The sequence below is a fragment of the Phalangium opilio genome, unplaced genomic scaffold (assembly GCF_054372755.1).
Source record: "Phalangium opilio isolate 3A_F unplaced genomic scaffold, DU_Popi_V2 ptg000086l_1, whole genome shotgun sequence".
NCBI lineage: Eukaryota > Metazoa > Arthropoda > Arachnida > Opiliones > Phalangiidae > Phalangium > Phalangium opilio.
In genome coordinates this window covers 2,046,727-2,118,815 of record NW_028324191.1, presented here as the reverse complement: position 1 = coordinate 2,118,815, position 72,089 = coordinate 2,046,727, and the positions used below count along the sequence as shown (strand labels likewise).

General features: G+C 36.7%; 3 long non-coding RNA genes across 6 annotated transcripts; 2 read left to right on the top strand and 1 right to left on the bottom strand.

The window, feature by feature from the left end:
- The first annotated feature begins 24,791 nt into the window (after window positions 1-24,791).
- LOC149650577 (uncharacterized) lies at window positions 24,792-27,759 on the top strand. 2 transcript variants are annotated; one of them, XR_016371554.1, is made up of 3 exons: window positions 24,792-25,057; window positions 25,142-25,594; window positions 25,881-27,759. It is a non-coding gene; the product is annotated as an uncharacterized LOC149650577 (long non-coding RNA). The 2 variants fall into 2 exon arrangements; XR_016371553.1 differs by lacking the exon at window positions 25,881-27,759 and adding an exon at window positions 25,674-25,829.
- An 8,137-nt stretch (window positions 27,760-35,896) lies between these two features.
- LOC149650575 (uncharacterized) lies at window positions 35,897-50,982 on the top strand. 3 transcript variants are annotated; one of them, XR_016371585.1, is made up of 3 exons: window positions 35,920-36,981; window positions 37,042-37,388; window positions 50,944-50,982. It is a non-coding gene; the product is annotated as an uncharacterized LOC149650575 (long non-coding RNA). The 3 variants fall into 3 exon arrangements; XR_016371584.1 differs by lacking the exon at window positions 50,944-50,982 and adding an exon at window positions 37,428-38,292 and having other exon boundaries at window positions 35,922-36,981; XR_016371583.1 differs by lacking the exon at window positions 50,944-50,982 and having other exon boundaries at window positions 35,897-36,981; window positions 37,042-38,292.
- Window positions 38,244-40,064, bottom strand: LOC149650576 (uncharacterized). Its single transcript, XR_016371587.1, has 2 exons — window positions 39,039-40,064; window positions 38,244-38,926 (listed from the first exon to the last, which is right to left on the bottom strand). It is a non-coding gene; the product is annotated as an uncharacterized LOC149650576 (long non-coding RNA).
- Window positions 50,983-72,089: the final 21,107 nt, after the last annotated feature.

Here is a 72,089-nt window from a genome sequence, read left to right as displayed (position 1 = left end):
ATGAAACTAGTGTCAGAACCCTGGTCTACTCTAGCTAGGATAAGTCTAGTATGGGGAAAGCTTAAAGGCAAGGCAAATGACAAATTAGTCTGAGGGTTAACGCTAGAAGAAGCTACAATATAAGAATTTGGAGGGATTTTAAAACTGCAAGAAAGGGACCCTCTGTTATCCTCCTTGCTATCTAGTTTCCCTTTTTCTTCTTACTAGCTTGTGGTGCCTTGGTTCTAGAAGGAGAGGCTGGTTTATTCCTCTTAGGATATGGACAATTAGGTCGAATATCTCCCGCTTTCCCACATTTGTGACATACTAGCCTAGAGCTACTAGACGTGAATTGGGTATCTGACTAGTTGCGGACATACCATGCGAACTATCACTTTTGGACGAACTAGCAGGTACTCTAGTTTGACAAGCCCTAAGTCGAGATTCGACGGTCTGAGCATGTAAACTTAACTCAGAAATGGTATTGTAATTTCTTTGTAAGTACAAACTAATGTCAGGACGTAAGTTTTCTTCTAACGGGGGAAGTAATTCTAACTCCCCGAAAGGATTACGTAAAGCAAAATTCATATTTTGCATGCGTTCAATAAACTGAACTACACTTTCATCCTGACTTTGTTTGCTAGTAATTAACTCTGTCCTCATAAACCTTTGTTTATCTTCGGACATGAAATAAGCCTGAAATCTTAGCTTAAAATTAAGTAGTGACATTTCCTCCTCCATCCTCTCCTGCCGATACCATACACGTGCTCCATCTACCATTAAGGTAGGCATTAATCTTAAAAGATCCATGTCATTTAACGAATGTAGTAATTGAAAACCGTCTAATTGATACAGGAAATTGGCAGCCTCTGCACAATTACCGTTAAATCTAAAATCTGGTTTTAGTACTCTAGCACCATGTGACAAATTTAAAGCTGCAGTAGCATTCAAATTGTGCGTGGTACTAGAAGCTACATAAGTCGATACTAAGTCTGTTAATTCAGTAAGCTTAGCACTTAACATGGCATATGCTGTATCTGGTGCCGGAACAGGCAAAAATGGATTAATAGGGGTTGAATTTAAAGGTCCATAGGAAACTACAGAACCCCGACCCGCTACTGGTAAAGTTCTTTGAGGAACAAAGTGTGAAGGACCAGAAGTTGTAGGTTGGCCTAACACTGAGGAAATGTTTGAAATGGGTGGTATTGTCACAAATGGATTCGTGGAAGGATAACTACTAGTGGTAACCACAGGCGGTTGTCCTAACACTGAAGTGGTACTTGATATAGGCCTAGTGTTAACAGTCACGTACGAGCTTGGCACACTAACATTGGCATGCGTATTAGTGGTAAGCCTCGGTTGTGAAGGCGCAACAGAAAAGGGGTTTACACCTGTCTGTGTTGTACTAAACCTAACTCGCGGTACATTAGGATTAATAGTAGAAAATGGATAACCAGTTTGACTTACTGTAATGGGCGGATTACTCATAGCTGGTGGTTGAGATAAAATAGGATCAGAGAGGCGTAATTGATTAAAACAAGCGGCTAGATGAAGATCACTTTGTGCAGGGCTTTGTTCTAGCAAAGCGCGTCTCGCGGCGAGACGTTGAAGATCACGTGATCTAGCTCTAGCGTCTCTCTGATTGGCTAACCTATTAGGGCGACTAGCTCCTGCAACCAACACGGGGGAAACGTCCGATTCACTGTCGGAATCCGGGGTTGCAATAACCCTACTACGCCACATTGTCTAACTGGTTTATCGGAGGGGAAAAAAGAACCGCACTAACCGATAAGCCTAAAAATGGCTTTAAGCCTAGGCTATCCAATATATTAAATTTAATTTAAATTAACGCTAACCCAACTCACGAAAATGTTCGAGGTCCTGTCAAGTTCGCCAATTATTTCTCCCCTGTAACCGATTTGCTTAAAAAGCTGAGGTTTACAGAGTAAGAAATAATAAGACAAAATTAGGTGGCAAAAATTCTATCTTTTATTATACCAGGTTCTGGTTGGGTTAGTTTATACATAGAAAAAAAATATTATGGGGTTAGTTAATTTTAGTATATGATAATGCTATTTACAATGTAAAGTACTCAAATTGGGAAGCGCCAGTAGGGAATGTCCGTACTAAAGAAACATAACACTTACAGTAATGTTTAGAGCCCTGGAAACTGTGTCTTTGGTCTTGAAACGGTACGCGACTAGAGAAAGAGCGCGGGAATTTCCTATTTAATATAACTTAACCGTTAGAGGGTCGGAAGGGCGATCGTCTATTGCTGCCGGCGACAGATGTTAGCCACTCGGGTGTCGAATAGGAGTCCCACTGACTAACTTCCTGACTAGAGTACCTCAGACTAACTAACCTCCGCTCCCTAGGCTATTCAGGCTATATATACTACGAAAGGTGTCACAGTATCTATTCAAAAATCTTGAACGTAGCGACCCAATGTATTGATACTATTCGGGTCAACTAAATTCGAAACCTAGTGTTTAGGAACTGAGAATATCTGGGTTTTTGAAACCTAGTGTTTAGGAACTGAGAATATCTGGGTTTTTGAAACCTAGTGTTTAGGAACTGAGAATATCTGGGTTTTTGAAACCTAGTGTTTAGGAACTGAGAATATCTGGGTTTTTGAAACCTAGTGTTTAGGAACTGAGAATATCTGGGTTTTTGAAACCTAGTGTTTTGGAACTGAGAATATTTGGGTTTTCGAAACCTAGTGTTTGGGAACTGAGAATATCTGGGTTTCGAAATCTAATGTTTAGGAACTGAGAATATCTGGGTTTCGAATTCTAATGTTTAGGAACTGAGAATATCTGGGTTTTTGAAACCTAGTGTTTAGGAACTGAGAATATCTGGGTTTTTGAAACCTAGTGTTTAGGAACTGAGAATATCTGGGTTTTTGAAACCTAGTGTTTAGGAACTGAGAATATCTGGGTTTTTGAAACCTAGTGTTTTGGAACTGAGAATATCTGGGTTGTCAAAACCTAGTGTTTGGGAACTGAGAATATCTAGGTTTTCGAAATCTAATGTTTAGGAACTGAGAATATCTGGGTTTTTGAAACCTAGTGTTTAGGAACTGAGAATATCTGGATTTTTGAAACCTAGTGTTTGGGAACTGAGAATATCTGGGTTTTTGAAACCTAATGTTTAGGAACTGAGAATATCTGGGTTTTCGAAACCCAATTTTTAGGAACTGAGAATATCTGTGTTTTTGAAACCTAGTGTTTGGGAACTGAGAATATATGGGTTTTTGAAACCTAGTGTTTGGGGTGGGTGGGCCAAAGGAACTTCGGGGTGGGGCGACAAAGATTCTGGATGCGCTGCGCGACAGGAATAGAGGGTATTCAATTTACATTTGGTATTTTCTCTCCAAATTGTTAAAATTGAGATGAGCATAAAACTATTATATTGAAAATCTATTCGAATATAGAACCAGAGGTCTTATTCAACAACATTCAAAACAGTGTTCATTTCTATAGCTTGCTGAAACAGACCCCATTATGGATAAAGGTTAAATTTATGTTAATATTACAGACCAATTTCTGGTTCTCCATTTCCAACATCAGCACCTGTATTAATTGGATGTCTTGCATGACGTAAGAACTGTTGAACATTTATCAGTTACTATTGCTAGGCAACTATAAAATTCGGATTGGTTTAAGTTTATCATTACCAAAGTATTTACATTGTTTGTGTTATCCCGACTTACTTGTTATTTAGATGGGACGCGTTATGGCCTGTTCGAATGGACCTCCTCTCTTCTGCTATTTCATTGTCTCTACGCGCTCTGTCTTCAATTGATCTCAGATTTTTTGTTTTATATACACAACGTTAGCTTAAGAATCCAAATTGATAGTTTTTCACGTATATACTTGTAAATAACCATACGCATGGAAAATTTCCCCTGAAGTCCCTGTTCAACTGAGCGTGGAAAGACTCTACATCGTTGTTTCTTCGCCTTCGAACCCCGTGGACGGAAATTACGAAAGGTGTCACATTATCTGTCCAATAATCTTGAACGTAGCGACCCAAAGTATTGATACTATTCGGGTCAACTAAATTCAACTAAAAAAAAACATTTGTCAAAAGATGGCAATAAAGCTCGACCGAAATCGTTCTGTAAATTTTTACCGCATGGTCACGAAAGGGTCTACCAATGCCATTCAATATTACGTCCATTCCCTCTTGAATTTGGACAGCTGGCAAAAGAGGCAACGCCATCATCATTTTGTTTAAATCGCGGATGTTGTTCTGTTCCCGTGGCAAGTCCCTCCCTGTCTTATAATGACGGTGAAGTTCAGGGCTCGCGGCGACTCTGCAATAAATCGCCTGAAGAAATTTTCACGGGTTTGGAATTTTTCTCTTCTAAAAACGATAACCTGTGTGTAGTGGAACCAACACCCACGTAGCCTCGGCAAAGGGAAATGATCATGCAAACTCCTTTGAATTCCCATTTCAAAGTCAGTCATGATGTCAGTAGACTGAAAATTGAGGTATTCTCGGCATAAGAAATCAAGAACCTCATCATACGCTCCCGCTGTTTTTCTGGTCATGAAAGCGTACACAAAAGGGAATACGTATTTAAAAAAATAATAAGAATAAAATCTTGCTATCGCGATCAAAAGGAAAAAATAGCTGACGTAATGCTTTGGTGGGCCGCCTTCAAAATAACTTCGAAAGTTCCATCTAAGAAGATTGATTTCATATCCGCCATAAAATGCTGCGTCATATACCATGATACGAAAATCAAAGTATTCCACACAGGTAGAATGCCCTGCAAAAAAAGATTACGATTAAGAATGTTCGTATCATACCTGTATTGTACCGCTTTGGGATCCTTGTTTAGCGCTTGAACAAGGCCTTCAAAAGTATTGACACTGTTAGGTTCGTTCCTTTCCATGGCAAGTGTATCATTGAACGACAACTTGGGAACGATACACTCATCACATTTTGGCTAAATTTGTTTTAACGGGGTATATGGTCAGTAAAATACAGTATCGTAAATTATGGATATAATTAATACAAGAACGAAAAATTTCTAGGCTCCAATGTGCTAAGATAGTACAGCTGGCAGAAGGTGCTAAGGCCTCTTTCTCTATTCCATATATATGATTCTAGTTACCGGAGGAGGGACACTGAACAAAAAAAATCAATGAAACTGAAATATCAATCAATCATCTACTGAAAGAGGTATCAACCTACTTTTTTAAAAATAAGGTAAATAAGATTAGATGCCTTGCTGCTTTAAACAAGATTTTTAATCATGAAGAGAATATTTTGTTAATTTTGGTCAAATTTAGATATTCGGTAATCGAGTTGATATGAATAAAGCACTTTTTGCACATGTCTATTTTAAACTTTAATCACAGATTTCGCTTACCATTTCACGAGCATAAAGGCTCGTTTACATGTGCGCGAGAATTAAGCTTAAAGCGGAGAGTAGAAGATGAAAGTTCAATCTTTTTCTCGCGCCCAAAAAAATCGCATCTGCCAAAAGCGTTTGTTCCCGCTGCTCCATCCGCTCCTTCGTTTACATACGAGCTTGGCGGTAGCATTAGTCGAGATTGCAGAGTTGCCTTTCAGTCGGAAGTAAACAACTAAAATGGCGTCGACTGTCGTTAGTTTGCTTCTGGTTAAAAAGAAACTATTGCTTTTGAAAAACATTCGATATTTATAATAGAATGGAAAGTCGTTGGTGGGTACATCCTATATGGAGATATAGAAACAAAGAAGGCTATTTTTGCCTTTTGGTATAACCTTATTTGATATAATTTATATATATTTTCTCTACTTGGGCTTGAGAATAATGTTGTTTTAATTGTCAAGCTTAAAAGGATTAGGCAATGTGATTACACGTATTTCAAAAATTTTCTTTCTTTTAAAGACATTCTCAATGGTGGTGCCTAGGCCTATTTCGCGAGATAAACTAACGCAAAAATATCAAACGATATTCGGTCTTTGGCTATTATTGGCTTTGAAAATCACGTGACTCTTTGCGACAAGCAAACATGAGCTGAAAAATCTACCACGGCACATCGGAGCTTATTCGGAACACCCGTTTCATCTATGAGCAACAAGCGCGACTTAAAAAAGTCTCGCTTGTTTGTAAACGGTACGCTTAGGGAACGCAAACCCCAATACGCCTCATCTCTCAGCTTTACGCTTCGACTTTTTCCATTTCTCGCGCACATGTAAACGAGCCTTAATAAACACTACTGAAGGACGCAAATCTATCTGTGATCGGTAACGGTGACCAATATAGCAATATCCCCAATTAATCGGCCTGAACTTCATTTGCACATTTCTATAGTCGTTAATTTGAAATGTTGCGAGAAATTTTAATGGAATATAAGTAGATATCTCTTTCAGTAGATAATTTTTGATGTTGATATTGAAGATTCATTGAGTTAAAAAAAAATGGTATTGGTATTTGAATTAAGTTTTGATATCAACATCGGTTAATTTACGATATGGGCTTATGATGGTAGTCTGTTTATAAGATTAAATCGTTACTTTAAGTGTCACTAGATGCTACGAGATGGACAAGTATCGGGCCTTAAAACGAGGGGCAAAAAAAAATATATTTTTTAATAAATGCCAAAAATCAACGGTGCCAAGTTTAGAAATGGTTTGTGGGACAATGAAAAGGTGGAAAATTATGAAATTAGGCTTATATTAAAGCTTGGAAAATAATTTATATCATATTTAAAAAATATGAAAATGACAACGAAAAAGGACCCACTCTCAATTTTTTCCCCTTAAAGAAAAATGGCGGCCACAAACGGGGTGAAAAAGGGGAAAATGACTTTTTGGATGGCCATTTGGCTGGCCAAATGTTTGGATAGGGTTTGAACCAAATGAAAATGGATTTGGAGTTACAGAATACCGATTAGTGTCATTTGGGGATGAATCGACCCCAAAACCAAATCATTTGGATTAGGAATGATCCAAATGTAGTTAGAGAATAGGGTCCCAGGTTTTACATGTTCCTTGATTTTTCAATGCGAACATCTTTTTCGTAAGCAATTATATTATAAAATAAGATAAGGTGTTTCTGAAAGGTCTGGCACAAATTATACTGAGTGAAACCCGCCATAAGAATAATGTTGTTAAAAGTTGCTTTTCTTGATAGTTTTCATGCGCAAGGGATAATTCCTCTTCTTCCACGGCTTTAACTCTGATTTGGCTAAGTACTGATTGAAACTTAATTTATATCTTTTCTCTATGTATTTTCTTTTCTCACCAATGGCTGGTAGCTCTGAGGTGATAAATGGTAATCGTTTACATGGAACCATATCTATTTTATACGGTGACCACGATCGTATACCATGTTTAGATGGACAGCGCAAAATATTTTATGCCTTGGTGGGCTACTTCACTAATTTTTCAACCTCGTACCAGGTGGTGATGATATTTAACAACGTATTACAGGAAGAAAACCTTGAAAACTATTTTTATAATTACACTTTTTTCTCTGTAATTTCGGGTCAAATAACTTTGTTGAAAAACAGAATGCATATGTTAACTCATTTTTAAATTTATGTCTATTTGTTAATTGGTTTATTCTTTGATGTTACATAAAAAATTGAATTTAAAACCGAAAAACTGTTCCATTTTATATAACTAATACTAGACATACCTATTTATATCTCTCTTCCTTTTTTTTACTATTTAAACCTAAGAAATAAAGTTTAAACTTTGAGGCAAAAAATATAAGCTTAATTTAAATGAATAGAAGTATATAATTGCAGAACAAAATTTATTATTTTTTAAAAACACAAAAATAATTTTTTTAAAAAGAATTTACATTTTTTTATGGCAGCGACAGGGTCTGCACGAGTGTACGAAATAATTCGAACATTATGTCGTCCCTACCCTTGTACACTCGTGCTAGCTGCTATGAAGCGTACCCGGCGGTACGTAAAGAGCTGCGAGAGTTCCTGGATGACTCTGTGGGCAAGAGAAAAAAGAGGGTTAATGATTGAACGACTGATAAAAATAATTAACTTACTGGAACCCTTGACAGTTAAAAACCAAGAGGCTGTAATAAAAATTATAAAATTACATTTAAATAAAATCATAAAATAATGCATGAAAACTCACTCGTGGGGAATAAAGACGCAGTTATTATACACGACCTGCCGAACTCTATTCAGCAAGTCGTCCATAAATGCATCGTCCGCCACGACCTCGGCGAGTACCGCCAGGTACACTGTGATTTGGTAAATCACGCTGTAAATAAATAGAGATTATAGTTTCATGCTAAAATGAAACAAGTTGGGAAAACCAAAATATTACTTCTCCGTGTCGAGAAGATTATATAACCTTAAGTATCCAATGAAAACGTCGACCTTTTTGCCCTCATCCTTTCCCGCGCTTTGCGCTTCCGCATTTCATCCTAACTCTAAACATTATCTTCCTCCATTTTACATACAAAAATCAAATACTCACAAAAAGAAGTGGCAAAAACCTGCTGGCTCTTTACAACCACCTAATTTGACTTAATATCCAATTTCCAACAACAATAATATACCGGTAGTTTAATTGACAACCTACTAGCATCGAAATTCTCATTAAGAATGGCTCCCGCGGATAAAAAAGGGCAATTTTCAACCAGGTGGGCGTTATCTCATTAGATTTGAAAAATATCATTTCTCTTTTTTACCAATGCCTAACCGTTTGGATTTTTTTAAAGCAATCTTAGCACCAAAAAATATTTTTTGATACAAAATAAATGTTTTATATTCTTATTAAGAATAGAACAAGAGGATAAAAAAGGTCTGTCCTTTCGTAATTTTTTAAGCTTTTATCATGATTACTCTATACAACAGTAACAAGGAGTATAAACCCATTAGTGGAAGCAGTATTTTTTTTCTGAAACAATCTCGCTTATGTTTATCCTCTCTTGACTTCGCTAAAAACGTATTACTCCTACGTAAAATATTAATAAACAGGCAAGGATTCATACCATTAAAGGAGCGCAATATTATCCATATTTTCATTTCATATACAGAGAAAAGAAATTATTATGTTTCTGAGAGGAGCTTCCCATTTTTGTTGTTGTTTTGAAAAATATATCGCAATGCACGGAGGCAATGAATGAAATATATCACAATGCACGTGCCTTGATAGATATAGGAGGCAATGAATGAAATATATCACAATGCACGGGCCTTGATAGATATAGGAGGCAATGAAGGAAATATATCGCATGCACGGGCCTTGGTAGATATAGGAGGCAATGATAATCTCTCTTTGCACGAGAGGTTTATCTCTAATATTTAAATAAATATAACTATTTTTAATCAAAGCCAATTTCCCAGGCATCACCCCTGAGTTTCTGACCCGCATTTATACCTGCTACGTTCGCCCAGTCCTAGAATTTGGTAGCCAAATCTGGAACCCTCACTCAGCTCTCGACATTCAACAACTAGACAACATTCAGGGTTCCTTCTCTCGACTACCGCGTATCCTAAAACATCAACCCAGAGACAGTAGGCTATCTACCCTTGGTTGGCCTTCTTTGACTACTCGTCGGTCTTACCTCGACCTAATCAGTTTATTCAAAATCCTAAATTGTCCCGACCAAAGATTCTTTTCCGCTGCTCCCTCGTCTATCCCCACCCGTGGTCACCATAGAAAATTATTTCGTCAACAGGCTCGTAAAAATCAACTGAAGCACTCTTTTTTCCATCGGTTGGTCCCCATCTGGAATTCCCTACCCCCTGAGATTATCTCCCTAAAATCACTTGTGCAATTTAAAACCAAACTTAAACACCACTTAAACCTTTAATTAATTCCCCTCACAATTTTCAACCTAAGAAATCGCAGCTGTAAGGCTTCATTCAGCCCTAGCTCGTATCCCCCCTCAGGAGCAAAAAAAAAAAAAAAAAAAAATTATTTTAATCTTCAATAATTAACATTAATAATAGTTAAATCGTTTAAAATAAAGTTATACCTATTATCTTCTCAAACTTTGCTAATATTGACGTTTAAAGTGAAGGGTACCCCTCTTCCCGCTTTCTTCAAATTTTGGGGTATATATACGATTCGTTTCCATTATAATAGCATAAGTAACATAATAAACATAAGTATGACTCTTCCTGTTGTAATAATGCAAATTTCAAAATGAAACCTATAATCAACACTGACACTCTCACTTACATCAGGCCAGGACTTGCAACCCCGTCGAGTACTTCATGCTGGTCTTTGGCGAATGACGTAGTTCTTCAATATTAGCCAATCACAATAAACCTTCTCCTTGAACGTATTTGTGTCGGAAATAGCTCGTCTGCTATTTATTGTACAAGCTCGCGGGGTCGCGGTGTTTGTATGTTTCACTTTGAAAGTCGGATATTTCAGCACCAAAAATGATAAGCCTTTTGAAGTCTAAATATTCGGTAACTAAACCTACCCAGTGCAATTTTCAACTTCGTAATGTGGTCGCGCTAAAATCGGTAAAAAGTCAAGACAAATCAACTATATAACCAAGGCTTAGGACCGTCGACTCAAATTTCAATGGCGTCTCTTTAAAACTCTGAACCGGATTTTCAATATGAGGCGGAAGTCGCTTCATTTTCCACCGCTAGGGGTCTCTGTGCTGGGCACGAACTTATGATGACGTAAAAGGTCCGAAAATAGGTTTATAGTTAGTTTTGGCTAATTGTCATACTTATGGTTATTATGTTACTTATGATAATAGTAAGGAAAAAGCGCAATTGCGAAAACCTTCGGTGGTCGATCCCACCTTCGGAGGCTAGACGTTTCTCGTAACCCTAGCTGATCGCCGCGTATATCCTAAAACCAAACGATGATAATGGAGTAGAAGCCAATGATACAGATTGGTGTCTATGTGGAATAGACGGAAGGCCAGTGGATGGTGGTGTAAGAAGCCAGTGTAAGTGCAGACGGGTGTCAATGTGGGATTGACAAAGAACAGAAGATGGTGGTGATTAGAAGCCAGTATGTACAGACTGGGGTCCACGTGGAATGGACGAAGACCAGAAGATGGTGGTGATTAGAAGCCAGTAAGAACAGACTAGTGTCCGTGTGGGATGGACAAAGACCAGAAGATGGTGGTGTGAGAACTCAAGTAGAGGAGCCATTTCCGTGACCGTGAAAGCAGTTCGGAAATGGCGAACACGTTTGCTCCGATACGCAAACTGCGAACGCGGTCACGTGGGTGTAACAACGGACAGACAGACACACACACAGACAGACACACAGACTGATACGGCCGTTACAGTAGATCCGAAGATATATTTGATTAGCACTGAACCCATCATTTGACTTTGCAAAATAATTTTCTTAAAAAAAAACAATGAACCCTAGAAGCTAGAATCCTTTTTAAAATAATATAACCTTGTTATTATAATAATATTACTACTTGGGCAAAAATAACTTTGCATTACTCCGTGTGGTTTCCAATGTGCTAATAATATAGTAAATAATTGAGTTGAGACACTTAGTAGAGGACTGTATGCATTAGACTTAATAAAAAACGAGAAGTTCATATCATTCTATAATCTAACAGGTCAAACAGTTTTTTAATTGCAATTATTTTTACGTTAATTTCTGCTGGAAAATACATCTTCATCTTCATCATCTTATTCCTCTTCTTCGTTTACCGAAGTTTTATTTGGCGTGCTGATTACACCAGCCTTTTCCGCACCTTTACAAGGAGTGTTTGGTTGGTGAACTGAAGTTTCCTCAGTTTTTTCAGGTGACGACTCAGCGCCACCAGTAGCCACATCAAACATTTCTTCGTTACTTGAAAATTAAAAAAGGAATAGAATATTAATTTTTAAACTTTAACGCTGTTTAAGGCGTATCTAAAAATAACTATAGGGTCTTTGCGCGTGACGTCAGGTTTCCGTCCCCTTTCCCCCCTTTACGAGATTTTCTCTCTCCGTCGACGGGAGGTCCTAATTTGCCAATAGAGTTTTTACAAACTTGCCAATACTCGTTGTAACTTACCCCTCGAAAAGTTTGCAAAAAACATATACTAATTTGCCCATAAATTTGAAATTTTTTTACAAACTTGCCAATAGAAAATTTTGTAAAATCTTATACTAATTTGCCCATAATTTTTTCATTTTTTTACAAACTTGCTAATAGAATTTAAAAAAAAAAAACAAATAATAAGTGGAAATCACAAAGGTCAAAGGGTATGTGACCAGTTACCCACCGTCGTCTACTTAGAACTACAGCTTATGAAGAAGCCGAGGATGTAATTCCCCAGAGAATATTTCTGAGTTTATTTTAAGATTGTTCCAAAATAAAAGCATTTTATTATTATTAATAAGACAACATTACCATCTTTATCACCCAGAACGTTTTCCGTTGTTAATGAAGTTCCTTCATTAGACTGATACATGGTTTTAATCCTGAATTTTCGACTAACTATTCTTTTCCAACGCGAATGAATCATATTGGGATTTTTCAAATTGTTTTTGCCTAAGAACAAACTTGGTGCCCAATCTGGATTGGTTTGATCGAACAGCGCTGATGGTTTTCCTGTAAATGTTCAATCATATCAACTTACTAATTAAGATTACTCTTACAATTAATAATAGATTCTTACCTGAAAGAAAATGTTTTGAACATACGTGTGGGCCTCGTTTATTAGGTGAAAGGGTTATTGTAAACAACTCTTTTCTTTCTATTCTAGTAATCCAAAGATTCCTACGCTTTTTTGATAAGTCCAATGCAATTGGGCCTTGGTGCCTTAGTACAGCTGGTATTTTAAAAAACGACAACTTATTCTTCCGATTCCGCGAATTTTCGTTACATTCCTTCACCGTACAATAAATACCGCCTCCCATTTTAAATAACCGCTTAGTTTTAAATTTTTAATTCAACTGAACTGCAACGATACTTATTGCACGCCGCCGTATAACTCTAACAACCCGTTTAACAGGCCAGTCAATATGGCGGCGTAGTGAGCGAGCAGTCGACGGGGGAGGTCCTAATTTGCCAATAGATTTTTTACAAACTTGCCAATACTCGTTGTAACTTACCCCTCAAAAAGTTTGCAAAAAACATATACTAATTTGCCCATAAATTTGAAATTTTTTTACAAACTTGCCAATAGAAAATTTTGTAAAATCTTATACTAATTTGCCCATAATTTTTTCATTTTTTTACAAACTTGCTAATAGAATTTAAAAAAAAAAAACAAATAATAAGTGGAACCGCATATGGCTTCATCGTTTTTCATGGACCCAACGTACGATATTTTAAATTATCACTCACTTTGAATAGTATTTGTAAAATATTTGATGAACGGCGGCAAATGTTCGATGACTATTTTTGCAATCATCTTCACAAACCCTCTTCATTTAGGCAGATGTCTGCCGCAAACACTAAATCTCAAGCTCGATTAGACTGTTTTCGGTGACAGTGTCGAAACCTAAAAAGTGTGCCCCTTTAACTAAGCTTTATGGAACTTTTTTGTAGCTTAGAGAAAGCACATCCAGACATTAAAATTCTAAAGGTCAATCAGAGGGAAAAAGCTTAAAACGGAAGAGAACTTGAATTTTCAGCCGAGCAAAATATTTCTGAGAGGGCGGCATATCACTCAAGAAATTAATCAAATTTAATTTGTAAATTAAGACAAATCATAGTGCGGAGGGGGGGGTTAAAGAAATGTGACGTTGTTTTTAGGGGAGGGGTCTGAGAAAAGCGTGATCTGGGGGGACGGGGGGGGTCAGAAAATGCTTTTTTCGCGTGACGTAGTTTATGGACGGTCCCAACTCAAATTTCTTTCAACGACGCGCTAATTGGAAGTTTATGCGTACTTACCAAATTTTTGTCTCTATGAGCCATAACGTCCATATCAACATTTTGAATTAAGTTGATGTTTTCTTTGTAATCCGTAACCTGTAAATTCAAACTCTAAAACTAAAATTTAACTGTAAATAACACTTAATATTAGAAAAAAAATATAATGACTTACCTCATGTAACGTTGCTTCGTAATGCTCGTGGCGGCTATTTAATGATGAAACCTAGGCCTAGTAATGCAGGTCAAAATTCTGAAAATAGCCAAATGCCTCGTCATCTAATTAGTGGCGCACATGAATGGATTAACGAGATTCCCACTGTCCCTATCTACTGTCTAGCGAAACCACAGCCAAGGGAACGGGCTTGGCAAAAACAGCGGAGAAAGAAGACCCTGTTGAAAATTGGATCACATGCGTTCCAATTTTTTTTATTGTTTAATAAGATAGTACTAACGTTTATAAACCACGTGCAAATAAAATTTTTTAATTATCTTAAAAAATAAAAAACACACATGTGTTCCATAATGTTAATCCTATGGGAACACATGTTTTCAAATAGCCATCTTGGAACACATTGGTTCCATTTTTTATTCTTTAATAAGATAGTACTAACGTTTATTTAAAACGTCCAATTAATTTTTTTTAATTACCTTCAAAATTAATCTTATGGGAACACTTGTGTGTCATCTGAACACATATGTTCTAGTGACACACATGTGTACACGTAACTCCAAAATGTACATTAGTAATAATTCTAATTATAAACACAATTCAATGTGATATGTGAATCCTATAAGCAAATCTTCATATTAGTTACTAAATAATAACCCGGAAAGTTTTCACATATTGGTTCCAAATTTCTACCAGTTGTATTAATAGGCCAGGACAGATACTCCAAAAAAGGGCTTGACCTAGAACATTTGAACATAAAGATGAAAATTGGTACGTGTGTTGTTTTTGACCCAACAAAAAATATACTAAAAGTCCCCTGCTGTAGAGCGCGAGCTTTCGCCGCCATCTTGGAAAATGGCCGCCGGGAATTACAGCTACAAAGTATTCCACGTTCTTCTTCAAAAATTATGAAAATTGGTACACATTATGATTGGAGCCACATAAACATCATGCCAAAATTTCACAGCTCTGTGTTCAATAGTTTGGTCGCCATATTGGAAAATGGCCGCCGTGAATGCTAGGTACAGTATATTTCACCATGTTGTTGGAAAATCATGAAAATTGATAGGTATTATAATCAGGGCTGTGTGAACCTCATAGTAAAATATTGAAGCCATTAGTCAGATAGTTTAGCCGCCATGTTGGAAAATGGCCTCCATCAATGCCATTTAGATACAGTATTTGGTTCAAAAATTATGAAAATTGGTAATTATTATGTTGAAGACCGTCTAAATATCATACTTGAATATTGAAGACGTGCTACTGATAGTTTGGGCGCCATTTTTGAAATTGACTGCTCGAAGTGCCAAATATATTACCGATATATAAATTTTTTCGATATTTTTTTATTGAGTAGATAATTTTCATGAACGTATAAAACACCATAAAAATAACAGGGCTCCCAGCGCTTAGTGCACAAAAATAATAGGTATTATAGGTCTGAAACGCCAAAATTATAGGATATTTATAGGTCCAAAAATGATCAATTTAGAGGTTCAAACATATGTTATGTAAATTTTATACGTTTAAAATTACGAATTATTGGAGTTTTACAGGAAGTATATTATATTCGAGAGTAGACTAGAACTTTTAAACATATTTATAAAAATATAATCAATAGTTAATCAACTTTGGACGAGTCGTTAATAATGTAGCAACTAAATTATTTACCCTGAAATTTTTATAGTTAACTACCTTACATTTTTTAATTATTTTAAATGTCAGGTACTCTAGAATTTGGACTAGTTCAGGGTTAATTTTAAGATTCAAATTCCCTGACTTTTTCAGATTTTGTCCGACTTTTATTACGATTTTCCCTGACATGTTTAGGCCTAATTGTTATTATAGAGAGCTTTCAGATGGAATAGGGAGCTAACAACTGGCTAGGGGGAAGAGATAGTCTGACGTCACGCAGCCCCTCTCTGGTTGGCATTTTTGCGCGTAGAATACTGTTTCCAACCGTTAGGGGGATGAAACTCCAGTAAGAGATAGAAGGGTGTGACGTTTCAGGGTCAGAACTGTTAGCTCCCACGTCACACCCTTCAAAGTCGTACCGCTGTTCTGGTAGCCATATTGGTTGGCCTCAGCTTCATTCCTGCTTTAACCCCACCAATATGGCAGCGTCAATTAAGTCACGAGACTAAGCTCCTCCTCCAACTGAAAGCTCTCCATTCCAAATAACTGAACAATTGCATTTAAATCGTCTTTTTGAATATTTAACTTAAAACATTGGGGAGCGAGCGAAGCGACCTCCTCGATTTTTGTGTCTGGTCAAACGTGATCTCGCTAAAACGGCGTTTAAAACGTCACCTCCTCAGAAAAATAATCAAAAATTTTGGATTGTTTTTGAACTTTCGTAGTGTTTTTTAACCAACATATCTAAAATATAGGTGTTATAGGATAAAACGAATTATAGGTTTTTATAGGACCATCTCGGAATTATAGGTATTTATAGGTATTATAGGTACTCTGGGAGCCCTGAAATAACTATTTTCGAGTCTATATAATCGACCCATCATCAAAAATGGTCACTGAAATATTACTATCCTAAAAATTTGGAAAAAAGAGAAGGAAAGCCATATTACTCGGATTTTGGTTAGGAAAAACCGTTTTATATGGGGTATATGCATTCTAGTGTCGTTAAGGATTAGGAAGGCACATTTTTAGCATTTCGTTCATATTTCTCGTCATCATGAAGATTTTTTATTACGGCTAATACCTTGACAATGACCACACATTGCCCAGCAAGCTAATCCAGATCGTCTACATTCACAGTTCTTTATACAAGATGTTCTGCAGACTGCAGGTACAAATACTGAGTTGTATAAGTTCATCTGATGCCGGAAGGAGAATGGTGTGAATGGGTCTTCGACTTTCGCGATCGCGAACCAATCCCCACTGTTCGGGATTAAATCATTTCCTAGCTATTCTTGGACTTGAAGACTAGCTCGGAAAAAATGTAGTTTTGCGGCGTCGGTTGTTGGATGAAGCTTAGTGGGATCAAATGAGGACTTGACAGTATGTGTGTGCAATATCTACATAGTTGAAGCGTGACGTGTCAATTATCGCCCTAAAAAAAGCGAAAAGAATCTCTCTTCGGCAGCAGCTATGGCTTCCTTAGATGCAATATGGTCATTAAAAAGCGCAACAAATTTGTAAGACGTTGATTATCTGTCATTACTTTAAACCACGCCTTATCATAACCACACCCAATTACAGCACGTAAATGAAAGAAGTGTTCTCTTAACCTTTTTAATTCAAAGGACTTGTCGTGGCGGACGGGGCCCGAGTTCGGTGTGATGGTTTGGGAGTTCCTTGGTTTCGCCCCCACCCAGGTGTTGCCATGGCTCGCCCCCGCTATTGGCAACCCTCTAGGGGTCGCGGATACACTATTTGTTTGGGCCGTATGGCTATGTTGTGTTTGGAGAGAACTTCCCCGTCCCCTCAAGTCTTCTGCTCCCTTAATCCTTCCCTGTCACCGACCACCTCCTGACTGGGCTCGCCGCTGACGGTGTCCAGCTTCTGTCACCTGCTCAAGTGGCGTTTATCGGTCCCACTGGCCGTTCCCCTGTACCATGACGGCGGTTCCGCAGGTTCAATTTGGAATATGATGGGTAGGGGCGCTGATAAGGCCCCAGCTATGTGTAGCGCCTAATCAAGGGTTGTGACATACAATTATTATGAAAAATCTTCAGGATGACGATGAATATGTATGAAATGCTAGAGATCTGTCTAAATTCTAATCTTAAACAACAGTAGAATGTATAAACCCCATATTAAATCATATTCTCTAATCAACATGTTGAGAATAACAGCTTAGAATAACTTTTCTTTCTTTCAGAATTTAGGGCTATGATTTTCATGTGGCCATTTTTAAAGATGGCGTCGATAATTTCGACTTCGAGATATCCATTTTTTGTTGTTTATTACGTTAATGAAAATCATCTATTCAAAAAAGGAATTTCAAAAAGATTTATATATTTGAAATATATTTAGCATTTCCAGCAGTCATTTTCGAAGATGGCGCCCAAACTATCAGTAGCACGTCTTCAATATTCAAGTATGATGATAAGACGGTCTTCAACATAATTATTACCAATTTTCATAATTTTTGAACCATATACTGTATCTATATGACATTGATGGCGGCCATTTTCCAACATGGCGGCCAAACTATCTGATTAATGGCTTCAATATTTCACTATGAGGTTCACAAAGCTCCGATTGTAATACATATCAATGTTCATAATTTTCCAACAACATGGTGAAATACACTGTACCTAGCATTAACGGCGGCCATTTTCCAATATGGCGGCCAAACTATTGAACACAGAGCTATAAACCTTTGCCATGATGTTCAAGTGGTTACAATAATAATGTGTACCAATTTTCATATTTTTTGAAGAAGAACGTGGAATACATTGTAGCTGGCATTCCCGGCGGCCATTTTCCAAGATGGCGACGAAAGCTCGCGCTCTACAGCAGGGGACTTTTAGTATATTTTTTGTCAGGTCAAAAACAGAATATGTACCAATTTTCATCTTTATGTTCAAATGTTCTAGGTCAAACCCTAAAAGTCCTGGGCTATAAACCAACTTATGTAGGGTTTGGTTAGGGTTAGGTAGGGTTTGGTTAGGTTAGGTATCGTTTTCTTAAGGTTTGGTTGGGTTTTGTTAAGGTTAGGTAGGGTTTAGTCTAGGTTAGGTAGGGTTTGGTTAAGCTTAGGTAGGGTTTTGTTAAGGATAGGTAGGGTTTAGTTAAGGTTTCGATTGGTATAGCTAAAGGGAGGTCGGTTTGCGCTCCTCGTGCCTCGGCATGCTCTACTCAGAATTTCGCTTTATGTTTTACTAACATTTTATGAAATTAAGTCATTTTAAACTGAAATAAAGTATTTTTAATATGCATTTTTTGCCATTGTCGAAAATATTTTTATATTGAAATATGATCGAAAATAATCAAATTTAAGTAAAAACAAATTTTTGGACACATGTATGACCGATTTAAATGATTCCTAAAAACTTTGGTTTTTCAGGTTATTTTTACGGTTTCACCATACCGGCATAGACTAACGATATTTTCGCATTAGTCTATGCTTATATTTTAATAAATAAGTCATTTTTAACCAGAAAAAAGGGATTTTCTACCAGTTTCGGAAAACGTTTTTAAAATAAATACATAATTAATCTTGAATAAAATCCCATACAGACGTACCTTGGGCCCTTGCCTATGACCTAATTTTGTTGTCGTGGAAAAATACCTATTTGTTACTGTGTAATAACACGTGGAAATGTCGTACACATGTGTACCAAAGAACTGAATTTGCTATAAAACTGTTTCTAAGTATAATATTGTTGGTCATTCTTTTGATTACCAATTATATGCTAAAAATCTTCAATTTAAATAACTTTCCTAATCAATTTAACGTATTTTTATGAATTTAAAAAAAATCCTAGAAAAATTTAAAAGTCTTTTAAAACCCTATGGAAATTCAACCCTATAGTATAAAATAATATAAAACTGATTCTCGAATAAATTACTATAATTGTACAAATATAGTTCAATATTAATTTCTTCAAAATAAGGCATTTTCAAGAAAAAATAAAATCATTATAAATTATATTTCTAATTCTAGGAATTTCCTACGTAAAAGCATGTACATAGATAGGATATGTAGCCAACCTTTGTAAATACACACTGCCACTTAAAGCAAAGGGCGGCTCCGTTCATGCCCCTGAAAGATGCTTTTCCTGCTACACGTTGGCTAAGCTTGGCAAAGGCTAGTTGAACCAAAGGCAGGAACCAATGGGACTTAGTGCATTAGGTCTGATTGGTTCCTGCCTTTGGCAAGGTAAAATTGGTGTCCAGAAGATTAGCCAGCATGCTAGGGGTGATAATGGAGCCGCCTGTTACTTTAAGGGGGAGAAACCTTGAATATCAGAGAAGAGGTCAGCTGATAAGAAAGCTTAGCTTAAACCTGTTTTACACGCCCCCTTCAAGAGATTACTGGAGATAGAGAAGGTTTTTACTGCAGGTTATTCTGTAGCTGAAGTTCACGTGTATAGCTTTGAATTCTAGGTTAGTGATCATTCAAGATTTTCACGGAAAATATTTTAATTCTATCAAAAACTTGTGTTAAGACGTGTTTCGAGTTTCGTCTTAAGTTTTAGTGTTGTGGTTTCTTTTGTGCGACGTTTATTTTGCGCGCCTTCGGACTTATCAACGACGTTCTCGCGTATAGAATTGAATTCTATGTTAGTGATCGTTCAAGATTTTCACGGGAAATATTTGAATTCTATCAAAAACTTGTGTTAAATCGTGTTTGTATTTTGTGTTGTGATTACTTTTATGCGACGCTTACTTTGCGAGCCTGTGGACTTATGAACGAGAAAGGTAAGAGATATGAAATTTCATATTTTAATTAATTCAGGACCAATTTTTGGCGTTAATTACCAGCCCCACGTGGCACGTCTATTCACACCAAAAAATTTATTCCGTAAAAATTTGCGTCAAACAGCAACCCTCGCACAGCGATGGCTATTTAACCCAATTTTGTATAACTAAAATTTTTGGGACTAAATTGTATTTTTGGTTTTGTAAACACACATTTTGGACCTAAATTGTCTTCGCCGCGCTAGGATTTCTATTTAGGCCTACAATTTGGGCTTTAATATCTACAGCCATTTGATTTATTATTTTATTATTGATTATTATTGATTATTATTTAATTATCGTACGCTCTTACACAACAAAATTGGCGGGAAATTTAAATATAACCACGATGCTTTCTTGAAATTTCGTCGCGATGCAATTTTCCCTGGAAGAATTTAATGAATAATCCAATATAAAATAAATTATTAAAACACTTGAATAATAATACTTAAATGTTTTTTATTTTTACTGAAATGTTTTTACCTCTCCGAGTGACGTATGTCACGGAGAGGTTCTAATTTCGACGTGTGTGTCTGTGTGTCTGTCTGTTGTTAAACCCACGTGACCGCGTTCGCAGTTTCCAAATCGGAGCAACGTGTTCGCCATTTCCGAACTGCCTTCACAGTCACGGAAATGGCTCCTCTACTTGAGTTCTCACACCACCATCTTCTGGTCTTTGTCCATCCCACACGGACACCAATCTGTACTTACTGGCTTCTAATCACCACCATCTTTTGGCCCTGGTCCATCCCACATGGACACCAGTCTGTATTCATTGGCTTCTAACACCCCCATCTTCTGGTCTTTGTCCATCCCACACGGACACCAATCTGTACTTACTGGCTTCTAACACCACCATCTTCTGGTCATTGTCCATCCCACATGGACACCAGTATGTACACCTGGCTTCTACACCACCATCTTCTGGTCTTTATTTTTGTCCATCCCACATGGACACCAGTCTGTACACCTGGCTTCTACACCACCATCTGCTGGTCTTTGTTTTTGTCCATCCCACATGGACACCAGTCTGTACACCTGGCTTCTACACCACCATCTTCCGGTCTTTGTTTTTGTCCATCCCACATGAATACCAGTCTGTACACCTGGCTTCTACACCACCATCTTCTGGTCTTTGTTTTTGTCCATCCCACATGGACACCAGTCTGCACACCTGGCTTCTACTCCATCGTCATCGTTGGATTTAAGACATTCGCGGCGATCAGCTAGGGTTACGAGAAACGTCTAGCCTCCCTAGGGTGGGTTGTCCACGATAGGTTTTCGCAATTGCGGTTGTTCTTACTTTTAGCTGTAGTTCGACACCCTTATATACTACCTATTTGAGTAAGGCGAAGCAACCGGCGTATGCTTCATTTCAAACGCCAATATTAATCAAGTCTCTCAAGAATGTTTAATTGTTCTTTATCAACGCGATGTAACGCTCAATAAGGCGAACAACTAACGAAGAAAATATTTAATATTAATTATATTTATTTTAATATTTAAGATAATCTTGTTTCTCAACTCAAAATTAAAACAGAAAGAGTTAAAAAGCAGTCTTATGTTTTAGTCTGTGTGTGTCCGTCCGTTAGTGCACCGCGTTAGCAGTTCGCTTTGTTTTGTGGAAAGAAATCCTACAAAACCTTAATATTTGGTTTTCTCATAATTTATAATTAATATATGGAAATATATTTCGTAATTTCGATGCCTTTAGTGGTTTTGTAGCTATAAAGCTCTGTTTCATTTTGATATCCCAAGAATATTTTTTATTTTATTATTTGAAATCGATGTTTATATATTACTTAAGCTATACTACATCTGTTTATAGCATAATCCTTTCTAAAGTGATTTCAAAAAGAATGCAACTAAATTGTCAAATGAACTTTTATTTGTCAATAGGCCTAGTGAACCAAAAAGTAAACGCTTGGGTTTGGTTTTCGTTTCTGTAATGCAGAGGCATTAACGGTTCAGAGTGAGCCGAAAGTTAAATACACTTTTAAATAATTAGGCTTAGATTTAATAATCATGGTGGAAATCTGGGCCGCGTTCAGAAGAGCTCTGCGCTGTTAGCAGTGTCCTACAGAAAGGGATTTTGTTGTTGAATTTTAACGTCACGGTGCTCAGCGCTGAGCCAGCGTGGTCTTCAAAGAAAATAGTCGGATTTTTGGATAACGTGACGTAAACCGCGTAGTTCTCAGCTTGGCGAAAAAAACATGGAGGAATTAATACAAATAGCTCTTGCTGATTCTGATGGGACTAAAGCTATTTAATTGGCGTGAAACCAGTTGATCACACGAGAATTTTAAGAGACATGTTAGTCTTTCTAATTTTAATTATAAAACTTGTTGTTATCTATCTCTTCAAATATGTTATCATACAATTTTTGTTAAACCTTGGTACTTTGCACGCTTTATTGCGCTAGCGTCATTTTTAAAACACCGATGACCGGAGAAAAGCTATGACGGCAGATCTCACCGGTAAACGTTTTCCAAAATGCGCTGTCATTTTGGGGAGCCCTGCTGGACGCAGCCCAGACCAGTGAAAGGTCTGATCGTAATCGGATTATAGCTTCGTGTTTTCAAAGAGAATATAAGGGAGGAGTGGAAGCTCTCCCGCTCCACAAGCGTAAATAGTTATGTCTCGCCTAAATTATACTAGCGGTACGAGGGAGTTTCCGGCTCAGTCGCGCCACCTACGATACCGTTTAATGTCTCAAACGGAAATGCCTCGGTACTGCGCATTGAAGATGCGCGGTAGAAAAGCGTGACAAGATTTTCCCCTCTTTCCACTCCTCCCCTATACTCTCTTTGGTGTTTTCATGCTTTTTATGGTGCGCATTTACCTTCAGTGTGTGTAGCCACAAATTAGCTTTGGTGTTATGTAACGTTAACAGTCATGTTGACAAACTAAGAAAATCGTTGAGGTGAAACGAGAGGATAGTGTTTACATGGTAACCCTGTTGTGAATATGGCTTTGAACATAGAGGGTATACAGTTGAGGAGTAGAAAATTGGGCCTTTACAAACACGTAAATGTAATATCCCTCCAAAGTTTTATCTCTTCATTTCCCGTTTTCCCCCCATCGGATGATTTTAATGTGTACAAGTATATCCTTATTGGATTTACAGTATATTTGCTATGCTTTGTATACTGCTTTAATATTTCATAAATCAGTATTTGTTCATAAAAAAAAGAAACATTTCCATATCTGGGTAAATAAGTTTGTAAATAGTCCTCTTGACTCGGAGAGGTAATATTTTGGTTTTCCCAACTTGTTTATTTTTAAGAACAACTTAGTAATTTTTTGAGCTTAAGCGTTCCTATAATAGGAACAATAATACCAGATCACTTCTTGGAAAAAATTTTCCATAAAAAAAATAAAATTTTGTTATACCTAAATTACAGGGTTGGCCAAATTACTAGAACCTTAAATTACAAATTACTAATTACAATTACAAATTCTGAATCATTCAATTACAAATTACTAATTACAATTACAAATTCTGAATCATTCAATTACAAATTATAAATTACAATTACATATTTGTGATAAACTCAATTACAAATTATAAATTACAATTACATATTTGTGATAAACTCAATTACAAATTATAAATTACAATTACATATTTGTGATAAACTCAATTACAAATTATAAATTACAATTACATATTTGTGATAAACTCAATTACAAATTATAAATTACAATTACATATTTGTGATAAACTCAATTACAAATTATAAATTACAATTACATATTTGTGATAAACTCAATTACAAATTAAATTATTAATTGAATTTACAAATTAATAAGTTGCATTTAATTTGTGAGTTAACTCGCGAATTATCAAAAAAAAACTAATTCTAGGAGAGCGGTCGCTCTCTTAGATAAGACTTGATACTGCCTCTAATGCTTAAGGAGGGTTTTTTTATTGGCCGTAACATTTTTCGTATTGTGTTTGCTGCTTTGAAATTTTGCAAGTGAACTAAAATTTGGGCCCTAATTTTGTGGTTAAAATTTCAAAGAGATCCATGTAATAGTTAATTCTATAAAGAATGAAGTTGCTAAGGGTGGTTTTAGAATCCATAAAATTAATCCGACATTTGGCGAAAGATACTATATTTTTCCATAGACATAACATGGGAATTTTATTAAAAAGAACATTCACTCGTTACGTTTGGGAACCATCTAAAATGAAAGATAACACTTCAATGTACCTACTTTTCAAGTTTCATAAACATCAATTAAGTTTAAGTATTGGTTTTAATCATTTTTAACACATACTTTGACTTACGTTGTTTTGGGTATTGGAATTACGGCGTTTTATCACTGATAGAGACACGCAATTTACTCGTAATTTTTTGTGTAGGACTTACCAGGACTTACGGCGTTTTTGTCGTGATTCACACCGTTAGGGGGACTTAAGCAAGAAAAACATGGCGTTAGATCACCCGCGCCTTTAAGCGCTTAAAACCAAAGTTTTTTTAATTGGAATTAAAATGGAGGCTAATTAGGTCTGATTTTTATTGTTTTCGTAACAAAAACATCATTGGAATTTACTATAATTATTTTTAAACTTTAAAATCACCAGAGTATTTTTATTATTAAGCAATTTCGCTAAGCCTCGGTCAAAATAGCGTTATGATTAGGCAATAATGTATAGGCATTGGGATTTTGGCAACATCAACTTTGGTAATTTCAAAAACCAGACATTACGATTACTGTCCGTAGGTTCAAATAAATTATAAACAAATTAATTATTTATCTTACTCGTAGATCAATCAATTACTACAGTGTTATTTGTGACAGCTGGGACACATTGTAGAGGTAAATTTTACACCTTAATGTTTAAACCTCCAGCTTCGCTCCGCTGACTAAACGTTGGACATAACTTTTCAATGGAAATTATGACAAACCGAACTGTACAAATTCTTTCATTTAATAACATTTAACATTCGCCTTATTTAAATTCAAATTCTACATTAAAGGTAAAGCCATTGCTGTTCATTCAATCTCTAACATGTTTTCGTAGTTTTGACATACCAACGTAGCTCCCGCAATTTTGAGGCCGAGTTCTTTAAAGTCGATTATAACACGATGTTTAATTACATGATATTATGTTAAATATGTAAAATACTGTTCAGTGGTTTTGCAAGTAAGCCTTCTCAAAGAAGTCAAAGTTTCTGAAATGTTTATGAATTCTACCTAAAGTTACTGAAATTAGCGGAGGTAAATATGAAAGCGGATTTTAGAGTTTCAAATTCAATAAAATTCAAGTAATGTTTTCTAATTACTTTTATTTTTAAAGATGTTTTAAAAACGAAAAAAAAAACAAATTAAAAAAAAATTAGTGGTTTTGCAAGTAAGCCTTCTCAAAGAAGTCAAAGTTTCTGAAATGTTTATGAATTCTACCTAAAGTCTCTGAAATTAGCGGAGGTAAATATGAAAGCGGATTTTAGAGTTTCAAATTCAATAAAATTCAAGTAATGTTTTCTAATTTCTTTTATTTTTAAAGATGTTTAAAAAACGGAAAAAAAACAAATTAAAAAAAACATGAAAAAAAAGAATTAAAAAAAACAAAACAGGAAACCAGTTTATTTTTGAACCTACGAAAAACATAATCTCAACATCATTTTTCTTGAAATAAAACTGAAATTGTATTCAAGTTAATAAATTTAACTTGACTTACATTAAAATATTTTTTATTATTTTACGCTCTCCTAGACGGAGTGTTCTTCCTCGGTGGAGGGTTGCTCCTGGACGGAGGTTTCGTCCATTTTTTCCTCCATTTTTCCCTCAATTTTTTTCCGTCGCCCTCAGGCTTTTTTTCGTCTACTTTTTAAAAAAATATAACTTAATTAACATGACCCTAGATTACTTTCCTAAACCCCAGTATATAACATTGCTGAAAACTACACTAAAATGGCGAAAAACTGGGGGAAATATAATGATTTAAACTAAGTCAGGAAATTTTAAGAATTAAACAAAGTCTTAGCAAAGTCAGTAAATCTTAAGCATTAAAATTAAGTCTGGTAAAAGTCAGAGATCACCGAAATCACACAGGTCTAAAAAGTTTACCATGGATAAAGAATGCCAGCGGAGAAATTTCTCTGCGCTAGGTCTCTATGTAATCAAGCTATGACAAGAGATATAGAAAAGGATTTTCATGATTTTAAATATCCGCGAGTTTTATTTGCTCGAGTGCACGGACATCTAGGCCTTAGTTTTAAATACGTGTTATACAGGCTGTATTTGAAACTAAGGCCTAGAGGTCCGTGCACTGGGCTAAAAAACTCGCGGATATTTCAAATCCTGAAGATCCTGAAGTTTTTGGTCTCTTGACAGCACGTACAAAGCTAGGTTGCATAGACATCTAGGTTTGCGCGTGCTGACAACCGATGTTGTAACAGAGTATATACAGAATAAGCTGTCGTTCGAGATAGGGAGTTGCCTATCCTATAGCGTGAAAACAGATTTCCTCACGCGCATTCTTTATCCTTGCTTAAAGTGTTAGTGCCATGTTTTTTGAAAAGTGGCTAATTTTCGTTTTAAAACATAAATTGGGTTATAATAACAGTAAAAAGTCTTATAGAAATTTATTCATTTTGTAATACGAAAAAGAATATTGATATTACACATACTTCATTAAGCCGGAATAAATTATAAATATACCCCTGGTGACGTCATAAGAGGTTGACCAGCGCGAGACAGATTTCATTACGAGAGCTAAGCCTAATTTTTAAACATCGCGCGCGCGTCAAATTCTGGATATAACCCCGCCTCGCGGAGTCGTGGTTCACGCGCGCTTGAATCGTGACGTCACCAGGGGTATATGGAGTACCGCGAAATTTAACTGTCAAAATAGTTTGAAAAAATTCTGCGAATAGGTTCCGAAAGCCGGGGTTTTAATAATATTTGAAAAATTATAATGCATTATATAAATAGATATTCTGAATCAGAAAGATTTGATCTTTCAGATGGGAATAAAACCTTTTAGTTTTAAAAATAGCGATTTTTGGTGACTCTAACACTTTAAACCAATAAAAATAGCAATTGTAATTGTAGGGAAAGACGCGAAATAGTAAAAGATAAGTTCAGTGCCTAGAAACGCAAGGAAATAATACACCAAAATGTCGAAAAATAGTAAAATACATTCAGGCAGTTTGAATTTGAAAATTTATGGCAACGTTTTCTATAAATAGTTTTAAATTATAACTTATAAGGATGTTTTTGTTCATTAAAAGACCCAGGTAAAGTTATAAAATTATTCTCTTGTCCTACATTCCTTATTTCGGCAATTTTTGGCAATATGCCCCGGTTTTCTGCAGATATAGTATGTTCTTTTTCCGTTTTTTCCACCAGTACTTCCGCCTCTACGCCCACCTCCTCCCCTTCCTCCACGTCCTCCTCCACCACCCCGTTCTCCTCCACGTCCCCCTCTTTCTCCACGTCCTCCACCATAAAAACTAACAAGGCATCCCTTGTTAAAATGGTTAACAACGTTTTCCATTTTTCTAAGCCTAAATCAATAAACGATAAATTATTTTTTTTAAACAACTTAAAAATATCATTATTTTCCATATATTTTTAAACTTGGCAACAAAATTAAGTGTTGCAAATTCCAATTTTACGCCAAAGCTTAAAAAAAATAGCAAATTATGACATATTTAATTATTATATTTAAGAACTTACTTTCAGTTGAACAGTTGAAGAGACTTCAAGTTTGAAAATTAGACTTAAAATGACCTTTAGCTATTGGCTATCGCCAATGAGATCCTATTGGCTATCGCGAAAAAGTGACGCGCCACTTAGTGGTAATTTTGGTAACTGTTCTAACGGAGTAAGTTTTCCTCAGGCTCCTGGGCGAGTGGCGAGGCTTAAGTTATCATAGGAGGAGGATCATAACATGGCGCCTAGGAAAAAGTATTGTTGTGTCCCACAACGTAATTCTAGGTTAAAACTATAATCCCAGGGTTAAGTATGGGCTAATTTTGCCTAAGTATGCATAATTTCCCAAAAGAAATCAAGTGGCGTAAAGAATGGCAACGCGTCCTAAAAATTGGAAAAGATATTTCAAATCACATGGTTGTATGCAGTTTTCATTTCAAGAAGACTGATTACTTTTTTCCAGGTAATTTGGTTTTTTAAGTAATAAGAATTTAAGACCAGGATTTAATGTACTTGTTACTTGCGATTTGCCAACAGGGAAAAGGAAACTAAAGCTTGGAACTTACCCTTCACAATGTTTGCCTATTTTGACCGATGACGAAATTATTTCCGAAGATACCAGAAAGAAAGTTAATGGAAGAAAGATAAGGGCTGATAATCGACAAATACAATTTAAAAATGATGCAGAACCTTCAACTTATAGGGAGTCGAGTTCAGAAAGAGAACTAGAAGGTGCCCCAGAATCCACTGTCAAACATGCAAATATTGAATTTGGTTTGAATGCTCCCGAAACTGAGGTCTGTGAGCCCTTACATCAAGAAAGAAGAGATGTTTCAGTTCAAGGAAACATCTACTTTTATGAATCCTTTAGTATTATGAATTCAGTTAAAACTGAGAAGGATTTAAGCCGTATGACTGGTATCTCCACTTTCAAATTATTTTACCCCGTTGTGGAATCTATGACAATGTTAATAAATTTCAAAGCTCAAATCCCAATGGACAGACTTTCTCTTCTAGTTTTAATGAAAATTAAACTGAACTTGACGTTTCGCGCTAAGAGAGAGAAATTAAATAATCGCCCACTACCACGTTAATATGACGTTAAGTCGGCCTCAAAGTCACGTCTGAAGCTTAGATTTCTTTTCCTGAAACCTTATCAGTCTTGAATGTAGAGAGAAACGAATTAGCAGGCAAAGTTCACCATGAGTTAACCAATGATATCGTCTCTTGAAAACTCGTCTGCTACTCTACTTAGTTAAGCGAGCAGTCCACGTTTACAAGTGAGATTAATGATAACTTTATAAATAATGATGTAGTTTAATTAAGTTTAAAATTAACCGATTGAGGAAGTTACAATAGTTCAATATATATTATTCTGTAATTTAATTAAGATTAAAATAAATATATATTCACGAGTGAGATTAATGATAATTATAGATAATGATGTTTCAAGTAAGTTAATTGAGGAATTCACTGTAGATTAATTAATATTATACTTTAATTTAATTAATATTATACTTTAATTTAATTAAAATTGAGGAAGTTACAATAGTTCAATATATATTATTCTGTAATTTAATTAAGATTAAAATAAATATAAATTCACGAGTGAGATTAATGATAATTATAAATAATGATGTTTCAAGTAAGTTAATTGAGGAATTTACTTTAATTTAATTAATATTATACTTTAATTTAATTAATGTTATACTTTAATTTAATTAATATTATACTTTAATTTAATTAATATTATACTTTAATTTAATTAATATTATACTTTAATTTAATTAATATTATACTTTAATTAATATTATACTTTAATTTAATTAATATTATACTTTAATTTAATTAATATTATACTTTAATTAATATTATACTTTAATTTAATTAATATTATACTTTAATTAATATTATACTTTAATTAATATTATACTTTAATTTAATTAATATTATCATGATACTATAGTTTATGATAACTTTACAAATAATGATGTAGTTTAGTTAAGTTTAAAACTAACCGATTGAGGAAGTTACTATAGGGTTGGTACTGGTAATTATGGACACTTTTTGCAAATATTTGAATAACTTCCGTGGAGCTAACGTTAGACACCAGAAACTTTCAGGATATGAAATATGATTCTTTATACACAATTCGCTATGTTTTCAGCTTTTTAACTCTCTTAAATTTTGCACAATATCCTATTTCCCAATCCCCTCGGAGGACCCCAATTGTGAACAATCACTGGTAAATGTAAACACCCTGACCCTAAATACTGAAGGAGGTAGTGACTGAACACTGGACCCAAATGTGAACAACAATGATAATCAAATGGGAGGAATAAAAAAGGCCCTAGGAAAGGACAGGGTTGCCACAGTACCTGGAAATCCTGGAAAATCTGGAAAAGTCAGGGAATTTAAAAATGGGCCGAAAAGGTCAGGGAATTTGATTTAGTGGGTAAAACTTCTGGGAATAAGTCTTTATTGAAAGAGTAATGAAAGTTTCTCCTCATCCTCTCTCAACACAGAAAACTCTAGATTAATCCTTAAAAATGTCTAGAATTGTTTTTGTAAAGTAAATGCTCTTTTAGACTGTTATTTATAGTTAAAATGTTTCTTATTTGTATTGGTGCAACAAATACATGGGAAAATTTAATGTTGAGAGTTTATTTAATTATAACCACTTAAAACGTGCAGTAAACATTCACTTTTTCGGCCTAAAAGGTCAGGGAAAATCTGAGAAAAAGGTCAGGGAAAACCTGGAAAAGTCAGGGAATTTGGTTCTGAAAATTCCGTGGCAACCGTGAAGGAGCTACCATTACGTAGGGCCTAAATCCATGCACCTAGATTAAAGTTTACGCAGATGTGATAAGTGATAATAGGATAATATAGTTAAATCAATACCCGAGTCAAAATGTTCAATAATTTGTTGAGAAGTCCTATTTATTTCGATACCTCGCATAACAGCTGTCTCGTTTTCTCGCTTTCCCGCCCAATAAGTAGTCGTAGCTACCGCCCTCTTACCGCTAAATTGATAAACTTACTAATGGCGCGAGATTTGAGTCTTTTTTGGGTCAATGATGTATTTTAAAGTTAATATTATAACTTCTACTTTTATTTTTTAGTAAAATAGCTTAAAAGGATTCTAATTAACCTTGAAACAATTGAATTTTTACCTGGTTTTTTCCAACTCTAAAATCGAATTCCGAATCGAAACCACAGATATTAATATCAATTTTATAGTGAAAAACGTGATCTATCTAATGATTAAAGGTTTGTTATCGTGGGATTATTTTAACTCTTCCTAGAGCTTATTCCCCGATGGTATTGTATTAAGCAACACCTAAAATTGGCATCAACTTAAGTTGATTAGTCCGAGTTGGTGTGTATATAGGTTCGTATCTTTCATCCACGTATTCCTACAATGTTCATACCATTTTTATCGTAATCCTCAATATTCAATCTACAAATAGAGCCCTTTTAAAAGGAATTTAAGCCGCCCAAAAATTAGCTACAAAATGTTAAAGAAAAAATAGAATCGTTCACATTTACCAGTACCGACCCTAGTTTAAAAAATATTATTCTGTAATTTAATTAAGATAAAGTTCTGTAGGTTAAGTTTAAAATGAACCTAATAAGTAAGTTACTGTAGTTTATTACTAGACTGATTTTATTTATAATAGGAATGCTATTTTACAAACAATGAAAAAAAAACCCGAAATGCTAAATTAGCTGGGGTCATCTTATAATGCATATAGTAATACTAATTCTTGTCACTAGAAGGCGGTAAAAACTATATGACTGGGTCATCTTGTACTTATAGTAGAACATACATTTTTAAAATTACGCGAAATAGTTGCTATACTTTTGAAATACTGGTGTTTGGCTTCAAACCTCATACACCATAGTCGGATAAGAGGTCCAGAATTTTCAATTAACCTTGGGTAGTGTATTAGGTAATGTAATTTTGGAATGAAGTGGGAATTTGGCGTTTCTTTAAATAGGTGCATGAACTCACAGATTAATTCGTATAAAGAAGCCAGCCACCTGCGATCTATTATTGGTGCTGTAATAAATTCCCCAATAGAAATTAAGAGAAGTAACAACTTCCAAACTTTATCATTCTGAGGGACTATGGAACCAAAAATTAAAGGGAATAGGTATAGCAAGGTTTTTTTTTGAGCAGCTGTTCCTGTCAAAGTACCTGAACCTGACAACTTTTCTCGGGTTATAGGTACACTCTTGTTTTTTATGTGCAGTTCACCTTAAGGAAACTGGTCAATCTTTTCATTAATTTCATTCAGAGTAATAAAATTAGAGTTAATTAAATGATTCATTACTAATTTGAGAATTAGTGGGACCACACCTTCATAAAAGTCATGCATAATATCAGGGGGCAGGCTCTGGGTGACTTCGAAGTGCTCAATTATTGAAAACGGCGATGGACATTTAACTCCATATATTTGTGAATTATCTGGATTTTGCAAAACCGCTTCTAAATGATATTTATGTATTTCTTCAGTTCTAATTATCATATTAGCTTCGTCAAACACGGATGAAATATTTTCTTTTTTAATTATGCATTGACGGCAAATTCTACCATAAGAAAAAGATTGAGAAAACCCCCCAATACTGTGACTAGAAAGATTATCAGCTGATATTGTTGACATTGCTCCTTTAACGTTTCGATTTCTAATATTAAAACCATTTTTTTGAAAACTTTCAAGGTCATTCAAAAGTGGTTTTAATACTTTAGAATATCCATACTTCTTCAAAATTCGATACTTCACTGCTAATGCTAGTTTTATGCTGCTTATAGCCCAGGACTTTTAGGGTTTGACCTAGAACATTTGAACATAAAGATGAAAATTGGTACATGTGTTATTTTTGACCCAGCAAAAAATATACTATAAGTCCCCTGCTGTAGAGCGCGAGCTTTCGCCGCCATCTTGGAAAATGGCCGCCGGGAATGCCAGCTACAATGTACTCTACGTTCTTCTTCAAAAATTATGAAAATTGGTACACATAATGATTGGAACCACAGGAACATCGTGGCAAAATTTTACAGCTTTGTGTTTAATAGTTTGGTCGCTATATTGGAAAATGGCCGCCGTTATTGCTAGGCACAGTATATTTCACCATGTTGTTGGAAAATTATGTAAATTAATAGATATTATAATCAGCGCTGTGTGAACCTCAGTGTAAAATATTGAAGCCATAAATCAGAAAGTTTGGCCGCCATGTTGGAAAATGGCCGCCATCAATGTCATTAAGATACAGTATATGGTTCAAAAATTTTGAAAATTGGTAATAATTATGTTGAAGACCGTCTAAACATTATACTTGAATATTGAAGACGTGCTACTGATAGTTTGGGCGCCATCTTCGAAAATGACTGCTGGAAATGCCAAATATATTTCAAATATATAAATCTTTTTGAAATTCATATTTTGAATAGATGATTTTCATTAACGTAATAAACAACAAAAAATGGATATCTCGAAGTTGAAATTATCGACGCTATCTTTAAAAATGGCCACGCGAAAATCATTGCCCCAAATTCTGAACGGAAGAAAAGTTATTCAAAGGTGTAAGTCTCTACATGTTGATTAGAGAATATGATTTAATATGGGGTTTATACATTCTAGTGTCGTTTAAGATTAGATTTTAGACAAATCTCTAACATTTCATTCATATTCATCGTCATCCTGAAGATTTTTCATAATAATTGCTTGCCATAACCCTTGATTAGGCGCTACACCTAGCTGGGGGCCTTGTCAGCGCCCCTTCCCATCATATTCCAAATTGAGCCTGCGGAACCGCCGTCATGGCACACGGGATCGGCCAGCGGGCCCAACAAACGCCACTTGAGCAGGTGACAGAAGCTGGACACCGTCAGCGGCGAGCCCAGTCAGGAGGTGGTCGGTGACAGTGAAGGATTAAGGCAGCAGAAGACTCGAGGGGACGGGGAAGTTCTCTCCAAGCACAAAAGTGCCATACGGCCCAAACAAATAGTGTATCCGCGACCCCTAGAGGGTTGCTAATAGCGGGGGTGAGCCAAGGCAACACCTGGGTGGGATGTTCATGTGGTTCCAATCATTACGTGTACCAATTTTCATAATTTTTGAAGAAGAACGTGGAATACATTGTAGCTGGCATTCCCGGCGGCCATTTTCCAAGATGGCTGCGAAAGCTCGCGCTCTACAGCAGGGGACTTTTAGTATATTTTTTGTTGGGTCAAAAACAACACATGTACCAATTTTCATCTTTATGTTCAAATGTTCTAGGTCAAGCCCTTTTTTGGCCTATCTGTCCTGGCCTATTAGCTTACTGCGAAGGGAAGGATCAAAATTTCCAACCTGATAATATACTAACATAACTTTATGTTTGCCCCTTTTGGCTCCTAGAGGGCTGTTAAATTCTACTTCATCCAAGTAGAATGGGAGTCTAACAAAATAAGGATCGTTAGAAAAGAGAGGATGTTGTTTACATATTTCACCATCATCATAATCAATTAATAAATATGGCCCGCAATCGTTCTTTACCCTTAAATATTCCTCCCACACATCGTCATGAGAAAAAAGTTTTTCCAGTACAGAAATTATTGGCACGTAGGTAACTGTATCTTTAAATACTTTCCCTTTTACCCTTCTCGTTCCTAATACATAGTCAACTGGTTCCACATAATCCATACTTTCTTTACAATATTTTTCCAAGGTATATTTACTTTTAATAACACCCAACACCAAGTGCGTAACTACACGAGCTTGATTATCAAAATCATTGTGGTTATTATCGGGCTCTCTCTGGTTATTAGCATTTAAGTTTGTGAATGTTTCCATACAACTCTCTATTAAACCAGCTACTCTATTTGATATACTTTCAGTGACACAAGCTGGCAACTTGTGCTTCTCCCGTAGTTCTAACATGAAAAGGGCAGCATTTCTGTCTAATTGTGCTGGTTCTATTGGTTCTAAATTATTTAGATCAGGGTTACATAATGGCACTGGATTTTCTGGTAGAATATCAACATCTTCATATTGTAAACCATCACCAATTGTTTGTTCTTGGTTTTCAACAAAAACCCCTCCAGTGAAATGCTTAATGTATAAATGGCTTCTAAGTGAGACATATTTTGTAAAAACCCTTGAGCTTGAATTATAACAACATTTAAATTGACGTTGGGGCTCATGAGAGTGGCATACACGGGTATGTTTCAACCAACTGGAAACTGTATGACGTTCTACTACTTTAGTACAAATAGAGCAAACATATACCACCATGTTAACAGAGACCAACCTCTAAATTCTCATAAAATGAGTAGTCAAAATAAAATGCCTTTGAAAAAAATGAAAAAGAAAAATCAGACTTAAAAATTGCTAAAATGATTAATCATTATCTTAAAAATGATTTTTTTTAAATTAAATAGCAAATGGATGTCTCCAAAAAATCCAAAAATGTTTTAAACTTAAGCATTTACCAAAAAATGTAAACAAATGAGCCATGCCATATTCCTTGACACTGCTGCCGAAGGCAGGCGGCCCTTCGTGGAGCCTTTTAAAAAAATCTCAGGGTTGTGCGACATTTATCTACATGCACTGGACAGCAGGAGAGCGAGGGGGAGAAAGAGACACGCACACACAAAACTTTCGGGGGTACGGTGAGACCTCGAGGGAGGCAATGATTGAGGGTGTGCCAGGTATTCTCTGTGACTAAAGAGGGGGAGGACTGAACTTGGAATTTTTTTCCCATGTATAAACTAAAAATGGCGGTTCTATCTTGCAGTGCGCGGGAGAAATTACCACGTTGTACCTTGAAGCTCGCTTGAAGTAGGGAAGCTTCCCTAGTTCAAGGTTGTGCTTTTTAGTTTTGCCGCTCTTTAGAGCTGGAAAACTATTGTTCCGCCCTCTGTTGGCTGGACGGCTGGCTGGATTTGGTGTAACCGCATAATAAGATTCTTCATAAATAAACTTTTTAAATTTCAAATTTCCCGCGAATTTTCGACTCGAAATTCATCCGTAGTTCACCTTACACCTCATAGGTGGCGTAACGTATTTAATTTCAATTGAAATTATTTTTCCCGTCGGTGCCGGGGTTTGAACCTGCCATGTCCTAATCCATACGAGACGTCAGTGAAGACGGCCGAGCGAGCGCGTTACCACGAAGCCACGCTTGCTTAGTACAAAACCCGAGTTAAGTTAGACTGTAGAGTAGAGAGAGGTAGAAGTTTGTGGATCCCCACCCACCCTCCCCTTCCCGACGCGCGGCAACCAGCTGCGGCTGGATTTTGTAAGTGGGAGAGGAGAGAGAGTAGAGAGAATGACTGCCTAGCGCCCGCCAATAATTTTTAGCAATGCGATTTAAATCAATGAAACATACTCATTTAAAGTTAAATAATTATAATTAGCTAATATGATTATTATATTTAAAAAAAATTATATTATTTAAGTAATAAATTTAACGATAGTTGTTGAGAGATTCAATAGAGGGCAACATGAGATGTCATAAATAGACTGCGAAGTTTGCGAACTCCGTCTAGTCTGCCTATTGCAAGGTGGATGATCGATGATTAGTTTAATCAGGTGTTTAAATGTAACTTGATTCCGGCGATACCATTAATGACAAACGCAATCAACATACTCATGGTTTAATTAAAGTTAATTAAATTGAATTGCTCAAAGATAATTATAAAATTAAATCAACAACTCAACTATCTGCTCAACGATAATTTGGCTAGTTTTTGTCAGATTTGCTGTTTATTTAAACGTAATTAAACAATGGTTAAATACTGCAGCGTGTATGGGTGTATAAATAATGAGAGGTGTCCGCTTTCACCAATTTCCGCGCGACGTTAAATTGTCGAAACAATGGGATATAGCTTTAAAAATGGGTAAACCACACACCAAGTCCATGGTTGTCTGCTCCCTTCATTCCGAAATATGAACATTCAGGTATGTTTTAAGCGTATAATATTAATTTAAAACCAATTATAATTAGAGTTATTATTGTAGATAAGTTAAGTTACCCTCCCAGACTTGGACCTTTGGCTGTTCCTTCCAAAAAACTCCCGTTAAGGAAACATGATCAACAACAATAGTTCAAGGCTAATGGGAGATTGGAAAGACTGAAAAAAAAAGGAATCAGCTCTCACAATCTCCAACTTTGCATGCAAGTGAAACAGCTGAAATAAATGGACCAGCAGACGCAGAAATTCTAGCTGAAAGATTGGGGATTGATGCTGTTCAACAAACTACCGAGGAAACTACGACCGACAAATGCACCACTCCAAACCCCAATGATAAATCAGGGTTGCCACGGGTCAGGGAATTTGAAAATGGGCCAAAAAGGTCAGGGAAAAGTCAGGGAATTTGAAAAATTTCAGCAAAGTCAGGGAAAGGTCAGGGAATTTTATTTTAGTAGGTAAAATTTCTGGGGATAAGTCTTTATTGAAAGAGTAATGAAAGTTTCTTCTCATCCTCTCTTAACACAGAGTGAACTCTAGAGCAATCCTAAAAAATGTCTAGAATTGTTTTTGTAAAGTTAATGCTCTCTAAAGAAATCTCTCAGACTGTTATTTATATCCTAGATAAAATTTTTCTTAATCATTTAGGTGAAAATGGTTCTTAATCTTTTTGGTGTGAAAAATACATTGGAAAACTTAAATGTAGAGACTTTATTTAATTATAAGCACCACTTAAAACGTGCTGTAAACATTTACACTTTCGGCCGAAAAGGTCAGGGAAAATCTCAGAAAAAGGTCAGGGAAAACCTGGAAAAGTCAGGGAATTTGGTTTTGAATATTCCGTGGCAACCCTGTAAATGCATTATGGTCAACACCTTGGAAAATCATACATGTTATGTTAATGCTTCTAATGGAATATTGAATGCCCCCTCTATAATTTCATTAACAGGATTAAAGAGTACTGGTCTATTTGATGCAATCATTAAAAATATTAACAGTAAATTCATACCCCTTTTCATGGACAAATAAGGTAGAGAGGGCCAAGAATGGGGGAAACTACGAGTCTCGAGATAGGGTATTTTTGACACTCATGAAACTAAAACTTGGCATTTCATTCACCGCTCTATCAGCTTTGTTTGGAATAAGTAAAGTTCAGACCTCAAATCATTTTAAATTAACTCTTACGCAGTTCCCAAGCTTGCTAAAACCCGTGAAAAAAAATGCAAATGAATAATGCACCCAAGACTCGTGAAATTTTGTAAAACAATTTTATTTAATAAATTTGTAAGATTCTATCACATTTTAAGGAACTTAAAAATATCACTTCAGCCTTATTTGCTCCATTATTTTTCCATTTCAAATAATTTGGAATGTAGTAATTAAAATAAGCAAAAAAACCTTTTGAAATAAGTAATTTGTAATCTTGGTTAATTGATTGTTAATAAATTTTTGGTCTTTAGGCACATATAACAAAACAATCATCTTCCAGTTTGAATAAATTACATAATGACAACTTTGAAGTCCTAAAAGGGCCAAACTAAGTTGCACTTGCCCATAATACATTTGTTTGGGTTTCAAAGAAAATGTTCTGTCAGTCTTGATTACGTAAGGAGTTTTCTTGAGGACTGTTTCTAAGTTTCCTTTTTCACCAATGACTGGACACTTCATTTCGACCAAATTATCGTTGACTAGACCGTCAGGGGAACACCCCAAGAATCGATAAGAAGGGTTGACTTCAAACCAATCTTCGTTACTTTTAAATTAGACTCTTTTTTAAAGCAACAAGAGTTTTTTTCGTTTATAATTCCATACTGTGTGAATTCATTTCCCTTAAAGTTTGACTGAAGAGCTTTTCGAATTTTTTCAGTAGGATCTTTTGGAAAATATGTGTAATACTCGTAGCAATTTTCACAAGAGAGAGAGAGCAACAGGTACTAAACAAAACAAAACAGTATGACCAATTTTATACTCGTGTTATGACCAAGGCTTAAGAGTTTACATAACTAATCTGGTTAATATTAGGGTGATTAGGTTTTCAACACTTACCATTTTTGAAAATATTCTCTTCTGAAAATTGTGGTTCATTCATTGCAAAAAATTTCGAGTACTAATTTTCTTTAGGCACTTAATTATAAGTTTAAACGTCACATACACTGCCGTTGATGCTACAGGTCTCAGGCCTGCCATTTTTGTTTCACCTAGATCAAGCTTCGCGTTTTCTCCGGACGATGGCACTAGTGAAACTTTTCGTTCTAGGCGCGGAATCTGAGAAAAATTTCCTCACTAAGTTTTTACTTTCGCGAGTTTTAGAGGTTCGGAAAAGTATTGGTCCGACCCTGCCTGGCAGGCTGGGCGTACCTTCTACCACATTTTTATTTATAAATTATTTCCTTACTAAGTTTTTAGTTTCGCGCGTTTTAGAGGTTCGGAAAAGTATTGGTCCGACCCTGGCTGGCAGGCTGGGCGTCCCGTCAACCCCATTTTTAGTTCTAAAATTGTTTTATACTAAATTAAAATATATAAAATTGTTTTTAAATTAACTTTTTTGGCACAAATATTATGAGATTTTTGTAAGTTTTTTCGGTTCCAGCTTCTCTGATTAATTAACGCTTAGTACATCATAAACAAAAAGGATCTTTATCTCCACCATCCGTTTCCGTGTCCCGTCTAGCGTTGTTCTTTAGGGCTTATGCAAATTACTTCATTTCTATTGCTTCAAGTTTCAAGAGAACATGACTCGGGGCTAATTCTAAGCGCTTGTTGCATATTGCATATTGCATAAGCGTGCAATCAATGAATAATTTTAGTACCCAAACGCATCAATTATCCCACAAATATTAGGTTTGCAACAAAAATATCAAGAAAATTGTTCCATTTCATAGGACAGAAGTTGGTTATTTACTTGTTTCATAATCTATAACCCAAAATCAAGCTAGATTATTTTTGTTCATAATTGGAATGATATTTGATAATTAAAAGAAAAAATAACCGTAAAGTATATAGGCCGGGGTCACCTTACAATAAATTTAGCTAGCCAAGGCAAAACGTTAATATGGCCGGGGCCATCTTGTTTAATTTTCAAGGGAGAAGCATGGGGGGGGGGCAAACTCTATTCTCAAAGCAGGCTTAAAATCTTAAACATTTTTGTATAAAATACTCATTGCTTTAAATACTTAATTTATGGAATTCAGGTTTAACTGTAGCCTGTTACTAATTCATTTCTAAAATCAATCACAAAAATTAGCTTACCTTAAGACTTAGCAGCCTTTATTCTTCACAAGAAAGTAAACTTTCTGAAGAATAAATGTTCACTTTATACGGTGCCTAAAAACAAGTATTTAAAAGTTAATATATACTGAATAAGTTATTTACTTTAAATATACTGACCTTTATAATCATTCAGATATAAGAATCACAAAGTCGTGGTGAGTACTGAGGAAGCGCAGCTCTTTCTTCACTAAAATATTCTATGCCGTACCGAGTCCGACCCGTACCGTTTCAAGAGCGCGGAAGAAATGACCACGTTGTTGACTTTTTTATTTATATTTTCAAAGGGTGGGGGTGGAGCATGGGAATGGAAAAAGGGCAAACTCTTTTTTCGGGGTAAAAACGCAAAGGGGTACGAACTATTAGGCAAAGTGGCAGTATTGAACACCTTCAATATCATCTCGGATGATTCTGCACACCTTTCGCGATTGAACGCTTGATATTTCCAAACTGCTCAAAAATGAACGATTGCGTTCAACTTTGAATACCCATTGAACGCTTTTTTCTTAGAGTGTAATCGCGGCGACCGCACTTGTCGATCTGGCTGCGGCCGCATCGAATTGCTGTCCCACATTTTACAGGCCTGTCCCATATCGAAGCCTAACTATACCATTGGTCACAATAAACTCTTAAACTTCGTCTATATGAGCATTTCCAAAACCAAGTACACAGTCATAAAGGAACCCCGCCTCACTCAGAGTGATGCCCTCAACCATGAACACATTTTTAAACCTGACCTACTCGTTATAACCCCCGAATCGTTTCTAGTATGCGATGTCGGTGTCCCTTGGGAAACCCCGCAGTCTCTAAGTGTAACTCACCAAAAGAAAAGGGCCGTGTACAATACTCCACTGTTTCTGCAAAAAAATCAATTCCCTATATCCTAACAAGTCAGTGCATTTTTTCGCGTTCATTATGTCTGCCCGCGGTCTCTATTGTAAGGAAAACGATGATTTTTGTCAACTATTCAATCTAGGCAAAGGCTTTGAACTCACGTGCGTTAAAATAGTTCTTGAACAAGGGGTTTATATCTATCAAAATTTTATGAAGGCCGTTTATTCTATCACTGCTGGTCGCTCTTGAGACATCCATGGTTAAACTTATACATATCATTTCACACATTCTCTGATTTTTTTAATGTATCTTTTTCTGAGGCCAAGTCGTCAACCCCGGCTACGCGTGTCTTTTTTATATTTCTTATATTTTTTGTTAAGGGGGCTCTGGCGTGTAACCAGGTAGAACCTGTAAACACCACATCTGTTTTATTTAATTCATTTATTAATTTAAAGCTCAATGCTTATTTTACTGTGTGGTTTCTTTTGATGCGGTCAGCTTCGGTCTTTGTTTAATTTCTACTATATAGCCGAGCTGACCGCATCAACCTTTGTACTCATTACAATCTCAATGATAATAAATAGTTTCAATAGCCAAATGCCTCGTCATCTAATTAGTGAAGCGCATGAATGGATTAACGAGATTCCCACTGTCCCTATCTACTCCCCTCCGCGGTCACCACCTTGTCGTGGTGGAGGGGCGCCGGTCTTCTTTCCGTCGATCCGTCTCGGGTATGCCGGCTAGTGTCACCATCCCATCCCAACCCTTTCCCATACTTACCTTTCCTTCATGGTGGTCTTCTATGGGCACGGTGAGCGTTGCCTGCAGGGCTACCCATGCCGGTTGGTCATCGTGGGGTTGGTTTTTGGCCCTTGTGCGGGGGGCCGCTCAGGCTAGGTGGCACGGGAGGTCGGTTAGGATGATATCCGAAATCCTTTCTGGCCGAGATCTCTCAGCGCGCATGTTACCGGTTGAAGGGCAACCGGTGGCGCCCAGGGGTCTTGGCAGTGCGGGTGTCCCGTGTCCACCAAAAGGGGTGGTTTTTTAGGGTTCCGGCATTGCCTTGCTATTTCCCGTACCCGGTAATCCTTAGGCCTTTCGAAGGATCGCCTTACTTGGGAATGCGGGTGGAGCTACCGGAACCTGGGAAGAGAACCCCGGTAAGAACTCACCGGAACCGGAATTAACCGGTTGTTTGGTTCGCCCAGCGGGTTGGAGGCCCAGGGAATGGTAGTGCTGGATGTGGTCTTGAGTCAAAGAGCAGGCTTTACACCTACCGGCTTGGCCCATCCGTGCCGTTGCGTGGGTTAATTTGGCGGCTACTGTAGGGTAAGACCGTTTTTTTCTCCCCTTAACTTCATTATGGTTACATCCAAGAGAATTACAATGGACGCTAATAAAGAGCCAGACGAGAATGGTTTATTTCAGCCAAATCGTAATTTGCGACGTTCCCCCGCTCCCAAGGATAGAATTTCTCTTGCACAAACAGCACTCAACAACTCCTCTGCACTGCGTGTTGAGGAGCCGCAAACTAAAATATGCGACGAGGTACCTAATGCTGCACAAAATAAACCCTCTGATCAACAAGAAACCGAGGACGCTGACTGTTCCATACCAGCATACAGGGCCTCGTTCGAGAAGCAACTTTTCCAGGCTTTAGAGGCAATTTTGCTGGACAAAAACAGGAAAATTTCGAACCCACTAGGGTTAAGAGAAATATTTTCAGAACTTGAGAATGAACTTTTTAAGGCTCATCAAAAGAACGCTGAATTGATGGGTGTGTTAAAAGAAAAGGATTGTACCATCGACAAACTTCAGTCAAAATTAAGACATCTATTTCTCCTAGCGACCTCTGCGTCTACTTCTGGCGCTAGAATTCCATCTGGTCTTTCTCGTATTCCCACACCGCTTATTACGTACTCAAACATCTTACAACCCCCCATACCTCCCTCGAGTCGAGTAACGGCATCTAAACCATTCAATCGACTAGCGCCACCTCCAGCTGCGCTTCCGAAACCTGATAATGACAGGGTTGTTCTCTTATATCCCTCTGGTTCTGCGTCAAATGACACATCTCAAATTCTGGAACAAAAACTCAAGAGCTCGGTTAATATTGCACAACTGATGATTGGGATTGAAAGAGTGCGGCACTGTCGCAACAATGGACTTGTCATAACTTGCCAATCTAAGACGGAAGCGGCAGCTTTGCGAACTGAGCTTTCTACCAACGCCAATCTTCAATCATGCACCAAAGTAACTTCACCCCGACAAGCTCTTCTTCGAGTTCTGATAATTGGAGTGGACAAGGACGTCGATAAGGACGACCTTGTTTCCACTCTCATAGACCAAAATCATCTCCAGTGCACTAAGACTGACATTGTCGATAAATACGCTCTCTGCGGGCGTAGTGACACCAGCAATTGGGTCGTGGAACTTACACCGGCAATTTTCAAGACCTTTACCTCTCTCGGAAAGGTTCGAGTTGGCTGGACCAACTGCAGGATTACCGAACACGTCAATATTCCGCGCTGCTTCCGCTGTGCTCGCCTAGGCCACATACAAACGGTGTGCACTGCCCCTGAGCCGTCATGCACCGGGTGCGCTGGGAACCACGATTTCAAGGACTGCACCTCAACGACCAAGAAACAATGTATCAACTGTACGCACTCCAATTCCAAATTTAACACGAATCACTCCACAGCCCATTGTAGCACTGATAATAATTGCCCTTCCTACCAAAGAGAACTTCAAATTCGTCATGAAACACGGACCAAGGAGTCTAACATGTGCGCGAGTCATTGGGTCTTGAATAGGCCCAAAGGCGAAATGAAAGTGAAGACCGGTTCGGCCGGTTGCCTTGGGATCCCGCGAGCCTTGCGTTCGTGGGCGCACCAAGGGCCCGTCCCGATCACTTCGTCGACGGGGCGGAGCAAGAGCGTACACGTTGGGACCCGAAAGATGGTGAACTATGCCTGGGCAGGACGAAGCCAGAAACTCTGATGGAGGTCCGCAGCGATTCTGACCTGCAAATCGATCGTCAGACCTGGGTATAGGGGCGAAAGATCTGACTAATCGAAACATCTAGTAGCTGGTTCCCTCCGAAGTTTCCCTCAGTATATCTGGCACTCGAAGAATGCAGTCTCATCCGGTAAAGCGAATGATTAGAGGCCTTGGTCTCAAACTTTAAATGGGTGAGAAGTCCGGTCTGCTCGACTGAAGCCCGGACGGCAACTTGGATGCGAGTGCCAAGTGGGCCACTTTTGGTAAGCAGAACTTTTGGTAAGCTAAGTAGTGTGTAACAACCCACTTGCCGAAGCAACTAACCCTGAAAATGGTTTTCATGAGCCTTAGCTAATTTAGATAATTCATTAATGAATTCTAATTGTTCCTTAAGAACTTTTAAAGCCTTAGTACGACCAGGGTCATCAGGGTCCTAAATGGGTTCTTCAATTTCTAAATCCCAAGGGAGACGTGGCTCCCGCCCTAAATTCAAAAAGGAAGGCGATTTGCCCGTGGTTTCATGGGGTGCAGAATTTATAGCAAATTGAAGAAGGTCTAGGGATTCATCCCATCTATCATGATGATTCCCTATAGAATGATATGAGTTTGCCTACTACTCTATTTACTCGTTCGGTGGGATTTCCCTTAAGTGTGTAGGGGGTGGTAAACTTTGGATTAATTCTAAAAGCTCTGCACGTTTGCAGCCAAAGTTTTGAAGTGAATTGTACCCCTCTATCACTAAGAATAGCTTTAGGAGCTCCCCACCTAGAAATAATAAACTTAAAAGCTTGGACACAAGTCTTAGCTGTAATAGTTTTAAGTGGTATCATCTCCACGAATTTTGTCATGTAGTCTACAAAGACTATTAAATACTTATAGTGGTGTCTACTTTGGGGAAAAGGTCCCATAATATCGACACTAATTTGGTCCCAAGGACTTGTTATCTCAGAGGGTTGCATTAGCCCTGGCTTTTTCCTGCTCCTAGCCTTAAATTGTTGGCATAAGGTGCATCCTCTAACATAGTCCTGGACATCACTAACTATGGTTGGCAACCAATATCTAAAGGTCACTTTACTTAGGGTCTTATCTTTGCCCCTGTGAGCTGATAAAGGGTGGTCATGTAATAGCCGCATGGCCTCTAGCCTTAAGCGGGGAGGTAAATAAATTCTCCTATAAGGTCTTCTATATAGAAGATTATTTTTAAGTTCGAACATTTTATGCCTAACTGGGTTAGGCCCTTGCAAGGAATTGATTATAGGGGAAGCGAAAGGGTCTTCCCTTTGTGATTATCTGGCGTCTTCCAATGTAAATACAGAATATAAGGCTCTAGGACCTGGGGGACGTATCAGACCTTCAACAGAATCACTAGAGGAAGTTGATGAACTACTACTGGTAGTATTTGAACTTGTACTACTACTAGTAGAATTTGAAGTAGAGGAGCTAAAGTTTATGCTTAAGACGTTTATCGGAGCTCTCGATAAAGCGTCAGCTACTAAATTTTCTTCTCCTTTCTTATGCTTAATTGTAAAATCAAATGTTTGAAGGAATTTGGTTCTCTGATATTAAATAACCACTGTAAAGCCTGATGGTCAGTAAGGACAATGAATTTTCGACCTTCTAGAAAGGGCCTAAACTTCTTATCCGCCCAACAAATGACTAAACACTCTTTCTCGCTAGTAGAGTACCTAGTTTCAGCGTCTTTTAGTCCTGTACTAGCGTAAGCTTTGGGAACTTCAACATTATCTTAAATTTGGGAAAGAAGGGCACATAACCTGCATCACTAGCATCTGTAGTTAAAATGCACGGGGAATCCCTTCTAAAGGAAGCTAGAGGATGAGCCTTACAAATTTCTTCCTTGATCTTTTCGAACGCCTGTTGCTGTTCGGTATCCCAAATAAATTTCTCAGTGGCGTAGCCAGAGGGGGGCGGAGGGGCGGCCCGCCCCGGGCATCACGGCGAAAGGGGCATCATTCTACCGTATTCTACGGTCCGTAGAATGATGCCCCCTTCGCCGTGATGCCCTAAACTGCGGAAGCCGTTTCAGCTTTTCACGCGATAATTTTTGTCTAGACTTTAGACAACAAGACGACCCAATAGTAACCACATCTAACCGTACCTAACAGGCGTACAGAAAATTTGAGTGAATAGCCCCTCGATGCACCACCATTAACTGTTTTAAAATTACTACTTTTTTACTTCTGTTATAATTAAAATAGTGTGACACGAACGGAAAAGGTGAGTAAGTATCCCCACGATGCGCATCCTTTAACAGTGGTAAAACGAAATAACCATTAAAAGAAGTTCCGAAGATCTGATTGAATAGCCCCTCGATGCCCTAGCAAAAAACTAAAACCCTTACTTCAATAAATTTACTTGCGTTGCAATATCTGTGCCCCCAAGCTAGTACTTTCTTTTAAAATTCTTCTCGGTTTATGGAGAAATACACGTTATAATTGTAACATTTGAGGCCCCAAGCTAGTACTTTCTTTTAAGTCTTCTCGATTTGTGGAAAAATACACCTAACTTCTAATAATAAACACCACCTTAAGATCGTTCTAAATTTAACGTCGGTATTTACTTGCCTTTTAAAAATTACCCTCGGTTTCTTTGAATTTTGAAATAAGGGAGCGGGATTGAAAGCGTGAAACACTTTTTGTCGACGGGTGACAAGAATTTTAAAGGGAGTATTAAACCGTCCATTGAAATTAAGGCAATACCATAATCCTCTCTCTCGCTTCAAATATATCGAGCAAACGTAAAACACAATTCACAATGCTTAATTTTACTAGTACAAATAAATCCAATGCTTAAACTTACTATCATAATTCCCTTCCTTTTAAAATACATGACCAAAAAATATCACCTCACCCCAATTCTCTCCCTTCAATGACGAACGAAATATTTTATACTGCCTAAAGGCGGGTTTCCAAACGCGCTTGAAAGTCAAAAAGATTGAGCTTGAGCGTTTCAAAATCCGCGCGTCTCAAGCGCTCCTATAACTAGCGCCATCTTGCGCCGTAGCATAAGTATGAGCACAAGCGTTACCTGTTTCCAAAGAATCTAAAAATAGCTGCTTAGCTCGCGTAGCAGTTCAAAAAATTCTGAAATCGAAATGGCGATTATCAACCAGCGGAAACGACGTTTGCTTATTAAACGGAATTTGTTGCTAATTCAGTTGTATTATCAACTAATTTCAAAGTTCAAGCCAAACAAAAATAAACACATAGATTTACACGTGTCCTCAAACTTTCAAAGGCTATTTGAATAGCAAAATACCTTGATAAAACTATATTGAACCTACTTGAGAATTTCATTTCAGTTGCAATAAATTTGCAGTGGCATTCCACAGTATCTATATTTCCTTCGTCTATGCCAAATTGCTGGCTTATTTATAACTAGATAAATATTTCTTTCACCACCCCCTTTTCTTTATTTCCCTGCTTACTTTTTAATTAATTCTTTCAATTCGCATCTTTATTTGATTTGACTTTCTCAATCCGAGACTCCGAGTCCGAATTTATAAAAACTTGGGCCTTGGCCATATGAAATTTGATCCTCATTGGCCAAAACGTCTATGACGTCAAGCTTGAACTGTCTAAGCTCAAGCAAATATCTACTCACGACAGATATAAGCTTGACGCGATTTTCAAGCGCAAGCGGGCTACTTTTCAATCGCAAGCTACTTAAAAAGCGAGTTTGGAAATGGTACCGACCTGGAGCTTAAGCGTAAACTTGAAATTTTCAAGCTTGAGCTCAATCTTTTAGCTGTTCAAGCGCGTTTGGAAACCCACCTTTAAGGCAGTTCTCTTTCACGACGCCACCACCGCCACCGCCAACAACAGGCCGGGTCAAACTACCCACATCGTAGATATTCATCATACGATGTGGCTAAAATGGTATTACCAAGAATGGATTCAAGGATAGGACAATAGATATTTTGTCCGGGACAAATTGCCCCCGTCCTAGCATACTTGGTTGAGAAGATTCGCCTTCTAATATTACGCCAATGACATTTAATAATGTTTTCATGCAGTATAAATTATAAAAACCCTAAAATTAACACATTACCTGGGTTTGTTAAAAGTTTTCAATTAAAATTAGGCTTAGAGGCAATATAATTTGTATAATACACACATGTCCAAATGCTTCCACGTGAATGGTTAGAAGCTGCTTGAAAAGCCTGGGAACCACAAAAAAAGTTGCGTCCACATGAATTTCCGTGACTCTCCTCATCATCTGATTTGTAAACTCGGGCGTAACAAATATCAAAATTTCTCCTCCTCCAGCTGGACTGAGGAAACTGTCAAAAAACTGTTGACCATCAATTGTTTTTGAAAACTGGTCTCTAGTTTGCAAATTTTGCACTAGCTCGTCTATTGATCTAGGAATATTAGGCGTTGTTCTTTTACGAGCTTTCATTAGAGCAGATTCTATGTCACCGAATCCAACGTGACCCCTAACATTTGGATACCTAAATGTTTTAGATATATAGTTTACAAACCACATATTATTATAATTGATTTTGAAATAACACATTACCTTTGGAGAACATCATCGAAAATTTGTCTAAGCTTAGTATTCGTTTCCATAGCAAACCTTTTGCATTCAGCTTCAAATTTTCGAATTCCAATTTCTAAACTATCATTAAAATGATTTGTGTGTGGTTTAGTGACTGTAAACACCCGATTCGCGTTATCTAGCACACCACGACCACCACATTGAGGTGAACGAACACAAATATAATAGTGAGTTTGACCTCTCGCTGAATTTTTACGATACAAAAAGTCTTGAAATATTAAATTTTGGGACCCAATTCGACTTCCCTCTATAAATTCCATATCTGTCGCGTTTTAAAAGATGGATAAAGGCGTGAGCGAAAGTAGCTGGTGCAGTTTTACTCCTAGCACAGAATGAGTTTTGTAGAAATACGCGGGAAAACGTATCGAAGGCGCTGCGCTGGGACGCGAGCTTTCCCGCTTTTTAGTTTTGCCGCTCTTTAGAGCTGGAAAACTATTGTTCTGACCGCTGCTGGCTGGCTGGCTGGCTTTTTTTTGCTGTGACCTGAGGAGTTTCGTCATAAATATTTTGAAATTCCCGCGATTTTTAACTGAAAATTCACCCGAAGTTCACGTTACGCCTCATAGGTGGCGTAACGTATTTTATTTCAATTGAAATTATTTTTCCGTCGGTGCGGGGCCTCGAACCTGCGATGTGCCGATCCATACTAGACGCCAGTGAAGGCGCCTGAATCCGTGACTCAACCAACTGACCCACGCTCGCTTAGTACAAAACCCGAGTTAAGTTAGACTGTAGAGTAGAGAGAGGTAGAAGCGAGCGGGTAGAAGGATGTGGATCCCTACCCACCCACCCTCCCCTTCCCGGCGCGCGCCAACCAGCTGCAACTGGATTTTGTAAGTGGGAGAGGAGAGAGAGTAGAGAGAATTTTCCGGAGGCTTGCGTAGCGCCCGCCAAATTATTTTTTGCAATGTAATTTATATCAATGAAACATACTCATTTAAAGTTAGATAATTATAATTAGCTAATATGATTATTATATTTAAAAAAAATTATATTTTTTAAGTAATAAATTTAACGATAGTTGCTGAAAGATCCAAATAGAGGGCAACATGAGATGTCATAAATATTAGTTTGTTGTCTCTCTGCCTCCAGGCTCCTATTGCAAGGTCCAAGGCTTAACGGATGATCGATGATTAGATAGTTTAATCAGGTGTTTAAATGTAACTTAATCCCGGCGATACCATGATTAATGACAAACGCAATCAACATACTCATGGTTTAATTAAAGTTAATTAAATTGAATTGCTCAAAGATAATTATAAAATTAAATCAACAACTCAACTATCTGCTCAACGATAATTTGGCTAGTTTTTGTCAGTTATGCTGTTTATTTAAACGTAATTAAACAATGGTTAAATACTGCAGCGTGTATGGGTGTAAATTTCCACGCGACGTTAAATTGTCGAAACAATGGGATATAGCTTTAAAAATGGGTAAGCCACACACCAAGTCCATGGTTGTCTGCTCCCTTCATTTTAAATTAGAGGATTACCGCCTTCAACCGAAATATGAACATTCAGGTATGTTTTAAGCGTATAATATTAATTTAAAACCAATTATAATAAGAGTTATTATTGTAGATAAGTTAAGTTACCCTCCCAGGCTGTTCCCTTGGCTGTTCCTTCCAAAAAACTCCCGTTAAGGAAACATGATCAACAAAAGTTCAAGGCTAATGGGAGATTGGAAAGACTGAAAAAAAGGAATCAGCTCTCACAATCTCCAACTTTGCATGCAAGTGAAACAGCTGAAATAAATGGACCAGCAGACCCAGAAATTCTAGCTGAAAGATTGGGGATTGATGCGGTTCAACAAACTACCGAGGAAACTACGACCGACAAATGCACCACTCCAAACCCCAATGATAAATCAGGGTTGCCACGGGTCAGGGAGAACCTAGAAAACCTGGAAAAGTCAGGGAATTTGAAAATGGGCCAAAAAGGTCAGGGAAAAGTCAGGGAATTTTATTTTAGTAGGTAAAATTTCTGGCGATAAGTCTTTATTGAAAGAGTAATGAAAGTTTCTCATCCTCTCTTAACACAGAAAACTCTAGAGCAATCCTAAAAAATGTCTAGAATTGTTTTTCTAAAGTTAATGCTCTCTAAAGAAATCTACCAGACTGTTATTTATAGTTAAAATGTTTCTTAATCGTTTTGGTGTGAAAAATACATTGGAAAACTTAAATGTAGAGACTTTATTTAATTATAAGCACTTAAAACGTGCTGTAAACATTTACACTTTCGGCCTAAAAGGTCAGGGAAAATCTCAGAAAAAGGTCAGGGAATTTGGTTTTGAATATTCCGTGGCAACCCTGTAAATGCATTATGGTCAACACCTTGGAAAATCATACATGTTATGTTAATGCTTCTAATGGAATATTGAATGTCACCTCTATAATTTCATTAACAGGATTACAAAGTACTGGTCTATTTGATGCGATCATTAAAAATATTAAAAGTAAGTTCATACCCCTTTTTCATGGACAAATAAGGTAGAGAGGGCCTAGAATGGGGGAAAGTACGAGTCTCGAGATAGGGTATTTTTGACACTCATGAAACTAAAATTTGGCATTTGATTTCATTCACCGCTCTATCAGCTTTGTTTGGAATAAGTAAAGTTCAGACCTCAAATCATTTTAAATTAACTCTTACGCAGTTCCCAAGCTTGTTAAAACCCGTGAAAAAAAATGCAAATAAAAAATGAACCAAGACTCCTGACATTTTGTAAAACAATTTTATTTAATAAATTTAAAAGATTCTATCACATTTTAAGGAACTTAAAAATATCTCTTCAGCCTTATTTGCGCCATTACATTCCGTCCTTTTTATTCCATTTCGAATAATTTGGAATGTAGTAATTAAAATAAGCAAAAAAACCTTTTAAAATAAGTAATTTATAATCTTGGTAAAAGATTGTTAGTAAATTTTTGGTCTTTAGGCACATCAATAACAAAACAGTCATCTTCCAGTTTGGAATAAATTCCAAAATGACAACTTTGAAGTCCTAAAGGGGCCAAACTAAGTTGCACTTGCCCATAATACATTTGTTAGGGTTTCAAAGAAAATGTTCCGTCCTTCTTGATTACGTAAGGAGTTTTCTTGAGGACTGTTTCTAAGTTTCCTTTTTCACCAATGACTGGACACTTCATTTCGACCAAATTATCGTTGACTAGACCGTCAGGGGAACACCCCAAGAATGGATAAGAAGGGTTGACTTCAAAGCCAATCTTCGGTACTTTTAAATTAGACTTTTTTTAAAGCAACAAGTGTTTTTTTTTTTCGTTTGTAATTCCATACTGTGTGAATTCATTTCAATTAAAGTTTAACTGAAGAGGTTTTTGAATTTTTTCAGTAGGATCTTTTGGAAAATATGTGTAATACTCGTAGCAATTTTGACAAGAGAGAGAGCAACAGGTACTAAACAAAACAAAACAGTATTATCAATTTTTATACTCATGTTATGACCAAGGCTTAAGAGTTTACATAACTAATCTGGTTAATATTAGGGTGATTAGGTTTTCAACACTTACCATTTTTGAAAATATTCTCTTCTGAAAATTGTGGTTCATTCATTGCAAGAAATTTCGAGTACTAATTTTCATTTGGCACTGAATTATAAGTTTAAACGTCACATACACTCCCGCTGATGCTACTACAGGCCTCAGGCCTGCCATTTTTTCCCCCTAGATCAAGCTTCGCGTTTTCTCCGGACGGTGGCACTAGTGAATCTTTTTTTCGTTCTTGGCGCGGAATCTGAATTCAACAATAATCCAGTCCCGACCGACTCCCGTAGAAGTTTTCGAAATATTTCCACTCCCTTCCGACTCCGTTCCCTTTCAGAGATAATATTCCCAAAGCCACCCAAAGCCAAATGGTTTATTTTACCCAACTCCAACTCCGACCAAAAATGAGGGAGTCCCTTGGCTTTCTATGGAGTTGGAGTTTTCCCAAAGCCTTTGCAGTCCTCTACTAGAGAGGCAGTTGGTGTTCAAATCTCCTACTAATCAGGGCCCATCTACCAGTCAAAGTTCTTTCATTCCGATTTAAAACGTCGAGATTTTAAATCCTAAATATCAGTATTTTTTCGTCTTTTGTCTCGAAATATTTCTGTCGTGTGTTGTCAGCACGCTTAAAACTAGGTTATAGATTACCGCAAAATCACTCCAGTATAGGAACCAGGGTCGTGCTGAGAACCAAAGCTAGAACAAATTTTATATTGAATAAGCTGCCGTCGAACATAGGGAGTTGCCAATCCTGTAAGCCTGAGAAAAATTTCCTCACTAAGTTTTTACTTTCGCGAGTTTTAGAGGTTCGGAAAAGTATTGGTCCGACCCTGCCTGGCAGGCTGGGCGTCCCTTCAACCACATTTTTATTTATAAATTATTTCCTTACTAAGTTTTTACTTTCGCGCGTTTTAGAGGTTCGGAAAAGTATTGGTCCGACCCTAGCTGGCAAGCTGGGCCTCCCTTCAACCCCATTTTTAGTTCTAAAATTGTTTTATACTAAATTAAAATATATAAAATTGTTTTTAAATTAACTTTTTTGGCACAAATATTATGAGATTTTTGTAAGTTTTTTCGGTTCCAGCTTCTCTGTTTAATTAACGCTTAGTACGTCATAAACAAAAAGGAATGAGGTTGTTTTTGGCGGTAATATATATCGGACCTGCCTTCTATTCAGTACGATTTTCTCTGTTCTTTATCTCCACCATCCGTTTCCGTGTCCCGTCTAGCGTTGTTCTTTAGGGCTTATGCAAATTACTTCATTTCTATTGCGTCAAGTTTCAAGAGAACATGACTCGGGGCTAATTCTAAGCGCTTGTTGCATATTGCTAATAGCGTGCAATCAATGAATAATTATAGTACCCAAACGCATCAATTATCCCACAAATATTAGGTTTGCAACAAAAATATCAAGAAAATTGTTCCAGTTCATAGGACAGAAGTTGATTATTTACTTGTTTCATAATCTATAACCCAAAATAAAGCTAGATTATTTTTATTCATAATTGGAATGATATTTGATATTTAAAAGAAAAAAAATAACCGTAAAGTATATATGCCGGGGTCACCTTACAATAAATTTAGCTAGCCAAGGCAAAACGTTAATATGGCCGGGGCCATCTTGTTTTATTAAAGGCGGCTATGCTGGGAGCATCATATTCGACATACGACCCCCTTTTTCCAAGTTCGCTTCCAACCCCCTTTTCGACTAGAAAGTTTTGATGACGTAGTTACCTCTGCCTGGCGGAGAGTCGGTTCACATGTTTGTAGAAATACGCGGAAAAACGTAGTGCCGCGCGTTTGCTTAAGTTGAGACACGGCCAACTTAGATCATCTCCTACACCGCCTGGACAGGCGACGGAGGAGAAGATCTAAGTTGGCCGTGGTTGAGAGCAGAAAGAGAGAGAGACAGACGCGGACGCTCGGCACTACGTTTTTCACTACGTTTTCCCGCGTATTTCTACAAAACTCATTCTGTGCTAGGAGTAAAACTGCACCAGCTACTTTCGCTCACGCCTTTATCCATCTTTTAAAACGCGACAGATATGGAATTTATAGAGGGAAGTCGAATTGGGTCCCAAAATTTAATATTTCAAGACTTTTTGTATCGTAAAAATTCAGCGAGAGGTCAAACTCACTATTATATTTGTGTTCGTTCACCTCAATGTGGTGGTCGTGGTGTGCTAGATAACGCGAATCGGGTGTTTACAGTCACTAAACCACACACAAATCATTTTAATGATAGTTTAGAAATTGGAATTCGAAAATTTGAAGCTGAATGCAAAAGGTTTGCTATGGAAACGAATACTAAGCTTAGACAAATTTTCGATGATGTTCTCCAAAGGTAATGTGTTATTTCAAAATCAATTATAATAATATGTGGTTTGTAAACTATATATCTAAAACATTTAGGTATCCAAATGTTAGGGGTCACGTTGGATTCGGTGACATAGAATCTGCTCTAATGAAAGCTCGTAAAAGAACAACGCCTAATATTAATTTAGGTAATGTGTTAATTTTAGGGTTTTTATAATTTATACTGCATGAAAACATTATTAAATGTCATTGGCGTATTAACTTATAATTTAACCAGATGGTATATAGCTTTAAATACAGGCTAAAAATTAGCCAGGTTAATGTAATTTGCCTTGAACATGTGAACGGGGTTAGACAGCACAAAAAATTAGATACATTTTCAAAAATAGATTTTGTATTGCTTGAAATGTGTTTGGTCAAAAAAGATAATATACTATGAAAATCAACTTTAGGTGTTCCCAGTTGCTTACGCTCTGATGACCCTAAAGAACACAATAGCTTACGAAGCCACCTTTCAGGGAGTACGCGAAAAATTCCCTGATCTCTTGCCACAACTGGCTATAAGCGATTTCGAGATGGCACTTATGAATGCCATTCAAAATGTATTTCCCAGGACTGTCCGAATATCTGGGTGTTTTTTTCATTATTGTCAGGTGTGTATCCATTCACCAGTAGATATCAACCACGCCGTTTAACTAATAATTGTAACGTGAAATTTAACTGTGATAGGCTATATGGAGAAATTCTACCAGGTTTGGTCTTACAAGGTTCTATAGGGAAAATCCAAGAGTTAAAAAGATTATCAGGATGATTATGGGCATGGCGCTACTACCGCCAAACAAATTCGAAGAAGCCATAACGTTTTTCACTCAAGAAATAAATGAATTGGTTAATGAGAACCAAGCGTTGCACCCTTTGATCGAACTTAGGGAGTATGTTGTTACAACGTGGTACCAGACCATAGGTCCCGAACGAGTTTCTGTTCATGGAAATCAGCGTCGAACAAACAATCACGTTGAATCATTTCATAATGTATTGAAAAATAAAATTAAAACAGCCCATCCAAACATATGGATATTTCTAAGTACGATTACACGATTGAAATTGATGTTATTTCCACAGCGCAAATATTAAAAAAATTTTCATTTAGAAAAGCTAATGGAGGTGGAATTTTCCCAAGCGAGTGACATTCGGGCAATATTTGGAGATGTCAATAACATCAGACGTGCTCCTAATCACGTCTACTTGACAAATAACAGGAACTTAGTTAGGGCTACTCAACATTTAGCTTCTGGATTTTTCACAGTTCCAGCATTTCTGTCAAGAGTGGCACATTTAACCCCTGAATTTAACAGACCAGCTTTACCACCTCGCGTCGCGCAACCAGAACCCGCCGCACTTGCAGGCAACGGAGACGATTATCTCAATCCTGCGAACGACAACGTTGATCCGGACCTCGCCAACGACAACGTTGATCCGGACCTCGCCAACGAACTGGCTGATCGTGCTCTCCCCGCCAACGAACTGGCTGATCGTGCTCCCCCCGCCAACGAACTGGCTGATCCTACTCCCCCCGCCAACGAACTGGCTGATCCTACTCCCCCCGCCAACGAACTGGCTGATCGTGCTCCCGCCGCCAACGAACTGGCTGATCGTGCTCCCTCCGCCAACGAACTGGCTGATCGTGCTCCCCCCGAAAACGAAGTGGCTGATCCTACTCCCCCCGCCAACGAACTGGCTGATCGTGCTCCCCCCGCCAACGAAGTGGCTGATCGTGCTCCCCCCGCCAACGAAGTGGCTGATCGTGCTCCCCCCGCCAACGAAGTGGCTGATCCTACTCCCCCCGCCAACGAACTGGCTGATCGTGCTCCCCCCGCCAACGAAGTGGCTGATCCTACTCCCACCAACGACGAGGGCGAAGCAAACAGGTTGACCGAAAGCAATGCTTTAATTGATCACGCTTATGGTGTCGGAAACGTCCTCGCCAATCAGGATGGCAACAGGTCACACAGAAATGTACTACAATGGAGTAGTGAAGATAGCGATAGCGATAGTGATCTGCCCTCAATAAGTGGAGCTTTCAGACCATCATCATCTGGCTCTTTTGGACCAACAACTTCTGGCTTTTTTGGACCATCAACCTCTGGCGCTTTGGGACCATCAACCTCTGTTTCCAATGACTCCACAGCTGTTATTCTCTCAAGTTCATCAGAAGAGGACAATTTAGATCATCATTATAGAAATACGAGACCGATTAGTCAAGGTTCTACGACGTCCCAAGGAGTGAGTGATAAAATCAAGACGTGCCAGTTATGTTTTGACGGACCTCAAAACTGTTGCTTTCTAAATTGTGGTCACTTTCAAGCATGCATGCCTTGTGGAAACCGCATCATATCTAACATAGCTTACAGAGATAGAAGGTGCCCTTTTTGTCGTCAACCACTTAATGGCGTCCAAAGGCTATTTGGCGATCCCTAAGAATTTAACATTCTAATAATTTTAAAAAATGTGTGTATTTTATATCTTTTACTTCGACTTCTGCGAGTATTTTATAAATAAATCGGAAGAAAAATCTATCGAGTCTATTTTTAAGGCTTTGGGTTGGGTAGACAGGTGCTTACGTCTGCAACAAAGGTGTGTTAGCTATCGTTTTTCGTTCGTGTGTCAGGATAAATTTATAAAGTCAGGGCAACATTCTAAAAGTTTAAAAATAATAGTTTATTTAAAGTCGTACGCCACTAAGAGTTAATACAGCTATTCATCACGGACGCTCTCGCCGAACTAACCTCTACGTGCCAAAACGCGCGACCTCCTAAGATTCTCTTATCACTTAAAACCGATGACACGCCCCCCTATGATATTTTTTAAGTTTTATTGTATTTGCTTACAGGTATGCAATATTCCATTCACGCAAGCTCTTCCAACAGTCTGGGAAATGAGAATGTTATTTAAACTAGTCCTTGCTACCATGCAGTAACCCCCTAACTTCCAAAATAATAAACTAGTAGCCAGGTGGAGCTAGTTTCGACAAAGAGATAATCAACATGTTTCATTATTCTCCTTGCGCTATAGGGAGTTGCACATCCTATAAAACGTCGAATGTATTTCACGCGCATCCATGTTACCATAAGTTTATGTGTTCCATAAGTACGACTTTTCCTATACTCCGTAAGGCTAGAGAAAGCTAGTTCGAGAAGGACGCGAGAATTGACTACACCCGTTATTGCAGTCCATCTTCCTATTTAGTCTATACTAATCCTTTGTACATTTTTTGTACATGATATCAAAAGTCTATAGATATAAATACAAAAATTGCACTTCATTAACAATTCCCTCTCTGGCTTTAAGGCCCGTTCACTGACGACCCTCTTTTTCTCGCTACGCTGAGCTCATCAGATTTTCTTACTTCACTAGCCTCTAGAAAATTTACTGTTCACGGCCAAAATTTTCTCATTGTTGATCTCTGGAAAGCGAGAAAAAAAGTTAAAAGAATTTTTTTTATCTCTCTTTGCTCGGCATAGCCAATAGGGTGCTTCCGAAATGACGTCACTCTTTGATTTGTAGTCAGCTGCTATGTGGAAATATGTTTTAATCGGTTTTGCTGATTCGAATGACTTGAAATTTTAATGATAGATATATCGAAGCGTTATAAATTATCGTGCAAAGTTTAACAAGATGGCCCCGGCCATAAAAAGTTTAAAGCCTAGGCTAGCTAAATTTTGTGCCAAAAAAAGTTAATTTTATATGCATAAAAGCATTTATCTTTTTTGGATTAAAACAATTTTAGAATTAAAAATGGGGTTGAAGGGACGCTCAGCCAGCCAGCCAGGGTCGGAGCTATATTTTGCAGAACCTCTAAAACGCGCAAAAGTAAAAACCTGGATAAAGGAAGCGCGCGAGGAATGTTTTTTCACGCTTAGAGGATAGGCAACTAGCTATCTTGGACGGCAGCTTATTCGATATTTAATGTGTTACAGCTTTGGTTCTGCGTGCTGACAACATACGAAAGAAATATTTCGAGACAACAGACAGACAAAAAAATACTCATCTTCAGGATTTAAAATGTCGAGGTTTTAAATAATGTAAATCAGTATTTCCTTTGTCTGTTGTCTGCACGCACAAAGCTACGTTAATGATCGCCACTAAGCCGCTTCAACAAAGAAATCTGGGTTTGCGCGTGCTGACAACCAAAGCTCGAACAGATTATATATCGAATAAGCTGCCGTCGGAGATAGGGAGTTGCCTATCCTCTAAGCGTGAAAACAAATATCCTCACGCTCTTCCTTTATCCCTGGTGAAAACATTACTGAATTTTTAAAAAAATTCTACCCTCTCGTGGAACCCTTAATTACCATCATTAAATTTACTATTTAAATTAAATAAAATTACTTAAATAATAAATACATTAGCAATATATAATTATTTAACTTTAAATCATCACGAACAATTAATTTAAATTATAATGCTAAAATAGATAGATGGCTGGCTATATAGCTAGATTTGAAAATTTGATCTTGCTGAGGTTGCATAGTTTACAGACTAGGAGGATTCATACCATTTACGCGAGGAGGCCCAGAAAAAGAGTGACGTCTGAACGGGCCTTAAGACGACATGTAAACTGAGTAGCAAACTACCCTCCGCCTCCGCTCAGCCGCCTACAGGAACATACCAATCAGGGAAGAGTTTCTTGAGGTCATAGACTTATAGAAAGTAGTACGTGATCGCTGGCGATCCAAACGTTATTTTTGGAACTAAAGCTACTTTATGAGCCAATCCACGGCTTGTTTCAACGAAGTGTACATTTGTTTTTATATCTATATACTTTTGATGATATTTACAGAGGCGTAGCCAGGGATTTTGGTGCCCAGGGCGGTTGCGGCTGTTAATGCCCCCCCCCCCACCATTACCCCTTGATAGTCAATCAAACAGTGAATGAATGACAAAAATTTGGTTTTCCCGAAAGTTCCTGCCGGGGCGGGCTACGATTGCGCAGCGCCGAGGCCGCAGCTACACCTCGAAAGGGGACTATGGTGAAATACGCGAATCAGTACAGTTCTGACAGTTCGTCTCTCATACGTTCCAGGAAACTGTACCAGCTCTTTCACACACAAAGCGTGCATTTTGGTCTAGAGAATGGTAATACCAAGAACGGATTTAAGCTAATAAGAACATGGGGCCATAGCTTTAGCCTCTGGTACCATCCTCGCACACTTGGTTGAGAAGATTCGCCTGCTAATATTAGCGGTTACCAGGGCGCGCATATATATTAGCAGACGAATCTTCTCAACCAAGTATGCAAGGACGGGGAAAATTTGTCCCGGACAAAATATCTTTTATCCTATCCATAAATCCATTCTTATTAATACCATTTTTAGCCACATCGTATGATGAACATCTACGGTGTGGGTCTTATTTTGACCCGGCCTTTTGTTGGCGGCGGCGGTGGTGGTGGTGGTGGCGTGGTGAAAGAGAACTGCCTTTGGCAGTATAAAATTTTTTTCGTTCGTCACTGAAGGGAGACGATTGGGGTCAGGTGATATTTTTCGTTAAAGAAGGGAATTAAAGTAGTAAGTTTAAACATTTGATTTAATTGTACTAGTAAAGTTAAGCATTGTGAATTGTGTTTTACGTTTGCTCGATATATTTAAATGGACGGTTAAATATTGCCTTTTAAATTCCCGTCACCCGTCTACCAAAAGGGTTTCACGCTTTCAATCCCGCTCCCTTATTTCAAAAATCAAAGAAAGCGAGGGTAATTTTTAAAAAGCAAAAGCAAGTGAATACCGACGTTATGTTTAGAATTGTCTTAAGGTGGTGTTTATTATTAGAAGTTATTTCTCCACAAATCGAGAAGAATTTTGAAAGAAAGTACTAGCTAGGGGCCCAGATATTACAATTATAACGTAAGTAAATTTATTGAAGTAAGGATTAAGGGTTTTAAGTTTTTGCTTGGCATCGAGAGGCTATTCACTCTGATCTTCAGTACTTCTTTTAATGGGTATTTAGTTTTACCACTGTTAAAAGATGCGCACGTTTTCCGTTCGTGTCACACTATTGTAATTATAACAGAAGTAAAAAGGTAATAATTTTAAAACAGTTAAAGGTAGCGCATCGAGGGCTATCCACTCAAATTTTCTGTACGCCTGTTAAGTACGGTACGATGTGGCTACTATTACGAGCCCAGCCCTTGGGTCGTCTTGTTGTCTAAAGTCTAGACAAAAATTGGCCCGTGAAAAACTGAAACGGTTTCCGCACTTTAGGGCATCACGGCCAAGGGGCATCATTCTACGGACCGTAGAAAACGGTAGAATGATGCCCCTTTCGTCGTGATGCCCAGGGTGGGCCGCCCCTCCCCCTCTGGCTACGCCACTGGATATTTACACATCGATTATTATTATTTTTATTATTATTATTATTATTATTGAGGGGGGGGCTCACACCCTAGCACCGATGCCAAAGGCATATTGTGCAACCTCATATTCAGGCCTTGAATAGGCCCGTAGCCGCATCGTAGTACACAACGATAGTACGGTAACAGCGCTGCGAGAAGCGATGAAAGCGTAGCTCAGGCGAGATCCGAACAGAACCTTCCTGAAGCCATGATAGGGGACCGTCTATAAATCTTTATGCGCCATTCTGTGTATGCGTTAATCCGGTTATACATTTTTCCGTTTTTGCGTTATTCCGTTTATGCTTTAATCCTGTTATACGTTATTCCGGTTAGGCGTTAATCCGGTTATACGTTATTCCGGTTATGCGTTAATCCGGTTATACGTTATTCCGTTTATGCGTTAATCCGGTTATACGTTATTCCGGCTATGCGTTATTCCGGCAATGCGTTATTCCGTTTATGCGTTAATCCGTTATACATTATTCCGGTTATACGTTAATCCGGTTATACGTTATTCCGTTTATGCGTTATTCCGTTTATGCGTTATTCCGTTTATGCGTTATTCCGTTTATGCGTTAATCCGGTTATACGTTATTCCGTTATGCGCTATTCCGTTTATGCGTTATTCCGTTTATGCGTTAATCCGTTTATGCGCTTTTCCGTTTATGCGTTATTCCGTTTGTGCGTAATTCTGGTTATGCGCTATTCCGGTTATGCGTTATTCCGGTTAGGCGTTAATCTGGTTATACGTTATTCCGGTTATGCGTTAATCCGGTTATACGTTATTCCGGCTATGCGTTATTCCGGCTATGCGTTATTCCGTTTATGCGTTAGTCCGGTTATACGTTATTCCGGTTATGCGTTATTCCGGTTATACGTTATTCCGTTTATGCGTTAATCCGTTTATGCGCTATTCCGTTTATGCCTTATTCCCAGTATGCCTTATTCCGGTTTGTATGCGTTATTCCGATTATACGTTATTCCGTGTGTGCGTTATTCCCTCGGTCCAGAAATCTTCAGTTCAGCGTTGTAAATAAGGCGGTGGCACAGGGAAAATGACCAGTTTAAAAATTAAATCGGAGGGGGAGCAGTGGTCCACAGGACCACTAAGGAAATTCTAGGGTAACCAGGGTCCAGACATTATCTCAACTATTTTAATTACCCACTTCTTTAGTTTAGCAGACGCCGCGCCCTGGTCAATGGTCATGGACCAGTTCATTTATTCCAGGGCAGGGGGGGGGTCGCTGACCCAATGTCTAGTTTTAAAAAAATCCCTATTTCCCACCCTGTTTCAGTTGGGAGTCTGACTCCGAGAGATGCATATGACAAGGATTCATTACTCATAAGCGAGAATGGCCAACTCTGTTGTGTTAGAGATAGCCTGGCAGCCTGGTATTTGTTTACTTCTCAGTCAGCTGGGTTTTCACCTTTAAAAGTTAATACAGCCCTTTGAATTTAAATAATTAGAAATGAGAAATGTTATTAAATGAATGAATGAATATATACGGTTGCAGTTGTGTCGAAATGAGAGCAATTAAATATGTCTTTGATATTTAGCTCTGATAATTTCAGAAAATTAATAAAAAGTAGTGTTGTGTATTTAACCAGAATTTATTTTATTGAAATTTATTAATAATTATTTAATTAAAAAAATTGTAATACTATTTTATGTTTTAAATTTTACAAATAAAATTCAAAACAGTAAACATAGGGCAAAGGTTATATTGTATTATAAATAGCCCGTGGGATTGATTTTAGCTATATCGCAATTAGAGCTCGACATTTTCTATCCATTATCCAGAAATTAGCAATTAATTTGAATGAAAATAGGTGGATATCTTTTATTAATTGGGAAATAATGCACACACTTTACATTTAAATTTTAGACGTTAATTTATTATTTACTTTGTGTATATAATATTCAGCATTAATTTCACTAAGGAAATAAACTAATTACCTACGAGGAATTAACTAGTATATATGTTTAAAATTAAAATTTAATCGTTTCAAAACTAATATGGTTTTGAACCGGTCTTTGTAATTTAGTTATTAAAATTTGTGATTATCGATTGGTCAATATTGAAAATTAACCAATGGTGGAACTAATTTTTTTTAAACTCAATGAAACTGAAATATCAATGAATAATCTACTGAAAGAGGTATCAACCTATTATTTTTTTTCAAAAGAAGGTAAATAAGGATTAGTTGGCTTGCTGCTTCAAACAAGATTTTTAACCATGAATAGAATATTTTGTTAATTTTAGTCAAATTTAGATATTCGGTAATCGAGTTGATATAAATAAAGCCCTTTTTGCTCATGTCTATTTTAAACTTTAATCACAGATTTCGCTTAGCATTTCACAAGCATAATAAACACTACTGAAGGGCGCAAATCTATCTGTGATCGGTAATGGTGACCAATATAGCAATTTGCCCAATTAATCAGTTTGAACTTCATTTGCACATTTCTATTCGTTAATTTGAAATGTTGCGAGAAATTTGAATGGAATATAAGTAGATATCTCTTTCAGAAGATAATTTTTGATGTTGATATTTAAGATTCATTGAGTTAAAAAATTGGTATTGGTATTTCAAGTAAGCTTAGATATCAACATCGGTGAATTTACAATATGGGCTTATGATGGAAGTCTGTTTATAAGATTAAATCGTTACTTTAAGTGTCACTAGACAGTATCTACCTCCAAAATCGAGAGTTAGTAACTTTATAACCATCTCCTAGTCAGAGGATATCCGAGGGTCAATTTCTTATATCATTGACTGACGAAGGCTCACTATAGCTTAGTCAACTTTTGGCAAGGCCTAATACCGTTTTGCTTGACTTTCGCGGTCAAATTCCTTTTAAAGCATAGATCATATAGTATCCACCCTTGATTTTCATTACGCAACACACGTTGGATTCGTAAACCTCGACGTGCACCACGATTAGAAGCATTAAAATGGAAAAACAACACACTGACCGCATACATTTTTGGTAAATAACAGAGTCACTACAGCTGTTTTCGGGGCTGAACGAGCGACCGAGAGGGCGTAAAAGAAAAAGCCTCCGGCGGCCGGTCTCTTAAAGGGGGTAGTTTCCAGGGAACGAAATTCAAATGCAAGGCGCGTCCCTTCAACAAAAAACATTGAATTCGTTAATACGGACGTTTTAGGCAATTATAATATTGAAATTTTATACAATTAAGTAATATTTAAGAAAAGTAAGCACTACTTTCAAAGTCTAAACTTTAAAAATACGACGATACGAGAAGGCGAAGTAACAACAAGAGGTAAACATTTTTATAAATGGCAAAAATTAACGGTAAGCCAAGGCTTAGCGCAATTTCACCGCCTTAAAGAAAGTGCCAAGTTTAGAAATAGATGGTGGGACAATAAAAAGGTGGAAAATTATGAAATTAGGCTTATATTAAAGCTTGAAACCTACTTTATATTATATTTAAAATCCATCCATGAGCAAATCCTCAAAAAATATGAAAATGGCAACGAAAAAGGACCCACTCTCAAATTTTTTCCCCTTAAAAAAATGGCAGCCACAAACGAGGTAATTTGTCACGGCGGCAATATTAAAGCAGTCTTATCTCACCATCGATAGGCCATTTCAACCAAAAGGCATTAAGAAAAAACAATCGGATTATTATGACGCAACTATACGTAAAAAAGGCCAATATTGGTCGCGCTGATATTTACCAATAAAACAGCGTATCCATGCTAAAATATCGCAGATTGGGGTAGTTTTTAAGATTTAAAATTAAACATACTTAAAATTAATTTTTCTCAAAAACCTTAAAAATGGTCCTAGAAAAAGGTTTAAATTTTGATATAAAACCGTTCCCAAACGTAACAAACGAATATTTCATTTCAAAAGGGTGGCGACAAAATGGCTAAATTGAAAAAAACTCCATGTTATTTCTATGGGAAAATTTAACTTTTTCACCAAAAGGGCTGATTAATTTTATGGAAATGAAAACCACCCTTAGCAACTTTATTTTTTATACAATAAACTAAAGGGTGGATCTTCTTGAAATTTTAACCACATATTGAGGGCCCGAATTGTAGTTCTGTGGAATGTTTTCAAAGCAGTTAATACGATACAAAAAAAGTTATAACCAATCAAAAAACCATCCTTATACATTAAAGTCGGTATGAAGTCTTATCTAAGAGAGCTATCGCTCTCCTAGAATATTTACATCTTCCTTTCGAATTATGTCAAAGTTCGCTTGGTCTTTTTAGACACAGTATTTCAAATATTCAATATTAAATCCCTCAACACGTACTCCCTTCAAAATAATTAATTTCATGATAAAATGTTTTCGGAAAATGTAATTGTTCTTGAAAAAGCGTAGATATGTAATTTTTTCAATTAATTTAGAGGGAATAGATCGATTAATAGTAAAATCAGTTGATTGAATTTAATATTGATTAAGGATTAAATGGATAAAAATAACTAAAACAATTGAAATATCTGAACTTCAGTCAATTGATAAACCTCACACATATCGTTTGTTTTTTCGGCCTTGGTCCAAACCAAGACGTTTTTTATAATAGTCAATGCTGTATGTATATAACCGAAAGACAATGTGGTATGTATGTAACCTATAGTCAATGTTGTATGTATGTAACCTATAGTCAATGTTGTATGTATGTAACCTATAGTCAATGTTGTACGTATGTAACCTATGGTCAATGTTGTATGTATGTAACCTATAGTCAATGTTGTATGTATGTAACCTATAGTCAATGTTGTATGTATGTAACCTATAGTCAATGTTGTATGTATGTAACCTATAGTCAATGTTGAATGTATATACACTATAGGCAATGTTGTATTTATATACCCTATAGACAATGTTGTATGTATATACCTTATAGTAAATGTATGTATATACCCTATAGTCAAAGTTGTATGTATATACCCTATAGTCAATGTTGTATGTATATACACTATAGTCAATGTTGTATGTATATACCCTATATTCAATGTTGTATGTATATACCCTATATTCAATGTTGTATGTATATACCCTATAGTCAATGTTGTATGTATATACCCTATAGTCAATGTTTTATGTATATAACCTATAGTCATTGTTGTATGTATGTATATAACCTATAGTCAATGTTGTATGTACATACCCTATAGTCAATGTTGTATGTATATACCCTATAGTCAATGTTGTATGTATATAATATATAGTCAATGTTGTATGTATGTAACCTATAGTAAAGGTTGTATGTATATACCCTATAGTCAACGTTGTATGTATATACCTATAGTCAACGTTGTATGTATATACCCTATAGTCAATGTTGTATGTATATAGCCTATAGTCAATGTTGTATGTATATACCCTATAGTCAATGTTGTATGTATATACCCAATAGTCAATGTTGTATATATATATATACCCTATAGTCAATGTTGTATGAATATACCCTATAGTCAATGCTGTATGAATGCAACCTATAGTCAATGTTGTATGTATGTAACCTATGGTCAATGTTGTATGTATGTAACCTATAGTCAATGTTGTATGTGTATACCCTATAGTCAATGTTGTATGTATATACCCTATAGTCAATGTTGTATGTATATACCCAATAGTCAATGTTGTATGTTTATATACCCTATAGTCAATGTTGTATGAATATACCCTATAGTCAATGCTGTATGAATGTAACCTATGGTCAATGTTGTATGTATATATACTCTATAGTCAATGTTGTATGTATGTAACCTATGGTCAATGTTGTATGTATGTAACCTATGGTCAATGTTGTATGTATATATACTCTATAGTCAATGTTGTATGTATGTAACCTATGGTCAATGTTGTATGTATGTAACCTATAGTCAATGTTGTATGTATGTAACCTATAGTCAATGTTGTATGTATATACCCTATAGTCAATTTTTTATGTATGTAACTTATAGTCAATGTTGTATGTATTTAACCTATAGTCAATGTTGAATGTATATACACTATAGGCAATGTTGAATGTATATACCCTATAGTCAATGTTGTTTGTATATAATATATAGTCAATGTTGTATGTGTGTAACCTATGGTCAATGTTGTATGCATGTAACCTATAGTCAATGTTGTATGTATGTAACTTATAGTCAATGTTGTATGTATGTAACCTATAGTCAATTTTGTATGTATGTAACTTATAGTCAATGTTGTGTGTATATACCCTATAGTCAATGTTGTATGTATATACCCTATAGTCAATGTTGTATGTATATACCCTATAGTCAGTGTTGTATGTATATACCCTATAGTCAATGTTGTATGTATATACCCAATAGTCAATGTTGTATGTATATATACCCTATAGTCAATGTTGTATGAATATACCCTATAGTCAATGCTGTATGAATGCAACCTATAGTGAATGTTGTTTGTATGTAACCTATGGTCAATGTTGTAGGTATATATACCCTATAGTCAATGTTGTATGTATGTAACCTATAGTCAATGTTGTATGCGTATACCCTATAGTCAATGGTGTATGCATATACCCTATAGTCAATGTTGTATGTATATACCCTATAGTCAATGTTGTATGTATATACCCTATAGTCAATGTTGTATGTATATACCCTATAGTCAATGTTGTATGTATATACCCTATAGTCAATGTTGTATGTATATACCCTATAGTCAATGTAGTATGTATATACCCAATAGTCAATGTTGTATGTCTATATACCCTATAGTCAATGTTGTATGTATATATACTCTATAGTCAATGTTGTATGTATGTAACCTATAGTCAATGGTGTATGTATGTAATCTATAGTCAATGTTGTATGTATGTAACCTATGGTCAATGTTGTATATATGTAGCCTATAGTCAATGTTGTATGTATGTAACCTATGGTCAATGTTGTATGTATGTAACCTATAGTCAATGTTGTATGTATGTAACCTATAGTAAATTTTTTATGTATGTAACTTATAGTCAATGTTGTATGTATTTAACCTATAGTCAATGTTGAATGTATATACACTATAGGCAATGTTGAATGTATATACCCTATAGTCAATGTTGTATGTATATACCCCATAGTCAATGTTGAATGTATATACACTATAGGCAATGTTGAATGTATATACCCTATAGTCAATGTTGTATGTATATATCCCATAGTCAATGTTGTATGTATATACCCTATAGTCAATGTTGTATGTATGTAACCTATGGTCAATGTTGTATGTATATACCCTATAGTCAATGTTGTATGTATATACCTTATAGTCAATGTTGTATGTTTATACCCTATAGTCAATGTTGTATGTATATACCCTATAGTCAATGTTGTATGTATGTAACTTATAGTCAATGTTGTATGTATGTAACCTATAGTCAATGTTGTATGTATGTAACTTATAGTCAATGTTGTATGTATGTAACCTATGGTCAATGTTGTATGTATATACCCTATAGTGAATGTTGTATGTATATACCTTAAAGTCAATGTTGTATGTATATACCCTATAGTCAATGTTGTATGTATGTAACTTATAGTCAATGTTGTATGTATGTAACCTATAGTCAATGTTGAATGTATATACACTATAGGAAATGTTGTATTTATATACCCTATAGACAATGTTGTATGTATATACCCTATAGTAAATGTATGTATATACCCTATAGTCAATGTTGTATGTATATAACCTATAGTCAATGTTGTATGTATATAATATATAGTCAATGTTGTATGTATATAATATATAGTCAATGTTGTATGTATATACCGTATAGGCAATGCTGTATGTATATAAACTATAGACAATGTGGTATATATATAAATATATAAATATATATATATACACCCTATTGTCAATGTTGTATATATATATATATACACCCTATTGTCAATGTTGTATATATATATATATATATATATATATATATACACCCTATAGTCAATGTTGTATGTACAATCTCTATGGAGAATTTATAATTCACGCTCTTTTACACTAAGATTTTTTAAGCACACTGAAAACGTTCTCGTCTCTCTCGGAAGGGAAATTTGAGAACTCGTCGTTCTGTCTCGACACCAGACTCCTGTAATATTCCATGGAAAGCACCGAAGATTAGGCAAATAATTGTCATATAATTAATTCGGTCTTCCACCGTACTCTGAAACGGTAAGTATCCAATCCCCTCGTCGAATTGTGCATAGACCCTCCGTACTACCTTGACGGCCACTACCGTACTATGAGGCGGCAAAATTTAAAAACAATCCCCATTTTCCCTTATCCAGAACTCTATTATATACTACTGTAATAATTGCCAAATTAGCTAAATCGCTAATAGTTTTAGACTTCGCGATTTCTTCTCATCAGTGATGGGCATTTTTGATATTTTTCTTCCCTCTCCCACTCACACCTATTTTCAAATATTGACCAAAGCGCCGCTCTCCTCTCCCATCTCATAAGATGGTGAAATATTTTTAAACCTCTCCTCTCCTTATTTTATCAAATTCAAATACAATGCCATCTCATCTCACGTGATCAAAATGGCGCATTTCTACAGAAACCTCTCCTCTCCTTATTTTATCAAATTCAAATACAATGCCATCTCATCTCACGTGATCAAAATGGCGCTTTTCTATAGAAACCTCTCCTCTATGGCTCACCTCTTTTATTTTATAAAATGGAAACAAATATCAAGCGCACTACTGTTCGTCAGTATTATTGAAAGCTCATTTTTGAGTCTTCTCCTTTTAGTGAAATACTTTTTCTCTCATTTCATGGCAGCCCTCAAATCTGAGCTATAGTTTGGCTCTCCTCTCCTCCTCTCCTTTCAGTTTTTTTCTCGTAGATATATATCATTCGGTGAGTTTATCCCGGGTTATGTCTATCCTCTCATTTTATGTACCGGTAATGTCATCTGATCTTTTTCACTCATCTCATTTAAACACTCATAAAGCCTTATTTTTGAACTCATGACTATTTCTTCAATCTCACATCATTTTATTATTAGCGCTCATCTCATTTCATTATTAGCATTTATCTCATTTTAAAAGGGTGTTTTATTATATTACACGGCTCGAGCAAGCCTCAATGAAGTGTACTTTTTGTTTTTATGTATGAGAATTTGGTGTTCGTTTATGCACCAATGCTATAAAATAAGGGGCAAAGTACTTGTTCTCAGTGAGCATCTAATAGAGTTTAATCAAAGCTAATCAGATAAAAAATAATGAAAGGCAAAATTAAAAGAGGTGAAGCCAAACATTATTAATAAAAATGTCATTATTGACAAAGACGGGAAAGTGTGAAAGATAAGTGTAGAAAATTAATTGCCTGAAGTAACAGATATTAAAATTTTCCATTTTGAAAACATGATAATACAAGTTGGGAAAACCAAAATATTACCTCTCCGAGTCAACACGACTACTTACAAACTTATTTACCCAGATATGAAAATGTTTCTTAAGTTAAAATTTATGAAATATTAAAGCAGTATACAAAGCATAGCAAATTTACTGTAAATCAGACGACATTTTACATCCAATAATGATATACTTGTACACATTAAAATCATCCGATGGGGGAAAAACGGGTCATCGGCGTTTTATAAATGACGCTAGCGCAATAAAGCGTGCAAGGTACCAAGGCTTAACAAAAATTGTAGGATAACATATTTATAGAGATAGATAACAACTTTTATAATTAAAATTAGCTACTAACATATCTCTTAAAATTCTCGCGTGATCAACTGGTTTCACGCCAATTAAATAGCTATAGTCCCATAGAGCTATTTCTATTAATTCCTCCATGGTTTTTTTCGCCAAGCTGAGAACTACGCGTTTTACGTCACGTTATCCAAAAAGCCGACTATTTTCTTTGAAGACCGCGCTAGCTCAGCGCTAACCACCGTGACGTCAAAATTCAAAAACAAAATCCCTGGGCCGCGTTCAGCAGCGCTGGGCTCTGCTGAACGCGGCCCAGATTTCCACCATGATTATAAAATCTAAGCCTAATTATTTAAAAGTGTATTTAACTTTCGGCTCACTCTGAACCGTTAATGTCTCTGCATACAGAAACGAAAACCAAACCCAAACGTTTACTTTATGGTCCACTAGGCCTATTGACAAATAAAAGTTCATTTGACCAACATAGCAGCGTTGTGCTTGTATTCACTGTGACTCTAGAAAGGATTATCCTATAAACAGATGTAGTATAGCTTAAGTAATATATAAACATCCATTTTAAATAATAATATTAAAAATATTCTTTGGAATATCAAAATGAAATAGAGCTTTAAAGCTACAAAAGTACTAAATGCATCATAATTACGAAAAATATTTCCACATATTCACTTAAGGATAAAGGGAATATTATCGTTGTGTTGGATTTCTTTACACATCAAAACAAAACGAACTTCTAACGCAGCGCACTACTGTAACAACGGACGGACACATACAGACACAAGATCCAAAAACCCGACTATTTTCTTTGATGACTACGCTGGCTCAGCGCTGAGCAGCGTGACGTCACAATTCAAAAACCAAATTCCATCCTGTAGGACACTGCTAACAGCGCTGAGCTCTGCTGAACGCGGCACAGATTTCCGCCATGATGCTTTACTTAATTTTAAAATCTAAACCTGATTATTTTAAAGTGCATTTAACTTTCGGTCTTTCTGAACCGTTAATGTCTCTGCATTACAGGAACGAAAAACAAACCCAAGTGTTTACTTTATGGTTCATTTGACCGACAAAGTAGCGTTCTTTTTGAAATCACTAAAGAAAGGATTATGCTATAAACAGATTTAGTATAGCTTTAGTAATATGTAAACATCCATTTCAAATAACAAAATTAAAAAAAATCTTTGGAATATCAAAATGAAACGGAGCTTTAAAGCTACAAAAGTACTAAATGCATCGTAATTACGAAAAATATTTCCACATATTCATTATATATTATGGAAAACGGGAATATTAAGGTTCTGAAGGATTTCTTTACACATCAAAACAAAACGAACTTCTAACGCAGCGCACTAGTGTTACAACGGACGGACACATATAGACAAACACATAGACTGCTGTTTTACCCTTTCCGTATTAATTTTGAGTTGAGAGACATGATTATCTTAAATATTAAAATAAATATAATTAATATTACATATTTTCTTCGATAGTTGTTCGCCTTATCGAGCGTTACATCGTTTTGAA